The 72089-nt window shown below is 48.2% G+C and overlaps 1 protein-coding gene and 1 pseudogene across 1 annotated transcript; both read left to right on the forward strand.

The window, feature by feature from the left end:
* Window positions 1-12217: 12217 nt before the first annotated feature.
* Window positions 12218-42155, forward strand: LOC134929520 (protegrin-2-like). Its single transcript, XM_063925119.1, has 4 exons — window positions 12218-12628; window positions 27133-27234; window positions 28315-28380; window positions 41982-42155. The coding sequence occupies exons 1-4, from the start codon at window positions 12395-12397 to the stop codon at window positions 42045-42047; spliced, it is 468 nt and encodes a 155-aa protein (XP_063781189.1). The 5' UTR covers window positions 12218-12394; the 3' UTR covers window positions 42048-42155.
* Window positions 35379-35497, forward strand: LOC134930478 (5S ribosomal RNA; annotated as a pseudogene).
* Window positions 42156-72089: the final 29934 nt, after the last annotated feature.

Below are 72089 nucleotides of genomic sequence, written 5' to 3' on the forward strand. Positions count from 1 at the left end.
GCTAGAGGAGTGCTGAATTATAAATACATATCGGCGCTCGCAAATTTGTTAGATAATATCACTGAAATGTACGATGACACGTTTAGGTATACTGGAAGGGAACTTCAAGCTTACAAAACAGAACTGGTACAGCATAGGATGGTTCTTAATTACCTCACAGCAGTGACAGGCGGATATTGTGTCACACTGGCAACACAATACGGCGTGAAATGTTGCACATATATTACGAATAGCACCGAGGATCCAGTCGAGGTCATAGACCAAAAGATGGATGATATTCTCCAATTGAAGTGGGAATTTCGCAGGAGACACAATCTCACTCTTGCTGCTGTAGGTAATGAGCTGACTGGTTGGGTGTCATGGTTGAACCCGCGAAATTGGTTTTCTGGTTTAGGAGAATGGGCTCAAGGAGTCATAATGGATGTTGGGAAGTTTCTCCTGTGTATCTTAGGTGTTGTCATATCGATTGGATTGATATTTAGATGCGGTCAGGCTTTAATGAAGTGCAAACATCGTACAAGGGTAATGAGTTTGAGGAGTGAGGAAACTGTAATTCCAATGAACTTGATTTACGACCCAACGGTAGAAACAATGATGTAATGAAAATGCGATTATACGGTCCGTTTCTTTCACTTGTTTTTCCGTTTTTCTTCCAAGGTAAAAAGACCCACTTGGACGAGGAATTTGATGAGCCGATATACAGACAACAGATGGATTAAAGAAGAAGCACTGACAACCTTATACACAGATTTTTGATGAACTATGCCATGGATCCCCAGTTTCCCTAGAAATTTTAAAATTACGCTAGCCCAACACTTTTGTAAATCCGTGGACATTGACAGCTTTTGCCCGCACCTTATGGGCAAAAGCACAAAGAAGACTGCATTCAACAGACGCCGAACAAGACTTCAACCGACAAATGTACATTAACCTGACATAGAATACCACTGCATTTACCATAAGTGTTCTTTATCTTCATTTCTACAACCCTCAGGTAATGACACACATAGTCGATAGGGAATACAGGCACAGATATCAGCAACCACATATCTCCCCCATTCATGTATCATCAACTAAAATGTGCTCCCCCATTTTGTTACAACCACAGCCGAAAAGAGCTCGGTAGAGTTTGACAGCCCATCCACAGACCCTTAATACGGGATAAGAAGGAATTCAAATGTATACTTCGCGATACCTCGAAGCTTGATGTACCACACGTACGGCACGATGATACATGACCCCCCAAACATGGACTCATACACACATGCTTCTGCTATCTCACTAGGTCATACCCTTCTCACACCTTCTCCTCTCTCCTCCCTTACCCAACCATGGAAATGTATTAACCCCTGACATATATTTTTCTCTTTTTGAAATGTTTTAGAAGGTGGCAGTTATTATTGACTGCCAAAGGGTGGACTGTCAAAGTCAGAAAAATATCTCTATACACACTGCCATATTTGCACCTCATTCTGGTCCGCGCTGCGCATGCGTACGCTCTCCCGTGAGTGCGCATACTCACAGTCGCGGGCACCCGCAGGCGCACGGTATGCGTATTTACGGTAGAGTTTATGTGATCGTAGCGTGCGACTCAATCGTTACATATTTTCAGTAATAATGTATTTTGTAAATCATGGTCCCTTTGATAGATTCTGAAAGTTTAGTTAACATAGCATGTTCCTGAACAGAGAGATCCCTCTTTGTATTGTACGAAGGGTCTAACAGGGGTCATACAGTGGTGTTTGGTACCCATCGGAAGAGTATTTAAATAGCAATATTCCGGTGTTGGTTTGGAGCGGATTAATCGCTCGTGCGAATAGTTATGAACATAAGAAGTTTATGTCCATTTACTATTATTTGTTCTTATTTAATCATGCGGCGGGAAACCCAGTATCCCACCCACCTGAACAGTTGGAAGCAGTCACAGCCCACCTGTATGAATCAACCTATGACCTTTTGTTATAATGCGAAGCCGAATTCCTGTGTCCAATGAACAATGAGATTGTAGGGACCATTGAATTGTATTGTGTGTGGGACATAAATAGGCAGGCCGACCATATCCAGTTCACTCTCTTCAACGGTTCTCATTGCTGATAATCGGGAGCTGGATATCGAGGCGCATGCGATCGTTTCCCCCTTGTGCGTAAGTGTTTCTCCGCAATCATATTGATCTTCTTGTTGTTCTGAGCCAATCTCTCTCAATCTCTCTCTCTCTCTCTCCTTCTCTTTCTCTCTCATTTTCCCTTAAATAGTATTGTATTGTATTGTATTGTATTTCCTGTGTAGTTATCTGGTTAGGTAGTCTATGTTATATTGTAGTGTATGACTTGTATTGTGTTTAATTCTTTTGCAAGTATAGCATTCATAATATATATATTTATATATATTAGGCGATGGACCCTGAGCACGGTATCTGTGTGTTTCTTATAGTGTTAAGTATTCTCAGAGCGTCGGTGACGCTCAAGCAGCTTTAAAGGTAACAAGGTTATTCTGTGTTGCATTTACACTCTAACATTACACTAAGGTTTTACTGCACAAACACACTGTTTATGGTTTAGATATAAAGGTTTAATATAGTGAGCGTCAGCGCCGCTGGTGATCTCCTCGTGGTCCCGAGCGTCCGCTACGCTATAGCGAATCATTACGTTAGACAACAGCCAATAACGTGTCTGCCTGTGATCTCTTGGCCGTGAGTGAACGTGACGCTTGAGCGTCTCGATCACGGCTAAGCGATTGTTACGCAACTAGCGTACCCTTACGGTACTTCATACGTAGATAGCGTACAGTGTTCTTAGACCTCATAAAGGATATTATATACGATAAATATTTAGCTTTATCAGGAGAGAGAGAGAGGGAGGGAGGAGCAAGATATAGAGAGAGTATTATGAAGAGAAAGAGAGAGAAAGGAAAGGAAGGAAGCCAGCATTAGATAGTTACGCTACTCACTACAAGACAGCCAGAAGTCTCTCATGGGGGTGGGCTCTTCACGGCATTAAGCCCCACCCCCTTAATAACCGCGAATCGCACCACTCCCCTCCTTCATACTCAGTGTCTGCCTGTAGCTGCTGCTGGGATAGTAGTTGGACCCCCCTCCCCTTACCCCGGCTTGTGTGTATAGAAGGAGGAGGGACAGGTCAGCCTCCAGCTGCACAGCGCTGCACATTTAGTAGGTTGGCAACTTTACAGGCAGCACAAAGTGTTCTATTGTACCCAGGGGTAGATGGGAAAGGGGATAGAAAAGTCCTCTCCTCCGGCGGACCGGACAGCTACTTCACCTCCTCCCTGATTGTGACGGCTAGTACGTCGCCTGCCAGTGTACTAAATGAGTCAGGCTGACTCATTAGTACTTGGCTGTCTTTGCAGCACGATCGGAGCTGAGCTGAGAGCTCCGATCACAGCTAGCAGCCAGGGCAGAGCCGCCGTGCACCCGACAGCAACACCACAAACCCACCATCTGCCCGCATCATCAGTGAAAGAGGGAGGGAGCCGGGACTCCGGCGCTCCTCTCCTCGGACAGCACTGTAGCTACAGTAAATGGCGGCGCTGGCTGGCTGGTGGGTGGTAGTGTAGCGTGGCCCGGCGGGTGCCTGCGGAGATTTTTCCGCCCCACAGCGCATTGCGCTGTGTGCAAAGCCCCTCTCGCCCATAGGTAGTTACGGCTCTGCTGACACTCACTGCCCGGCTGCAGACCTGTGTGCCCTCTGTGATTACACCCCAGCACTCACTGCCCGGCTGCAGGCCTGTGTGTCCTCTGTGATTACACCCCAGCACTCACTGCCCGGCTGCAGACCTGTGTGTCCTCTGTGATTACACCCCAGCACTCACTACCCGTCTGCAGACCTGTGTATCCTCTGTGAGATTACACCCCAGCACTCACTGCCCGGCTGCAGACCTGTGTGTCCTCTGTGATTACACCCCAGCACTCACTGCCCGGCTGCAGACCTGTGTGTCCTCTGTGATTACACCCCAGCACTCACTACCCGGCTGCAGACCTGTGTGTCCTCTGTGATTACACCCCAGCACTCACTGCCCGGCTGCAGACCTGTGTGTCCTCTGTGATTACACCCCAGCACTCACTGCCCGGCTGCAGACCTGTGTGTCCTCTGTGATTACACCCCAGCACTCACTGCCCGGCTGTAGGCCTGTGTGTCCTCTGTGATTACACCCCAGCACTCACTGCCCGGCTGCAGGCCTGTGTGACCTCTGTGATTACACCCCAGCACTCACTGCCCGGCTGCAGACCTGTGTGCCCTCTGTGATTACACCCCAGCACTCACTGCCCGGCTGCAGACCTGTGTGTCCCCTGTGATTACACCCCAGCACTCACTGCCCGGCTGCAGACCTGTGTGTCCTCTGTGATTACACCCCAGCACTCACTGCTGTGTGTCCTCTGTGATTACACCCCAGCACTCACTGCCCGGCTGCAGACCTGTGTGTCCTCTGTGATTACACCCCAGCACTCACTGCCCGGCTGCAGACCTGTGTGTCCTCTGTGATTACACCCCAGCACTCACTGCCCGGCTGCAGACCTGTGTGCCCTCTGTGATTACCCCCCAGCCCTCACTGCCCGGCTGCAGTCCTGTGTGTCCTCTGTGATTACACCCCAGCACTCACTGCCCGGCTGCAGACCTGTGTGTCCTCTGTGATTACACCCCAGCACTCACTGCCCGGCTGCAGACCTGTGTGTCCTCTGTGAAATTATGGCCCAGCGCTCAGTGTACAAGACGCTGCGTGACAGACAGGCCATTGTTGTCTCTGCATGTGGCATGGAAGTGACAGGAGTTATTACATAGTGATCATTACAGGAACCTGGTAATGCTGTCACACCCACAGGACAGTCACTCAGCACAGGTAACACGCACTATTCCAGTAATACACATTATTTCCTCCTTACCCCGTCCTACATGAAGGTGCTGTCACAGTATCACAGGCAGTGTCTCCCTTGCAGAACTGGGCTCTCATGTGGGCTGACTTCAGAGTGAGCACATCAGTGGAAGTGTGGGACCCCGGAGTGGAAGTGTGGGCACAGACAAGCCAGAAGTAGATGGAACCTTACACTACAGACGGCAGCTCCTGTGAATCTTCCGTTCTTATGGCAATAACTCTGCCCGCTCTCCCTTTCCAGTAGAGATGAGCGGGTTCGGTTTCTCTGAATCCGAACCCGCCAGAACTTCATGGTTTTTTTCACGGGTCCGAGCGACTCGGATCTTCCCGCCTTGCTCGGTTAACCCGAGCGCGCCCGAACGTCATCATGACGCTGTCGGATTCTCGCGAGGCTCGGATTCTATCGCGAGACTCGGATTCTATATAAGGAGCCGCGCGTCGCCGCCATTTTCACACGTGCATTGAGATTGATAGGGAGAGGACGTGGCTGGCGTCCTCTCCGTTTAGAATTAGAATAGATTAGAGAGACACTTGATTTACTAATTTTGGGGAGCATTAGGAGTACTCAGTAGTGTACAGTGCAGAGTTTTGCTGATAGTGACCAGTGACCACCACTTTTATTTATAATCCGTTCTCTGCCTGAAAAAAGCGATACACAGCACACAGTGACTCAGTCACATACCATATCTGTGTGCACTGCTCAGGCTCAGGCCAGTGTGCTGCATCATCTATATATATTATATATCTGTCTGACTGCTCAGCTCACACAGCTTATAATTGTGGGGGAGACTGGGGAGCACTACTGCAGTGCCAGTTATAGGTTATAGCAGGAGCCAGGAGTACATAATATTATATTAAAATTAAACAGTGCACACTTTTGCTGCAGGAGTGCCACTGCCAGTGTGACTAGTGACCAGTGACCTGACCACCAGTATATAATATTAGTAGTATACTATCTCTTTATCAACCAGTCTATATTAGCAGCAGACACAGTACAGTGCGGTAGTTCACGGCTGTGGCTACCTCTGTGTCGGCACTCGGCAGCCCGTCCATAATTGTATATACCAGTGACCTAACCGTGGTTTTTTTTTCTTTCTTTATACATACATACTAGTTACGAGTATACTATCTCTTTATCAACCAGTCTATATATTAGCAGCAGACACAGTACAGTGCGGTAGTTCACGGCTGTGGCTACCTCTGTGTCGGCACTCGGCAGCCCGTCCATAATTGTATATACCACCTAACCGTGGTTTTTTTTTCTTTCTTTATACATACATACTAGTTACGAGTATACTATCTCTTTATCAACCAGTCTATATATTAGCAGCAGACACAGTACAGTGCGGTAGTTCACGGCTGTGGCTACCTCTGTGTCGGCACTCGGCAGCCCGTCCATAATTGTATATACCACCTAACCGTGGTTTTTTTTTCTTTCTTTATACATACATACTAGTTACGAGTATACTATCTCTTTATCAACCAGTCTATATATTAGCAGCAGACACAGTACAGTGCGGTAGTTCACGGCTGTGGCTACCTCTGTGTCGGCACTCGGCAGCCCGTCCATAATTGTATATACCACCTAACCGTGGTTTTTTTTTCTTTCTTTATACATACATACTAGTTACGAGTATACTATCTCTTTATCAACCAGTCTATATATTAGCAGCAGACACAGTACAGTGCGGTAGTTCACGGCTGTGGCTACCTCTGTGTCGGCACTCGGCAGCCCGTCCATAATTGTATATACCACCTAACCGTGGTTTTTTTTTCTTTCTTTATACATACATACTAGTTACGAGTATACTATCTCTTTATCAACCAGTCTATATATTAGCAGCAGACACAGTACAGTGCGGTAGTTCACGGCTGTGGCTACCTCTGTGTCGGCACTCGGCAGCCCGTCCATAATTGTATATACCACCTAACCGTGGTTTTTTTTTCTTTCTTTATACATACATACTAGTTACGAGTATACTATCTCTTTATCAACCAGTCTATATATTAGCAGCAGACACAGTACAGTGCGGTAGTTCACGGCTGTGGCTACCTCTGTGTCGGCACTCGGCAGCCCGTCCATAATTGTATACTAGTATCCACTATCCAATCCATCCATCTCCATTGTTTACCTGAGGTGCCTTTTAGTTGTGCCTATTAAAATATGGAGAACAAAAATGTTGAGGTTCCAAAATTAGGGAAAGATCAAGATCCACTTCCACCTCGTGCTGAAGCTGCTGCCACTAGTCATGGCCGAGACGATGAAATGCCAGCAACGTCGTCTGCCAAGGCCGATGCCCAATGTCATAGTACAGAGCATGTCAAATCCAAAACACCAAATATCAGTAAAAAGCCTCTTTTTTTCTTTGCGTCATGTGCTGTTTGGGGAGGGTTTTTTGGAAGGGACATCCTGCGTGACACTGCAGTGCCACTCCTAGATGGGCCCGGTGTTTGTGTCGGCCACTAGGGTCGCTAATCTTACTCACACAGCTACCTCATTGCGCCTCTTTTTTTCTTTGCGTCATGTGCTGTTTGGGGAGGGTTTTTTGGAAGGGCCATCCTGCGTGACACTGCAGTGCCACTCCTAGATGGGCCCGGTGTTTGTGTCGGCCACTAGGGTCGCTAATCTTACTCACACAGCTACCTCATTGCGCCTCTTTTTTTCTTTGCGTCATGTGCTGTTTGGGGAGGGTTTTTTGGAAGGGACATCCTGCGTGACACTGCAGTGCCACTCCTAGATGGGCCCGGTGTTTGTGTCGGCCACTAGGGTCGCTAATCTTACTCACACAGCTACCTCATTGCGCCTCTTTTTTTCTTTGCGTCATGTGCTGTTTGGGGAGGGTTTTTTGGAAGGGCCATCCTGCGTGACACTGCAGTGCCACTCCTAGATGGGCCCGGTGTTTGTGTCGGCCACTAGGGTCGCTAATCTTACTCACACAGCTACCTCATTGCGCCTCTTTTTTTCTTTGCGTCATGTGCTGTTTGGGGAGGGTTTTTTGGAAGGGACATCCTGCGTGACACTGCAGTGCCACTCCTAGATGGGCCCGGTGTTTGTGTCGGCCACTAGGGTCGCTTATCTTACTCACACAGCGACCTCGGTGCAAATTTTAGGACTAAAAATAATATTATGAGGTGTGAGGTATTCAGAATAGACTGAAAATGAGTGTAAATTATGGTTTTTGAGGTTAATAATACTTTGGGATCAAAATGACCCCCAAATTCTATGATTTAAGCTGTTTTTTAGTGTTTTTGGAAAAAAACACCCGAATCCAAAACACACCCGAATCCGACAAAAAAAATTCGGTGAGGTTTTGCCAAAACGCGTTCGAACCCAAAACACGGCCGCGGAACCGAACCCAAAACCAAAACACAAAACCCGAAAAATTTCAGGCGCTCATCTCTACTTTCCAGACTGTAGCAGGCAGGCTAGGACCCGCACACAGGAACAAGGGGGGTAATTCAGAGTTGATTACAGCAGCAAATTTGTTAGCAGTTGGGCAAAACCATGTGCAGTGCAGGGGGGAGGGGGGCAGATATAACATGTGCAGAGAGAGTTAGATTTGGGTGGGTTATTTTGTTACCCCCAATGACTTAACGAGACAACCTTGATAGGCAGTATAATCTGGTAAATGTATTATTAGCAAAGCAGCAACTAAGGGCCTGATCCATAGATGTAAGCTACAATAAATATATTTCATTTAAATAATCAATATAAGAAAAAAGCAAATAAACATATAACATACATCAAGTCACAACAGATACAAAATGACACGTAAATGGAATTTAACCATATAAAACATGTTAGTGATTTCATTGCGCATATTTAGTAGTGATGAGCGGGGTTCGGTTTTACTCGGTTCTTAAAACGGCATCTTATTGGCTATCCAAAACACGTGACATCCGTGAGCCAATAAGATGCCGTTTTGAGAACCGAGTAAAACCGAGTAAAACCGAACCCGCTCATCACTAATATTTAGCAAAGAGGATTGAGGCCACATGAATTCTGGATTGTGATAGCCAATGGTGAGTGTACGCAGCGACCACACACAGCGGAGTTAGTCTGGATAGTGGGGCTAATTCAGGGGGTAATTCCAAGTTGATCGCAGCAGGAATTTTGTTAGCAGTTGGGCAAAACCATGTGCACTGCAGGAGGGGCAGATGTAACATGTGCAGAGAGAGTTAGATTTGGGTGGGATGTGTTCAAACTGAAATCTAAATTGCAGTGTAAAAATAAAGCAGCCAGTATTTACCCTGCACAGAAATAAAATAACCCACCCAAATCTAACTCTCTCTGCACATGTTATATCTGCCACACCTGCAGTGCCAGTAGCGGCTCTTGCCACGGGCAAGCAGGCTTTTTGCCCGGGGCGCCGCTACCCTGAGGGCGCCGCCGTGGCAAGAGCCGCTACTGCTCCTCGTTCCCTCCCCGCTCCCTGGCTGCAGCGAGCGATGTGTGCGCCCGCTACAGCCGGCATCACTGACTGCCGCTAGAGGTCAAAATTGACCCCTAGTGTCAGTGCGGCGCTGCTATGGGAGAGACGTCATTACGTCTCTCCCATACAGCGGAGCTGGCGTCCGGAGACAGCAGCAGCGGCAACAGCGGTCTGGAAACAGGAGCGAGGCTGGTAAGTATTTTCTTTTTTCTTTTAGGTTTTGAAAGCGTCCTATCACTGGGGGCACAGCTACAAGGGGCCCTATCACTGGGGGCACAGCTACAAGGGGCCCTATCACTGGGGGCATAGCTACAAGGGGCCCTATCACTGGGGGCACAGCTACAAGGGGCCCTATCACTGGGGGCACAGCTACAAGGGGCCCTATCACTGGGGGCACAGCTACAAGGGGCCCTATCACTGGGGGCACAGCTACAAGGGGCCCTATCACTGGGGGCACAGCTACAAGGGGCCCTATCACTGGGGGCACAGCTACAAGGATCCCTATCACTGGGGGCACAGCTACAAGGAGCCCTATCACTGGGGGCACAGCTACAAGGGGCCCTATCACTGGGGGCACAGCTACAAGGGGCCCTATCACTGGGGGCACAGCTACAAGGGGCCCTATCACTGGGGGCACAGCTACAAGGAGCCCTATCACTGGGGGCACAGCTACAAGGGGCCCTATAACTGGGGGCACAGCTACAAGGGGCCCTATAACTGGGGGCACAGCTACAAGGGGCCCTATAACTGGGGGCACAGCTACAAGGGGCCCTATCACTGGGGGCACAGCTACAAGGGGCCCTATCACTGGGGGCACAGCTACAAGGGGCCCTATCACTGGGGGCACATCTACTGGGGGCACTACTACAGGGGGCACATCTACTGGGGGCACTACTTCAGGGGGCACATAGTGGGGCACTATTACAGGGGGCACAGCTACAGGGGGCACATCTACTGGGGGCACTACTTCAGGGGGCACATCTACTGGGGGCACTACTACAGGGGGCACATCTACTGGGGGCACTACTTCAGGGGGCACATGCTGGGGCACTATTACAGGGGGCACAGCTACTAGGGGCACTACTACAGGGGGCACATCTACTGGGGGCACTACTACAGGGGGCAGTAGCTACTTGGGGCAAATCTGGGGCACAGCTACTGGGGTCATAACTGTGGCCACGACCCTCCCCTAGGAAGCCACGCCCCTATTTTTTGCAAACTAACTTTTGCCGGGGGGGGGGCACCAGTGGAAACTTTCGCACTGGGCGCCGCAAGGTGTAGAACCGGCCCTGTGCAGTGCACATGGTTTTGCCCAACTGCTAAAAAAAATTCCTGCTGCGATCAACTTGGAATTACCCCCTCAGTAAGGATCGTAAAAAGTACACATTAGCAACAACTGCGACCAATCGCAAAATTGTGAAAGCATGCCCAAATGGAAAATCTGCAACACTAATTTAATGTTACAAAAACGAAGTGGACTTGCCAAATTTGCTAATTTTTTCGATTAGAATTAAAAATCTGCATTTTTTTTTTGCAAAAAAAATTACACTTAGTCGCATTTTTTGCTTAAAGGTTTCTGATGTCACAATTTAACATCTGCCACACATAACATTGAGCCAACCATGCCTACTGACAGGATGCGTCGAACAACAAGACGAGCTACTTCCGCTGGTGAATCCACAAATGCAGGAGGAAAAAGGAAAAAAATATAGGCCCTCATTCCGAGTTGATCGCTCGCAAGGCGAATTTAGCAGAGTTGCTCACGCTAAGCCGCCGCCTACTGGGAGTGAATCTTAGCTTCTTAAAATTGCGACCGATGTATTCGCAATATTGCGATTACAAACTACTTAGCAATTTCAGAGTAGCTCCAGACTTACTCGGCATCTGCGATCAGTTCAGTGCATGTCGTTCCTGGTTTGACGTCACAAACACACCCAGCGTTTGCCCAGACACTCCCCCGTTTCTCCGGCCACTCCTGCGTTTTTTCCGGAAACGGTAGCGTTTTTATCCACACGCCCCTAAAACGCCGTGTTTCCGCCCAGTAACACCCATTTCCTGTCAATCACACTACGATCGCCGGAGCGATGAAAAAGCCGTGAGTAAAAATCCTATCTTCATAGCAAAATTACTTGGCGCAGTCGCAGTGCGAACATTGCGCATGCGTACTAAGCAGAAAAACGCTGCGATGCGAAGAAATTTACCGAGCGAACAACTCGGAATGAGGGCCATAGTTTTTTATTAATGTTGAAAGTTTACATACGTGACATATAAATGTTTCTTTGTTATTATTAACATTCCTTATGTGATAGTCGGGCAGCGGCCGGATCCATCAGTGTTTGTAAAAGCATTGTCACGCCAGGCGTCTCATCACATAAGCAAGCAGTTTATTCGGGTGTAGTATGGTATGCCGGCGGTCGGGCTCCCGGCGACCAGCATACCGGCGCCAGGAGCCCGACCGCCGACATACTGACAGTGTGGCGAGCGCAAATGAGTCCCTTGCGGGCTTGCTGCGCTCGCCACGCTGAGTGCATGGTGGCGTGCTACGAACGCCACGCTATTTTATTCTCCCTCCAGGGTGCCGTGGACCCTCACGAGGGAAAATAAGTGTCGGTATGCCAGCTGTCGGGATTCCGGCGCCGGTATACTGTGCGCCGGGATCCCGACAGCCGGCATACTGAAGACCACCCGTTTATTCACAGTTCAGACAGGGTTATCACGATAATAACATTTAATTTCTTGTTCTCTCTTCAGCGTAAGATTCATATGGGTTACATAAGGTTACATTTCCTTTCATTTGCTTCACAGGCAATAACAGCATAAACAATGATGTGACAGTATTACAATACAGTACATACCAGCGCAGTCTCTGGGAATCAGTAGTGCGGCTTCCGCAAACTGAGATTCATTTCAGTGTGCTCTCCCCCATTCGCTAGGGGCTCTATCTAAACGGGATCTCTCATGGACACGTTACTGGGGGCCTTGCAATAATAAAGTGGCAGTAACGAAAGCAAATCTGTTTCAACATGAAATCCCGTCCAGAAAAACCTGATCTTACAGAGGAGGAAAGTATATAAAGGATGCGTTTAGAAAACATAGTCAGACACTGGAGGAGTCATCTGCTACAGCACACGATGAGGAGCTGGGGGCTGTCTCTGCTCTTACTCTCTGCAGTCACATTGGACAGCTGTCTCTCTCAGGCTCCAGAATTGGATATCCAGGATGAAACGCGGATATTAGAGGTAGTGAAACGCTTCAACCTACAGAACGATGTGGACTATTTATATAAACCTGAGGAAGGAATTAACCCTGAGGTACAGTATGGGTTCCTTCTCTGTTTAATCTCTTGGTGCTAACAAAATTGCAATATACAGTATTCAGTGGTTTACCAGCCGCAAAATGTTGCTGCGTCTGTAGCGCAGGTCAGTATTATCAGGGACATATATTTCTGGGAACCAGGGGTGGACAGTCTATTGCCAGGACATAGCAAAATGTGGGCACTATATTTACCTCTCCCCTGTCTGTATACCCGCGGCCTACCCAAGGTCAGGAGCGGATCAGAGCTGAGGCTTTTAGTTCTCTGATTGCAATTTTGAAGCACGTGGGGTGGTCAGGACCGGATTATGGCTAGTGGGGGCCCCAGAGCAATGAAGGTGTGGAGGTCCCCATAAATACACACACACACACACACACACACACACTGTCACTGCTATGACTTTGAGAGGAGCAAGAGAGATAGTGAGGGGAGTGAGAGAGAGACAAAGAGGGTGTCAGGGAGAGAGGGGGAGGAGAAGTGAGATCGAGAGAGAGAGAGAGAGAGAGAGAGAGAGGGTATCAGGAAGAAATAGAGGAAAGAAATCTAGTAAGAGGGTATCAGAGAGAAAGAAAGGGTGACGGGGAGAGAGAAAGAGAGAGAGGAGCGGGAAAGAGAGGGAGAGAGAGAGAGAGAGAGGGTGTCAATGAGAGTGAGAGAGGATGTTAAGGAGAGACAGGGTGTTGGAACGAGAGAGGGGAGAATGAGAGAAGGTGTCATGGAGACAGAGGAAAGCAAGAGAGAGAAACTGTGTCAGGGAGAGAAAGAGAGAGTGGGAAAGAGGGAAAAGAGACAGATAGATGAGCCGGATTAAGGCTACGGGGGCCCGGGGCACTTCAGACAGTGGGGCCCCTAATAAAGAGGCAGGTAGATGGGTTATATCAATATATCTCTCATATATATATATTTATATAACCAATCAGCACTCTGTGGACTTTTAATTTAGTGTGAATCGGACTCAGTGGTGGAAGTGGGGCGGTATACGGCGGTATGGTATACCGCCACTTCTTCCACTGACCTGGAAATGAGCACATGAAAGTGCAGCAGGAGGCGAGGGAAGTGGCATCCTGCTGCACATGGTGCTCCCCGTCCCTGCGCGGCAGCCGGCGGCTGTGTAGAGCACTGTAGTAGCTCACAGCCGTTAGCCGCCCACTGACGCCACTCACCAGCCGCCCGGCGCCCACCACCAGCCGCCTGGCGCCAGCCACTAGCCGCCCGACATCACCAGCAGCCCACCGCTCACTGCTGCCAGCAACAAATGAGGTAATGTTCCCCTCCTGTCACCTCTCTCCCTGCTGTCACTGTCATCACTCTCCCTGTCATCACTGTCGTCACTCTCCATGTCGTCACTCTCCCTGTCGTCAATGTCATCACTCTCCTTGTCGTCACTGTCTCTCTCCCTGTCTCTCTCCCTGTCGTTCCAGTGTCTCTCCCTGCCGTCCCTGTCTCTCTCCCTGTCTTCACTCTCTCTCCCTGTCATCCCTGTCGTCACTCTCCCTGTCGTCACTCTCCCTGTCGTCACTCTCTCTCTCTCCCTGTCGTCACTCTCTCTCTCTCTCCCTGTCGTCACTCTCTCTCTATCTCTCTCCCTGTCGTCACTGTCTCTCTCCCTGTCGTCACTGTCTCTCTCCCTGTCATCACTGTCTCTTTCCCTGTCGTCACTCTCTCTCCCTGTCGTCACTCTCTCTCCCTGTCGTCACTCTCTCTCCCTGTCATCCCTGTCATCACTCTCTCTCCCTGTCGTCACTCTCGCTGTCATCCCTGCTGTCACTCTCCCTGACGTCACTCGCCATCATCACTCTCCCTGTCGTCACTGTCTCTCCGCTTGTCGTCACTGTCTCTCCCTGTCGTCACTCTCTCTCCCTGTCGTCCCTGTCGTCACTCTCCCTGTCGTCACTCTCCCTGTCATCACTCTCCCTGTTGTCTCTCTCTCTCCCTGTCGTCACTCTCTCTCTCTCCCTGTCGTCACTCTCTCTCTCCCTGTCGTCACTCTCTCTCTCCCTGTCGTCACTGTCTCTCTCTCCCTGTCGTCACTGTCTCTCTCTCCCTGTCGTCATTCTCTCTCCCTGTCTCTCTCCCTGTCATCAATGTCTCTCTCCCTGTCATCCCCATCGTCATTCACTCTCCCTGTCATCAACTGTCTCTCTCACTCTCCCTGTCGTCAACTGTCTCTCTCCCTGTCTCTCTCCCTGTCGTCGCTCTCTCTCCCTGTCATCCCTATCGTCACTCTCTCTCCCTGTCGTCATGCTCCCTGTCGTCACTCTCCCTATCGCCACTCTCTCTCTCTCCCTGTCGTCACTGTCTCTCTCTCCCTGTCATCACTGTCTCTCTCCCTGTCGTCACTGTCTCTCTCCCTGTCATCCCAGACTCTCTCCCTGTCATCCCTCTCTCTCCCTGTTGTCACTGTCTCTCTCCCTGTCTCACCCTGTCGTGAAACTCTCTCCCTGTCGTCACTCTCTCTCCCTGTCATCACTCTCTCTCCCTGTCATCCCTGTCTTCACTCTCTCTCCCTGTCGTCACTTTCTCTCCCTGTCATGCCTGTCGTCACTCTCTCTCTCCCTGTCGTCACTCTCCCTATCGTCACTCTCTCTCTCTCCCTGTCATCACTGTATCTCTCTATCCCTGTCGTCACTGTCTCTCTCTCCCTGTCGTCACTGTCTTTCTCCCTGTCATCCCAGACTCTCTCCCTGTCATCCCTGTCTCTCTCCCTGTTGTCACTGTCTCTATCCATGTCTCACCCTGTCGTCACTCTCTCTCCCTGTCGTCACTCTCTCTCCCTGTCATCCCTGTCATCACTCACTCTCCCTGTCGTCTCTCTCTCCCTGTCGTCACTCTCTCTCTCCCTGTCATCACTGTCTCTCTCTCCCTGTCGTCACTGTCTCTCTCTCTCCCTGTCGTCATTCTCTCTCCCTGGGGTAAATTTACTAACATTCGTAATTTTCGGAAAAAGGATAAAGTTCAATTACGAATGACATCGAAAGTGTAAAATTGCAACTTTTTTAATTTATTCCGACTAATTTACTAAGCTGTCGTATTCTGCATTTTCATTTGTTCCAATGTCGATGTCATTCGTGTTTTTTTCCCGTTTTTTACGGCAGTGATTAGCAAAACACTGCCGACTTTATCACAATGAATCGCGGCCGGATCTGTGTAATCCGTGCTGGGGTTCATTTTTTTTTTTTTTTTTTGAATAAACACTGAAATCTAAAAAAAAAAATGTGTTGGGGTCCCCCCTCCTAAGCATAACCAGCCTCGGGCTCTTTGAGCCGATCCTGGTTGCTGAAATATGGGGAAAAAATTGACAGGGGTTCCCCCATATTTAAGCAACCAGCATCGGGCTCTTCGCCTGGTCCTGGTTCCAAAAATACGGGGGACAAAAAGAGTAGGGGTCCCCCGTATTTTTAAAACCAGCACCGGGCTCCACTAGCTGGACAGATAATGCCACAGCCGGGGGTCACTTTTATATAGTGCCCTGCGGCCGTGACATCAAAAATCCAACTAGTCACCCCTGGCCGGGGTACCCTGGGGGAGTGGGGACCCCTTCAATCAAGGGGTCCCCCCCCCAGCCACCCAAGGGCCAGGGGTGAAGCCCGAGGCTGTCCCCCCCATCCAATGGGCTGCGGATGGGGGGATGATAGCCTTTGTTGAAAAAATGAAAGATATTGTTTTTAGTAGCAGTACTACAAGTCCCAGCAAGCCTCCCCCGCATGCTGGTACTTGGAGAACCACAAGTACCAGCATGCGGCGGAAAAACGAGCCCGCTGGTACCTGTAGTACTATTACTAAAAAAATACCCAAAAAAAGACAAGACACACACACCTTGAAAGTAAAGATTTATTACATACATCCACACAAACATACATACATACTTACCTATGTCCCCACGCAGGTCGGTCCTCTTCTCCAGTAGAATCCATGGGGTACCTGTTGAATAAATTATACTCACCAGCTCCAGGGTCCCAGGCTCCTCGGAGAATCCTGTTGTTATCCACGTACTTGATTAAAATAAAAAAACGGAGACCCGAGCCACGCACTGAAAGGGGACCCATGTTTTCACATGGGTCCCCTTTCCCCGAATGCCAGAAACCCACTCTGACTTCTGTCTAAGTGGGTTTCTTCAGCCAATCAGGGAGCGCCACGTTGTAGCACCCTCCTGATCGGCTGTGTGCTCCTGTACTGACTGACAGGCGGCACACGGCAGTGTTACAATGTAGCGCCTATGCGCTCTATTGTAACCAATGGTGGGAACTTTCTGCTCAGCGGTTGACCGAAAGTGACCTCACCGCTGAGCAGAAAGTTCCCACCATTGGTTACAATGGAGCGCATAGGCGCTACATTGTAACACTGCCGTGTGCCGCCTGTCAGTCAGGACAGGAGCACACAGCCGATCAGGAGGGTGCTACAACGTGGCGCTCCCTGATTGGCTGAAGAAACCCACTTAGACAGAAGTCAGAGTGGGTTTCTGGCATTCGGGGAAAGGGGACCCATGTGAAAACATGGGTCCCCTTTTAGTGTGTGGCTCGGGTCTCCGTTTTTTTATTTTAATCAAGTACGTGGATTACAAAGTGATGCTACGAGGAGCCTGGGACCCTGGAGCTGGTGAGTATAATTTATTCAACAGGTACCCCATGGATTCTACTGGAGAAGAGGACCGACCTGCGTGGGGACATAGGTAAGTATGTATGTATGTTTGTGTGGATGTATGTAATAAATCTTTACTTTCAAGGTGTGTGTGTCTGGTCTTTTCTTGGGTCTTTTTTTCGTAATAGTACTACAGGTACCAGCAGGCCCGTTTTTCCACCGCATGCTGGTACTTGTGGTTCTCCAAGTACCAGCATGCGGGGAGGCTTGCTGGGACTTGTAGTACTGCTACTAAAAACAATATCTTTCATTTTTTCAACAAAGGCTATCAGCCCCCCATCCGCAGCCCATTGGATGGGGGGGACAGCCTCGGGCTTCACCCCTGGCCCTTGGGTGGCTGGGGGGGGGGCCCTTGATTGAAGGGGTCCCCACTCCCCCAGGGTACCCCGGCCAGGGGTGACTAGTTGGATTTTTGATGCCACTGCCGCAGGGCACTATATAAAAGGGACCCCCGGCTGTGGCATTATCTGTCCAGCTAGTGGAGCCCGGTGCTGGTTTTAAAAATACGGGGGACCCCTACTCTTTTTGTCACCCGTATTTTTGGAACCAGGACGAGGCGCAGAGCCCGATGCTGGTTGCTTAAATATAGGGGAACCCCTGTCAATTTTTTCCCCATATTTCTGCAACCAGGATCGGCTCAAAGAGCCCGAGGCTGGTTATGCTTAGGAGGGGGGACCCCACGCAATTTTTTTTTTTAAAATATGCACTTTCCCACCCCTTCCCACTGATATGCATGCCTATCCAATCACGGCTCAAAAAAGCAGGTCTGCTTTTTTTTAGCACTTTTTTATGAGTTGTAATTTTTCACGGCAGTGTTTTGTTTTTTTTGCTTTGCACTTCTTAGTAAATGACCGATATTCATACTTAAACAGCCGCGTTTTGACCGATGGTGTATTCATTCGTAATTTTTTTGTTGGACTTCCAAAAAAATACGAATGCCCTCATCACTGCCGTGATTTGAGTTTAGTAAATTACCGAGATGACACTTTGAAGAAAAAACGGCATCTCGGTCAAAATCGGGATCTTAGTAAATAAAAACCCCTGTCTCTCTCCCTGTCGTCACTGTCTCTCTCTCTCCTTGTCGTCACTGTCTCTCTCTCTCCATGTCGTCACTCTCTCTCTCTCCCTGTCATCACTCTCTCTCTCTCTCTCCTTGTCGTCACTCTCTCTCTCTCTCTCTCTCACTGTCGTTACTGTCTCTCTCTATCCCTGTCATCACTCTGGCTGTCCCTGCTGTCACAATTTCAGCTCATTCAGTGTGCTATAATGTGAATGTCGGCTCATTCAGTGTGCTACAAGGTGTGAATTTCGGATCATTCAGTGTGCTATAATGTGAATTTCAGATCATTCAATGTGCTATAATGTGAATTTCGGGTCATTCAGTGTGCTACAATGTGTGAATTTCGGATCATTCAGTGTGCTATAATGTGAATTTCGGATCATTCAGTGTGCTACAATGTGAATTTCGGATCATTCAGTGTGCTTCAATGTGAATTTCGGATCATTCAGTGTGCTATAATGTGAATTTCGGATCATTCAGTGTGCTATAATGTGAATTTCGGATCATTCAGTGTGCTACAATGTGAATTTCGGATCATTCAGTGTGCTACAATGTGAGTGAGATGCAGCAAAACACAGGGATTAGTTTTATATACAGTATGTACAAAGTTGCAGATGAAGCACAATCTAACTTGGCGTGACAGAGAGCTGCGGCAGTTGCATCATAGCACTTCGTATACAGATTCAGACACTGAAACAGTGAATCCTTGTTAAGCTGTTTTGTCACACGGAACCCGGAGCTCTAAGGGCTGTTTGGCGCAATTTTCACAGCAGTATATGAGGACATATCCATAGCTGCAGTGGGGACCTGTCAGGAACTGGTGCAGAATCCAGATTTCGGGATCAGGTACCAAGTGGTTGAATGTCAGGAACTGGTGCAGAATCAGGAATTCGGGATCAGGTACCAAGTGGTTGACGTTACCCAGAACAGAGGCGCGGAGTCTAACACGCCGGGAGGTTTTCACCAGGGAACCCCGCAAGGGGATATGGACTTCGCGGCTTCCGACGTGCAGGTCGCGGCCCCCTGTCTGGGTCACTTGATAGTTACCTGAACTGGACTAGAGTTATTGTAGAGGTGTTGTATATGACCAACCGCAGGGATACACAGGAATAAACAGGAACTGGAGAAGGTGGCAGGGTGCACATGGCCAGATGGTACGCTGGGGCCGTGCAGATGGAACAGCAGCAGGCACTCCAGGGGTGACACAGGAGGTAGCGGCACACGGACGGACTGGGGTGCAGACACCTGGAGACAGTGTAACGGCAGTCAGCAGACTAAAGTCGTCAGCAAGATGTTGAAGCTGGAATTCAATACTGGAACAAGGCAATACCCACTGGACAGATGAACTGAGACCAGAGATGAACCAGAGAACAGAACACCACATGGAGTAGCTATAACTGTCAAAGCCTCTTGGGATTGAGAGGCTTAAAAGAACAGGCTGGACCAATCAGTTGTGAGCACCAGACAGGCTCCCAGTAATTGATATAACATGCAGCTGCAGTACAGACTGAGCAGGCTGACAAGCTGAATAGTAGTTTTCAGGTAACGAGCTGTAATTACAGAATCCAGACACCTGTGAAGTCAGTTGCTGAGTGCAGGAGCTAAGGCAATGGGAGACAACTATGCAGGAGCTAGCTGTGACCTGTAGTTCCACAAACTGAAGCAAAGGTAATTTATAACAATAACAAACATGAGTGCTCAGGATTGTAACAGTACCCCCCCCCCCCCCCCTTGAAGAGGGGTTAAGAACCCCTAGAACCAGGCTTATCCGGAAATTCACAGAAGAAAGACCTCTTAAGTCTGGGTGCATGAAGAAACCGCTCTGGTACCCAGGTTCTCTCTTCCGGACCGTAACCCTTCCAATGCACGAGGAAATGAACTTGACCCCTCCTGAACTTGGAATCCAGAATCTTTTCCACAACAAACTCCTTGTGACCTTGGATTAACACAGCGGCAGGCCTTCTGGAAGGAGATCTTCTAAATCTCTGGGACACAAATGCTGGTTTCAACAAGGAACGGTGGAAAGTGTTATTGATCTTAAGTGATTTTGGTAAAAGGAGTCGAAAGGCTACTCGATTAATCTGTCTAATAATCCGGAATGGACCAATGAACCTAGGCCCAAATTTTTGAGAGGGCTGGCGTAACTTGATATTTCGAGTGGACAGGCACACCATGTCACCCACTTTAAAAGTAAAAGGTCTTCGTCGTCTGTCAGCAAATTGTTTGGAACGAACAGAGACTTGGTGAGTGCCAGACGTACTCTCCTCCAAATTTTCCTCAGACGTGCTACAGGATCAAGGGAAGAAGTCTGTTGCTGCAGGATGTCAAAAGCGTTAGACCAAGGATGGAACCCAGAGAGACAAAAGAAGGGTGACATGGATGAAGAAGAGTGACTGGAATTATTATATGCAAATTCAGCAAATGCCAGATGGTCCACCCAATCGTTATGGTACTTGGAAACATAACAACGGAGACACTGTTCAAGAGACTGGTTCACTCGCTCAGTCTGTCCATTGGATTGTGGATGATAACCAGAGGACAGACTAAGATTAATATCCAAGGCTGAACAGAAAGCTCGCCAGAATTGAGCAATAAACTGAGTTCCTCTGTCGGAGACGATGTCCTGTGGTAATCCATGTAATTTAAAGATATGTTGGATAAACAAGGTTGCCAATTCCCTGGCACTGGGGATCTTGCGAAGAGGAACAAAGTGAGCCATCTTACTGAACCGGTCTACCACAACCCAAATGGTATTGTACCCCGATGACTTAGGAAGATCAACCACAAAGTCCATAGAAATATGGGACCAAGGTCTTGAGGGAACCGTAAGAGGCATAAGATGTCCCATGGGAGCTTTACGAGGAGTTTTATGTTGAGCACAGATCTCACAAGCAAGAATGAACTCTCTAACATCTTGATACATAGAAGACCACCAAACTGAGCGAGACAATAAATCCAGGGTCTTAGAAATCCCTGGATGCCCAGAGACTCTTTTTACATGAAGTTCCGATAAAACTGCTTTCCTGTACTCTTTAGGGACAAAGAGGAGTCTTGAGGGAGTCCCCATGGGTGCAAGAGACTGTTTGGCTTGAATCTGGGAGACTAAATCTTGAGCAAGACCAGCATGGATTTTGGAAACAGGAATAATTGGTTCAGAAGAGCAGGATGAATTTTGAAATGGAAGGAAGCTTCGTGACAAGGCATCTGCTTTAAGATTCTTCGATCCTGGACGATAGGAGATCACATAGTTGAATCTAGTGAAGAATAATGCCCATCGTGCCTGTCTTGGATTCAGTCTCTTGGCTGATTCAATATAGGATAGGTTTTTATGGTCAGTGAGGATTGTAATCACGTGTCTCGCCCCTTCCAACTAATGCCTCCATTCTTCTAGAGCCCACTTGATAGCAAGCAGTTCACGATTTCCAACATCATAGTTGGCTTCGGCAGGAGAGAATTTCTGGACAGGAAAGAGCACGGGTGAAGTTTAGAATCCACTGGATCTTTCTGCGATAGGACTGCTCCCACTCACACTTCAGAAGCATCCACTTCCATAACAAAAGGCAGGTCAGGATTTGGATGCCTAAGAACAGGTGCAGATATAAAGGCTTTTTTTAACTTGAGAAAAGCTTGTAGAGCTGAAGGTGACCAATGTGACAGATCCGCACCTTTCTTGGTCAAAGCAACAATAGGTGCAACAATGTCTGAAAATGAACGTATAAATCTCCCGTAATAATTAGCGAACCCAAGATAGCGTTGTATAGCTTTAAGGTTAGTAGGTTGTGCCCAATCTTGAATTGCTTGAAGCTTACTGGGATCCATGGAGAACCCCTTGGGAGAGATGATGTAGCCTAAGAAAGCGACTTCCTTCACTTTGAATTCACATTTTTCTAACTTGGCGTATAGATGGGGCTCCCGGAGCTTTTGCAACACCATCTGGACATGGACTCGATGCTGCTCAAGTGACCGTGAATATATCAGGATGTCATCCAAGTAGACCACAACAAATTTTCCCAGGAATTCTCGGAGCACATTATTGATAAAATCTTGGAAGACGGCAGGAGCATTTGACAATCCAAATGGCATAACAAGGTATTCATAATGCCCAGAATGAGTGTTGAAGGCCGTCTTCCACTCGTCACCGGCCTTAATTCGTATCGATTATATGTCCCCCGAAGATCAATTTTGGAGAAGATTTCCGCCATCCGGAGTTGATCAAACAACACGGAAATCAAAGGCAAAGGATAAGAATTCTTAACAGTGATTTTGTTGAGTCCTATATAATCAATGCAGGGACGTAAGGAGCCGTCCTTTTTTGCCACAAAGAAGAATCCTGCTCCTACTGGTGATTTTGAGGGACGAATAAACCCTTTGCTTAGGTTCTCCTGAATATAGTCCTCCATGGCTTTAGTTTCTGGCAAAGAAACAGCATATAATCTACCCTTAGGTAATTTATCTTCGGATACCAGACTGATGGCGCAGTCGTAAGGTCGATGGGGGGGGAGAGTATCCGCCTTTCTTGGAGAAGACATCCGCAAATTAATGATATGGAGTCGGTAGCCCCTCTGGTATAACTTGAGAGCATCGCACTGGCAAGGACAGACATCTTCCTGTACATTCTGTTCCCCACTGTAAGAGTTCTCCTGTCTTCCAGCAGATAGATGGATTATGGGATTTCAACCATGGAAGCCCTAGGACTATGGAGGCCATGGGGCAATTGACAAGGAGGAAATTAATCTTCTCTGAATGCAGAAGACCAATAATTAAATGAACAGGAGGAGTTTGCTGAGACACTTGCCCACTGAGGAGGGGGTTACCGTCAAGGCCACAAATAGTCACAGAAGGCTTCATCTTTAGAATAGGATTGTTCCAGGACCGGGCGAAAGAGATATCCATAAAGTTGGCAGCTGCACCACAATCAACAAAAGCCTTGACTGCAACTTGCTGAGTGGGTAGACTAATTTGAACCGGAAGCAAAACTGAATTTTTTGGAGAGATTCCAGCCAGACCCAGGAGTAACTCCCCTTTTACCCCTGGGTCTTGTCTTTTCCCGACTTCAGGGTGCAAACATTAGCAAAATGACCCTTTGCTCCACAATATAAGCATAGGCCCATCGATCACCTACGAGATTTTTCCTGAGCAGAAAGACGAAAGGCTCCAAACTGCATGGGTTCACTGGAATCTTCGGCTTCTTCCAAGGCTACTGCTGAGGGAGATGGTGACCCTCCACTTTTCTCCATCCTCTGTTCCCTGATCCGACGATCTACTCAAATTGCTAACTGCATGAGCTTGTCCAGGGTTTCAGGAGTAGGATACTGGACAAGGTAGTCTTTAATTTGCTCAGTGAGGCCTAAGCGTAACTGACTTCGGAGGGCTGGGTCATTCCAACCACTATCACCTGCCCATCTGCGAAACTCAGTGCAGTATACCTCGGCCGTGTTTTTCCCTTGTCTCAGGGCTCGCAAGTGAGCCTCTGCAGAAGCTGCTTGGTCCGGGTCATCATAAAGAATTCCTAGGGCGCTAAAAAAGGCATCCACTGTGTGCAAGGCGGGATTCTTCATTTTTAATCCGAACGCCCAGGACTGGGGTTCCCCCTGCAGGAGGGAGATGATGATACCTACTCGCTGAGCCTCAGAACCAGACGATAATGTCCGGAGTCTGAAATATAGCTTGCAGCTATCACGGAAATTCTGGAACTGTTTCCGGTCACCTGTAAACCGATCTGGAAGATGCAGCTTTGGTTCAGGCCCAGGAGCTCTGGTTACAACCAATGACCTGCTGGTTTCTTCCTGGGTGGAAACTCGGAGCTTTAGATCTTGCAGTTGCAGCGTCAAATTTTGTATTTGACCAGCCAAGATTTGAGCCGGATTTTGCTGTGACGGGTCCATGCCCAGGAAGTGGTGGGCCAGTTATAATTTCAGGAACTGGTGCAGAATCCGGAATTCGGGATCAGGTACCAAGTGGTTGAATGTCAGGAACTGGTGCAGAATCCGGAATTCGGGATCAGGTACCAAGTGGTTGACGTTACCCAGAACAGAGGCGCAGAGTCTAACACGCCGGGAGGTTTTCACCAGGGAACCCCGCAAGGGGATATGGACTTCGCAGATTCTGACGTGCAGGTCGCGGCCCCCTGTCTGGGTCACTTGATACCTGAACTGGACTAGAGTTATGGTAGAGGTGTTGTATATGACCAACCGCAGGGATACACAGGAACAAACAGGAACTGGAGAAGGTGGCAGGGTGCACACGGCCAGATGGTACGCTGGGGCCGTGGAGATGGAACAGCAGCTGGCACTCTAGGGGTGACACAGGAGGTAGCGGCACACGGACGGACTGGGGTGCAGACACTTGGAGACAGGGTAATGGCAGTCGGCAGACTAAAGTCGTCAGCAAGATGTTGAAGCTGGAATTCAATACTGGAACAAGGCAATACCCACTGGACAGATGAACTGAGACCAGAGAGGAACCAGAGAGCAGAACACCACATGGAGTAGCTATAACTGGCAAAGCCTCTTGGCATTGAGAGGCTTAAAAGAACAGGCTGGACCAATCAGTTGTGAGCACCAGACAGGCTCCCAGTAATTGATATAACATGCAGCTGCAGTGCAGACTGAGCAGGCTGACAAGCTGAATAGTAGTTTTCAGGTAACAAGCTGTAATTACAGAATCCAGACACCTGTGAAGTCAGTTGCTGAGTGCAGGAGCTAAGGCACTGGGAGACAACTATGCAGGAGCTAGCTTTGACTTGTAGTTCCACAAACTGAAGCAAAGGTAATTTATAACAATAACAAACATGAGTGCTCAGGATTGTAACAGGATGCAACAAACCTGGCCTTGTACCCAAATCTCCTTTCTTGGTAGAGGTACATTTGTTCATATAAATGTTCCAAGACTGGGATGAAGACTTCTGTGCGCCTTCAGTTGCAACCATGGGACGTTCCTTCGAAACTTGTCCCAGCCCCATGCTAGATGCAGAATCTCTGTCAGCTAGATTGTGTGTCCGGACTGGAGTCTAGGGTTGGAGTAGGAGAGGAAGCTGTGTGCAAGAAGCTAAGCGGTGTAATGAAGTTCCTGCACATGGACTGGATCTCTGATAGTTCTGTGGGAACTCTAGGAAATGCTAGAGGAATTAATATATCTGTGGACGTTCCTTCGAAACTTGTCCCAGCCCCATGCTAGATGCAGAATCTCTGTCAGCTAGATTGTGTGTCCGGACTGGAGTCTAGGGTTGGAGTAGGAGAGGAAGCTGTGTGCAGGAAGCTAAGCGGTGTAATGAAGTTCCTGCACATGGACTGGATCTCTGATAGTTCTGTGGGAACTCTAGGAAATGCTAGAGGAATTAATATATCTGTGGACGTTCCTTCGAAACTTGTCCCAGCCCCATGCTAGATGCAGAATCTCTGTCAGCTAGATTGTGTGTCCGGACTGGAGTCTAGGGTTGGAGTAGGAGAGGAAGCTGTGTGCAGGAAGCTAAGCGGTGTAATGAAGTTCCTGCACATGGACTGGATCTCTGATAGTTCTGTGGGAACTCTAGGAAATGCTAGAGGAATTAATATATCTGTGGACGTTCCTTCGAAACTTGTCCCAGCCCCATGCTAGATGCAGAATCTCCGTCAGGATGTGGCCTCCAATGTGTGAGAAAATAGGGTCGATCCAATTAGCCGCGAAGGGTGTGATGTGTCGTTGCCGCAGCGCTTCAACGCCGGCAATGGCACCCGATCTCGCGCCCTTTGCAGGCTGAAATCAGCCCCAATTCGCACACAATTGTTCGGACATCTATGTGGGGGGAGCACTTTTGTGTGAATTCAGGCGGCCGTAAAGTGCGACAGCTACTGCGATAATTTGCACCAGCGGGATCATCGTGGCTAATTGGATTGACCCCCTAAGTACAGTATCTGAGTTTACAATGACTCCTGTGACATGCCCCCGACCTCCCATAACTCACATCTGTGCATCGGAATAACCTCTGCCTGGAAATGCCCCGTACATTTCCATGCGGCACAAGTGGTCCTGCCACTCTGGATGACATCATTATGGGGCACATGCACTGTGCGACTCTTTATGGATTTAGACACATGCGTCTTTGAAAAACACTGAGAACGTTCTAGTTTGTTCATATTTTGGGTTTTAAGCCATTTATTTAGGACTCTATTCAGGTTCAGTTGCAGATTCTGGTAAAAAGCATGCTGGGGTCCACCCAGCGCACGGCAAGGCCTACCAGCATGCTAATTGGCGGACAGTGGTCCACCGCCATTTTTCGGGTTGCAGAGGCTGAAAATGCTCCAACCCCACCCCACCCCCGTTTTTGTGACCACACCCCCGCAACGCTGCCCCACTGCTGTCAATTTGTTATTTATTTACTGTAATGCTAAGTTTGTCTCCCTGTACTGTCCTTTGTACGGCGCTGCGTAACACTTGTGGCGCCTTATAAATAAAATGTAATAATAATAATCACATCGCGGTTGTATCCTTCTGGTTTGCAACCACAATGTGAGAACTCACGTATTCGCACAGCGGTCTCTGTGCACGCGCAGTAACCTGAATGAGGCCTTTAGTTTGCTGCATTTTTTAAAGTCCCATTTTACAGTAGACGGAGGTTAATTGAATATTTCAGGTTTTATATTTATACTTTCTTCATTACTGAAAAAAATGGCAGCAATGATTATTTCCGTATCACAAACTGTCCTCCAATCTGAACCAAACGCAAGGCACTGATATCTACTCTGCATCACAAGAGGAAGCAGTATCTTCATCTCTGCGTCTATAAGAGCGGACATTGCTAACGCTTCCCATTATTTTCTCTGCAGGACGAGCGGAATCCCCGGAAACTGAAATGTACAATAAAAGAGACGGTCTGCCCCAGACATGCAAAAAGAGATTTACTAAAATGTGATCATCAAAAACAGGGGGTAAGTATTCAGGAGAAGGTAAATAACATGTATATATTATAATGAACTGAGTTGTGTATTTCTGTCAGATATATACAGTATGAAAGTGTCAAATTCCTCATGAATTCAATAATAAAACATTATAAAATAAATATAAATAATGCTGCACTAAGGGAGGGATGTACTAAGAGAAAAATACGGTAAAATACGGTTTTGGGGGGTTTTACCGCATTTTCAAATGTACTAATACCCCACCGCCGGTTTTTCGCCACCCAGGGTATCGCTGGATGGCGATACCATATAGAAACCTATGGGCTTCTTATCACCAGCCGCCACAACCCGCCGCCTCTGCCGCCCCCACCACAGATGCCTCCTCCCCATTCCCCCCGACATGCCTTCCTCCAGGCAGCCCTGGACCCGGAAGGTAAACTCCTCCCCCTAGCAACGCAGCCGGAGGTCCTACCAAGTGTGTGTGGGGGGGGGGGGAGCCAGGGACACCCTGCTGCCTTGCTCCTGGCAGCTGAGGAGAAGGAGACCCCAGGGAGGTGACGGAGACCCCCCGCACACCACCGCACAGGTATCGCGGGGGGGCTCCATCACTGCATTGCAATGTTAATCGCATATGTTAGTACATATGTGATCAACATTGCTGCGAGGGGGGAGATGTATGTTAGTACATCCCGCCCTAAGTGATGTCACTGTGTAATAAGAAGCTTATTTCCCTGACGTTCTCCTATAGCTGAGCTGTGTATCAGCAGCACTGACCTGCGCGGCAGATTCATGTGTCAGGCTCAGTATTTGTATATCGGGGCTTTCCCCGCAGGAAGCTTCGCAGTACGAGCAGGTGCCCCGCACAGCCGAAACCGGTGCTCCTGGCTATACAAAAAGCCAGGGAAAGTGGCTGGGGCAGAAGCACTAAGATGGCCGTGTCCTGAACGTGGCATGTGTAAAGTGACAGAGTTGAGTGTGATTAATGTGAGGAGAGCGGTCACATTTCCTTACAGCGTTATGATGTGTATCTATACGCTGTCACATGTCCTGTGAATGCGGCGTTGGAGCGACAGGACACTGTTACTAATTATTATGTATTGGGTTTTGCAGAAGGTTCAGAAATGCACCATCGTGTTGGCTGAGACAGACGCAGACGCAGATGAGATAACGTGCCAGGTAAGAGACTGATGGTCAGTGATACATAGAGATATAGCCCAAAAAGGTGTACGGACAAACAGCGTATTTATGCACATAGGCAGAACTGTGCGCACTTCCGTAAGGGGGATGCAGGGGACATCCGGTCACTATACCGACGCCGGGATCCAGAACAGTGAATAATAGCCTACCGGTCAGCATGCCAACCAATGCAAGCCACCGAGCCGGTTGTGTGGTGAGCCCATCTAAAAGCCAGGATCCCGGCGTCGGTATGGTTACTGGTGGTCTCCCAACGGCCGGTCACATATTACCAGCCCCCCATAAGGGTAGCATCTGTGTGCAGCATTTGTACCTGGCTTACTACCAGTCACCGCCATCAGTGTGTACTTACCTCTGGTGTGACAGGTATACGCTCTGACCTGCAGGCCTGGAAATGATGCATCTGTATTACAGAACTTTCCCTATGTGAGAACGCCCTCCCCGCGCCCGTCCTGCCTCTCTGGACTTAAAGTCTGATACAAGCAAAATGCTTGTGGGCCTGTATAGCCGCGTGTGCGCTCGCTATCGGAGCATGTGCAGGACTGATTCACACAAATAGCGCTGCACAGATAGGCGTACGTTCACCATTGCGTCAGTCCTGAAAGTGCGCGGTGTAGCTAGGCATATAATATACATCACATGCAGTTGTCGCATGTCACATATCCCCTATGCAGATGTGGACGGATTGTGCATCGGTGCAGCTTACATGCATGGTAATGCGGCAGGAGGTGTCTGTTATATCGATGGCTCCTGCATGCAGATCCAGTGCTGCACCCTACGACGCTGCATCTGATCACATCTTACACCATTGGCCGGCTCAGTGACCCATTAAGTCACGCAAGCCGTGAGCTGCAGCTCCGACCAAGAGGCCAGGAAATCTCCATCTTCCCGCGGAGATCCGGGCCTCCCCGAAAATGGAGGCAATACGCTCTTCCCTGCCCCCAATTGGCTGCAGACTGTCAATCTACTGACGTCAGCAGCCGTAGTAACATAGTATCTGAGGTTGAAATAAGACAATTGTCCATCGAGTTCAACCTATTTGTTGTGTCCTATGCTTGATGATTTGACTAAAATTTCTGACTGATGTTGATGTCAGCCGTTGCATTTTATCCCTATTTATAGTAACTATAATGCATGACTATGCACCATACCCCTGGATATCCTTATCCATTAGGAATTTATCTAACCCATTCTTAAAGGTGTTGATAGATTCCGCCATTACAACTCCCTCGGGCAGGGAATTCCAAAAACGTATTGTCCTTACCGTGAAAAAGCCTTTACGCCGTATTGTGCGGAATCTCCTCTCCTCTAACCTGAGCGAGTGTCCACGAGTCCTCTGTGTTGATCTAACCAAAAACAGGTCCCACGGAAGCTCTGTGTATTGTCCCCTTATATATTTGTAGATGTTGATCATATCCCCTCTTAGTCTCCGCTTTTCCAGTGTAAACATGCCTAGTCTTTCAAGCCTTTCCTTGTATTCCATCATCTCCATGCCCTTAATTAGTTTGGTCGCCCACCTCTGAACCTTTTCTAGCTCCAGGATATCCTTTTTGTAGTACGGTGCCCAGAATTGTACACAGTATTCAAGGTGTGGCCTCACTAGTGATTTATATAATGGGAGTATAATACAATGCAATGCAGGACCCGTGTCGCACGTGTGCAAAGTACAGAACATTGGTAGTTTGCTCTATGTGCCTCAGATCCGATGAGATCTGCCCATTGTCAGTTGTCCTCCATACTGACGGCACAGCCGGCATGCTGCAACTTCATAATGTATGACCCCACAGGCCAGCTACCATGAATCTGTATAAGTTATACATGTTGAGTATCCCTTATCCAACATTCAAAATCCCACATATGTGGGTCCCCTACTGAGATAATGACATATGTACTATATATATATATATATATATATATATATATATATATAATACAGGTTCTTTCACACTAGTGAAAAAATTATAGCACTCTCCAGACTTCAAAATCAATTAATCAAAATATGGAAAATTTTAATGTAAAGGTAATCTCACAGTTCCAAAGTGGTTTTCAAAAACGATCTCCAACGTTTCGGTCCTCAGCGGGACCTTTGTCAAGTAATGTACAGTCTAGTCAGCAGTGTCAGCATCACAACAAGCGTCAATATGGCAGGAAACTGGAGACAGAGATATTGCCTCACCGGCCCCTGCTAAATACCCTTCAAAAAAGCGCAAAAAAACACAGAACACGCCCCCATCACGGCCGGGAGCCGTGTGGAACGCACTGGTAGAACGCAGACGCGTCACTTCCGCCAGAAGTGGGCTGCGTCCCTAGGTAACAATAGGATCACGGGCACAACCTGCGAGTGGACTGCATGTGCGGAACGCATTGCGTCACTTCCGGTGTCACCGTAAGTGAGCAATCTCCATGGGGATCGAGGTAAATAACAGGTTCAATGTTTGCGGACGTCACTTCTGCTAACTCCGGTGGCACGGCACTGGGCTACTGCGGCTAGTAGCACACAGTGGAAGACATATTAAGTCAAATTAGGCGGACACATGTCAACACAAGCAGTGCGTCCCACCGGTCGGAGGAATCCCGCCCCCGTTGCCACAGCGATACCAGCAAAACACTAGCAAAAACTTAAACAAATAAAGATACATTTAGGGTGTGGCAGAGGCTGGTGAAGCTACTCAAATGGGAAACACATACACCATAAAGTAAATAAGGTAATATTATAAAACAATAGTATAGACCAGTATAAACAATACAAATAGTTAATCCAGTGTGATGACTTATAATTCTGTTACTCCTGTTGTTATAATCAGCAGTATTGTGGGCTATGCAAACGTATAGGGTAAAGACATACAGTATATGAAAATAAATAAATAAATACAGTTATTTTAAAAAATAAATACAGTAATTTCAAAAAAATCGACAGAGGGTTGTTTTCATTCATACCCCTCGGGGATATTGTATCAAGTTTATATATCCACAGGCTCTCTCTCTTCCTTAGTAAGAGGGCACGATCACCACCCCTGGGGGGTGGGGGGATCCAATCAATCAATTTGGACCTTAAGTCAGAGACCTGATGTCTTAATGCCATAAAGTGTCTGGCCACTGGTAGTGTTGCTGACCCCGTAGCAATCGCTTGATGTATCGATGTCCTGTGGTTTGCCATGCGGTCCCGAAAGCATCTCGTAGTCATGCCTACGTAGTATAGTCTGCAAGGGCAAGTCAGAATATAGATCAAATGATCCATAGCACAGTGAAGCCTGTATTTTATGGCTATAGGTCGACCAGAATGTGGGTGTGGAAAGAATGGGCCAGTCAACATGGCCCTACAAGTGGTACAACCAGTGCACTTGAAGCATCCAGGGCATCTTTCATGTAGCCATGTAGTACTCTGTGTCCCCTCATCACTGGCCATGGGTCTCAACTTTTTCCCGTAGCCCCGTTCCAGGAATCTGGAGGTCATCTCAGATATTTGAGATTCCCTGATGTCACTATCAGAATTATTGCGCATTACTCTTAAAAATTGTGAAACTAGAAGATTATCCTTGAGGGCCGGCGGATGTTGGCTGCTTGGGTGTAACAAAGTATTTCTATCCGTTGGTTTTCTGTAGAGGCTAGTGCAAATTCGTCCTCACTCTTAGGTGATTGAGATGCCAAGGAAATTAACGTTATGTGGGTCAATCTGGTATGTGAATTTCACCGGTGCATCCAAATCGTTTAGTGAGGCAATCATCTGGTCAAAGGATTCAGTCATCCCTTTCCACAATAGGAAGATATCATCTATGAATCTCTTACAGAACAATATGTGTTCACCAAACTGGGGTAGGATATGGTCTTGCTCAAATTCAGACATGAAGATATTTGCGTACGCGGCGCTAAATTCGATCCCATCGCTGTCCCCTTCTGTTGCAAATAGTACTTCCCTTGATATAAAAAATGATTGTGCTGAAGGACTAGACTGGTCAAATCCAATAGGAAAGGTATAGGTGGTCCGATTGGTGGTTGTTGATGCCAGGCATTGGCCAATGCCTGTAGACCTTGCTCATGCGGGATGATCGTATATAGGGAACAGACATCCATGGTCGCAAGTAGGATGTCATCAAATCCATCAGGAAAAGCTAGGAGCTTTTGTAAATAATCTGTTGAGTCTCGTAGGTAACTATCACCCTGTTGTACTATGGGCTGGAGGAATGTATCTACATAGATGGCTAATGGTTGTAGTAATGAGTTCCTAGCTGAAATAATGGGTCTACCGGGCGGCTTTGTAAGTGTCTTATGTACCTTACGGAGGCTGTAGATAATTGGGCATACCGGGTATTCAACCGTAAGGAAGTCATGCGTATTCTTGTCTATATAATGTTCTTTGATGACACTGTCCAGTAGGTTATCTACTGTTGCTTTGATCTCTGGAATGGGATTGTGTTTGTGAGACAGGCAGACGTAGGTGGTCTCATTAGCCAACTGCCTCATAATTTCTGCATTATAGTCCACCCAATCCTGCACTACCACTGCTCCCCCTTTATCAGCGGGTTTAATCACAATGCTTGTATCCTGTCTCAGTGATGTTAGTGCTTTGCGTTCTGCCAGAGTCAGATTATCAAAATGCTTATTGGATGTAAGCGTTAGAGCATCATGCTCGAGCATGCGGGTGAATGTTCTGATACTTGGGTTGGAGGAGGCTGGATCAAATGTGGAAGGTTTCCGAAATTGTACATTATCCATACCAATATCAGTGGAAAAGTATTCACGTAACCTGAGCTTACGTCCAAACTTATAAACATCTACTGTGGTGTCGAACTGTCGATGGGGGCAGTTGGTACAAACGAGAGACCCCTGGAAAGGAGTTTTAAGGTGGCTTCGTCAAGTGTTTTATTTGAAAGATTAAAGACTAGGTCGCAGTCTTGTGCCTGCATTTTCGCCAGGTATCTCCCCTTCCTTGGGTGCGGCCTCCATGGCTTGTTGCCGGAGGGAGGTTGGGAGTGGCGGTATGTTCTAAAAAAGGCCTTTGTGTTGAGCGACTATCCGATAAATCTGTGTCTGAGGCGGAGGCAGAGGAGTCGGTATCATTAGTATAAGGTAGTCTACGTCCTTGGCGTCGTGGTCTAAACGGTCTTTGTTGTTTATTGGACCTGGGGTCCCCCATCAACCACCTATAAACCGTGTGATTTTGGTAATCTGTGGTGACCGTAGTGAGTTTGCTGTGCTTAAATGCAGTAATCTCCTTTTTATAATTATCTACCTGCGTCTGTAGTTTTTCCACCAGGTTTTTGGTTTTATCATTTCTAATTGTTGACAAATGTGCTCCATTAAATGTGTCAATTTGTACTTTAATTCTCTTTAATTCAATGCCAACCTCCTCCACTACCAAGAGCATAAGGTCTAGGGAGCATTTGTTTAGGACCCCACACCAGCGACTACAATAGGTGGGGTTATTCCTACCCAGTGTGGGGATGTTGTTAATCCTAAAGCCTCGGGGTATCTGTTTCTTCCGATGTCCGTGTAGGGTCAGATCTATCTCCCTCCTCTTTAATCTAAGAAGTTGGTGGTACAGATCTGTTGGTGTCTCGGCCGGTAATGTGTCAAATTCTGATTGATCAAACAGGACTTTTTCTGCATCATCGTCCGTGAGGGAGACAACACCATGCTCAGCCCGTGCGAGGAGGTTGTCATCAAGGAAGCCCAACTGGCTATGTGCCATGCCAATACGTATAATACCCAGCAGATGCGGTTTAAAGTTAATACTTACTACACCTGGTATTCCCCGTGGTATCCCTAGCGAGTACTGACCAGGCCCAGCACTGATTAACTTCCAAGTTCGGATGGTCTTTGGGCTTGTCCAGTGCGGTATGATAGTAAATAAATAAACACAGATATAGGACCGTATACCGAATAAAAAAACAACCCTATGTACAGCCACACAATGTGTATATATCCCAAATGAGTGATGAATCTCACGTCAAAGTACCTGCTATAAAAGTAGTATAAAGGAAGGTGGGTGCAGAGAAAGAGACAATGCAGAAACCTACACTGCCCCCAAACATATACATAAATAATTCCTGCACTCTCACAAAAACTACTAGTTTTTGTGAGAGTGCAGGAATTATTTATGTATATATATGTATATATGTGATGTGCACCGGACATTTTTCGGGTTTTGTGTTTTGGTTTTGGATTCGGTTCCGCGGCCGTGATTTGGATTCGGACACGTTTTGGCAAAACCTCCCTGAAAATTTTTTGTCGGATTCGGGTGTGTTTTAAATTCGGGTGTATTTTTACAAAAACTCCTCAAAAACAGCTTAAATCATAGAATTTGGGGGTCATTTTGATCCCATAGTATTATTAACCTCAATTACCATAATTTCCACTAATTTCCAGTCTATTCTGAACACCTCACACCTCACAATATTATTTTTAGTCCTAAAATTTGCACAGAGGTCGCTGGATGACTAAGCTAAGCGACACAAGTGGCCGACACAAACACCTGGTCTATCTAGGAGTGGCACTGCAGTGTCAGACAGGATGGTATATTAAAAAAAATTGTCCCCAAACTGCACATGATGCAAAGAAAAAAAGGCACAAAGAGGTGGCTGTGTGACAAAGCTAATCGACCCAAGTGGCCGACACAAACACCTGGCCCATCTAGGAGTGGCACTGCAGTGTCAGACAGGATGGCACTTCAAAAAATAGTCCCCAAACAGCACACAAATACTTAAATGAACCACAGGTATGGATGGATAGTATGAAACAGGTATGGTCCTGTTTGCTACAATTATGTTATGAATGTATTTTCAGCACCAATTCAATACCACTGCATGTGTAGATTTGATACATCCATCTATGAGGGAAATACGCAACCTTCAGTAAATGCAATGATAAATGATATCTGGCAGTCTGACTTTTGACTACCCAAAACCCTATATATTTTTTCCTGTGATTTATATCCTGGGTCCCAATACAATCGGAAAACGGTGCGCCTAGGAGATAAATTTACCTACGGTCAGATCGCACTGAGTATGCCCAAACTCGTCTGATTTTGGAAGCCAAGCGCTGCAGGGCCTGGTCAGTACCTGGATAGGAAACTACCAGGGAATACTAGGTACCGTAGGTATTTTATTCTCCAACATTTAATACAATTCAGGGACCCACGGCAGGAACTTGATTGCAGGTTCCTGGCATTTATTGACTATACTAGACCTGAGGGAGTGACCTCATTCTACTAAAACTTCTATTATAGAGGATATAAGTGTAGTATATCATTTCATTGAATGAGGGATCACTTATTTTCGCTCATTTCGCCTACATTACAGTACACCAGTACTTGTGACCATTGATGTTCCTTGAATGTGGACGCTTGCTCTCACTTCTTCTTTTTTAAGTATATATTAATAAAAGTTATGTTTTAATAAATTCATCATTTCAATTTTTTCAAGTGTGCCCTGGAAAAGGCATATAGTTGCTTTTTGTCCTTTCTCTTCTTTAAAGGACCATCTCTGTTTCATAGTTGTCATAACTATTTTCTGGGAGCACCACCAACCACTTGCTGAATTAATTATTATAGTAGGCTTTTACGTTGGTCTGACAATATCTGTTATTTACTGAATCACAATTGTCATATCCTGTGCAGATTTATATCTTTTGGTTATAGATGGACAGTATACTTGACAACACAGAGGTAGGTAGAGCAGTGGCCTACTGTACCGTACTGCTATATAGCATATACTGGTGGTCAGCAAAATTATGCACTGTCCTCGTACTATATATATATACTGCGCAAAACTTAAATGCACCACAGGTATGGATGGATAGTATACTTGACGACACAGAGGTAGGTAGAGCAGTGGCCTACAGTACCGTACTGCTATATATTATATACTGGTAGTCAGCAAAATTATGCACTGTCCTCGTACTATATATATACTGCGCAAAACTTAAATGCTCCACAGGTATGGATGGGATAGTATACTTGACGACACAGAGGTAGGTAGAGCAGTGGCCTACTGTACCGTACTGCTATATATTATATACTGGTGATCAGCAAAATTATGCACTGTCCTACTACTATATATATACTGTGCACAAACACTTAAATGCACCACAGGTATGGATGGATAGTATACTTGACGACACAGAGGTCGGTAGAGCAGTGGCCTACTGTACCGTACTGCTATATATTATATACTGATGGTCAGCAAAATTATGCACTGTCCTACTACTATATATATACTGTGCACAAACACTTAAATGCACCACAGGTATGGATGGATAGTATACTTGACGACACAGAGGTAGGTAGAGCAGTGGCCTACTGTACCGCACTGCTATATATTATATACTGGTGGTCAGCAAAATTATGCACTGTTCTCCTACTATATATACTGCACAAAACTTACATGCACCACAGGTATGGATGGGATAGTATACTTGATGACACAGAGGTAGGTAGAGCAGAGGACTACTGTACTGTACTGCTATATATTATATACTGGTGGTCAGCAAAATTATGCACTGTCCTCCTACTATATATATACTGCGCAAAACTTAAATGCACCACAGGTATGGATGGATAGTATACTTGACGACACACAAGTAGGCAGAGCAGTGGACTACTGTACCGTACTGATATAATACTGGTGGTCACTGGTCAGCAAAACTCTGCACTATCCTCCTACTATATAATATTGGTGCTCCCCTGTCCCCACAATAAAGCACACTGAGCACACATATTTGCAGCACACTAAGCACAGATATGGAGCGTTTTTCAGGCAGAGAATGTAGATATTTGCAGCACACTGAGCACAGATATTTGCAGCACACTGGGCAGATATTTGTAGCACACTGAACACAGAAACTGAGAGAACGCCAGCCACGTCCTCTCACTATCATCTCCAATGCACGAGTGAAAAATGGTGGCGACGCGCGGCTCCTTATATAGAATCCGAATCTTGCGAGAATCCGACAGCAGGATGATGACGTTCGGGCGCGCTCGGGTTAACCGAACAAGGCGGGAAGATTCGAATCTGCCTTGGAACTGTGTAAAATGGGTGAACCGAACCCGTTCATCACTAATATATATATATATATAAACAATAGGCAAGAACCCACAGCACTCATACATCCGCGGTGCCAGCGGTATTGTGACCACACTATTTAAATAAAAAAATCATACAAATTCAGCACTCACCTAATATTAACACTTCAAACTGTAATTCATCTGAATTCAGGGAATGTTAGTTCCAAAATATTGCAATAGTTTGTTAAGCTGACCATTCCCTGAATTCAGATGAATTACAGTTTGAAGTGTTAATATTAGGTGAGTGCTGAATTTGTATGATTTTTATATATATATATATATATATATATATATTTATGAATAATATATATAATATATATAATATTTATGTCATTATCTCAGTAGGGGACACAAATATGTGGGATTTTGAATTTTGGATAAGGGATACTCAACCTGTATAACAAATATGTCATCATATACTGTAGCCAATAAGCTTCCATTCAGCGTCACAGTCCCATACTAGGTTGCAGAAGTTCCATCAGCCTCTCCTACAGACACACCCTATTCTTCTCCGGGCTCCCAGTACCCCACCCCACAGCCTGGCACCCTGGGCAGCGGCATCAGGCACATCACCCTGCATGTCACCACACAGCCAATGTACTGTATCCTAGTATAGAATAAATTCCAATGAGCAACCCAGCTTCAGATACGCCATTTCTTCTCCGTAATTGCACTAAGCCGATATAGATAAGATATGGGGCAAATTAGTGTAGTAAGTAACATCAACAAAATATATATGTCTATGGGGGTAATTCTGAGATGATCGCAGCAGGATTTTTGTTAGCAGTTGGGCAAAACCATGTGCACTCATTCCGCGTTGTTCGCTCGCTAGCTGCTTTTAGCAGCATTGCACACGCTAAGCCGCCGCCTACTGGGAGTGAATATTATCTTTGCAGAATAGCGAACGAAAGATTCGCAGAATTGCGAATAGAATAGCGATCAGAAATTTCTTTGCAGTTTCCGAGTAGCTCGATACTTACTCTGCCACTGCGATCAGTTCAGTCCTTTTTGTTCCTGGTTTGACGTCACTAACACACCCAGTGTTCGCCCAGACACTCCCCCGTTTCTCCAGCCACTCCCGCGTTTTTTCCGAAAACGCCAGCGTTTTTTCACACACACCCATAAAACGGCCAGTTTCCACCCAGAAACACCCACTTCCTGCCAATCACACTCCGATCAGCAGAACGAAGAAAAATCTTCGCTAAGTCGTGAGTAAAATACCTAACTACTTTGAAAATTTACTTGGCGCAGCTGCGGTGCGAACATTGCGCATGCGCAGTTTGCGGAAAATCGCTGCGATGCGAAGAAAATTAACGAGCGAACAACTCGGAATGAGGGCCCATGTGCAGTGCAGGGGGGGCAGATATAACATGTGCAGAGAGAGTTAGATTTGGGTGTGGTGTGTTCAATCTGCAATCTAAATTGCAGTGTAAAAATAAAGCAGCCAGTATTTACCCTGCACAGAAACAATATAACCCACCCAAATCTAACTCTCTCTGCACATGTTATATCTGCCTCCCCTGCAGTGCACATGGTTTTGCTCAACTGCTAACAAAAATCCTGCTGCGATCAACTCGGAATTTACGAGAGACCAACGGTGATATGCTGATCAGCATATCACCGTTGGTCTCTCGCAAATCGCCCAGTTTACAAGCTCACAGATCAAGAAACCCAGCAGTTTGATTAATCATAGGAGATTTTGAAGTACACTGAATTTGGAAAAGAACAAAAACCCAGAAGAAGAAACACTACCAGTGTGAGAAAAAAAAGTTTGATTGGGACATTTTGATCAGGGCTATCACGTGACTTTCATATATAAGGGGGTAGCGCCTAAGGTGTATTCAAAACCACTTGTTTTCTACTAGTCTTTCCGGTGATTGGGAATACATCTGGGCTGCTCTTATTCCACCAAGCGCTATTTTCTGTTCCGTATACACACTTTCTGAACTCGGAATTACCCCCTATGTCTGGTGTCTCCAGCCTGTCCTCTGCTTATTCAGTGCAATGCTGTAGGGGAAAAGAAGTTTCTTAATGGTTTGCAGCGTTGCCCTAGGTGGTCAGTAGGAGTTCTCACCGTTCCTCTTGTGCACCAAGATGTGGGGAGAGGCGGCGATAGTGCATTTATAATGGATGCAGGGTGTGTCTCTCTCATTGTGGGTGATACCCATGATTGCAATGGCATTGAAACACAAATAATGGGACAGAGAAATCTCAAATTTCGGTTTATAACCCCATAGGGGTGTATATTATTATAATTAGCAATTTAGGAATCAATTTGCAGTGCAATGCACCCAGGACTTGCCCCGTCCACCCTGCATCCACCGTATACCTACCTGGTTCCGCCTTCTCTGCCGCAGCATTTTCCCAATGGCTTCCCATGGGAAGCGCTCTCTCTAAGAAAACACCTTCCCTGGGGCTGGCTGTGATTAGAAGGTGCGATTCCTATGGGAAGTCACTGCCACTGCTAGGCAGTCCCTACGGGCGGCAGATTTTCGGTAGGCGTTTGATAGACAGTTAAAAGGTAGACAGTCATTAGGTGGACACCAGGGATCAGTATGAGATCCCAATATTGGCATCCCATGCGGTGGAATGCCGGCAGGGGGGGGGGGGCGAGCGCAAAGAAGCCCCTTACGGGCTCACTGCGCTTACCACGCTACGGCCTCTATTCTCCCTCCATCGGTGTCATGGACACCCATAGAGGGAGAATCACCTACCTCACCGGTAAACCGGCGGCAGTATGGTGGCTCTGTCGGGATCCCGACGTTGGTATTGTGACAGCCGGGATTCCGACTATCGGTATGCTGACCGCATACCGGACACCATATGGTCGACAAGGTCAAAAGTTCAGCAGGCTCAAAAATTTGACAGTCAAAAGGTGGATAGGGTCAAAATGTCAAAAAAAATTTATAGGGACTTTTTTTTCATTTACTATCCATCTCCCAAACTATTAACTTTGAGGTGAGCGCAGCGTAGCATGGTGTGGCGAGCGCAGCACAGCGTGGCGTGGTGAGCAAAGCGAGCCAAAGAAGGGATACATTTAAACTAATTTTGAAAATAAATGTTTAAAAACACAAATTAACCCAAAACCCCCAATTTTTTTGTGTCGACATTTTGACCCTGTCAACATTTTGATTGTCAGGCTTTTAACCCTGTCGGCTTTTGACCATCTCTGACTTTTCACTGTCGAACATATGGTGCCCAGTGGCAAACGAAGGATTTCTAGAGGGGGGTTCCTCACAATCTCCCACCCTGCGGAACATGGAACACAGTATTAATATTTAACACTATAGATGGTTTATAGTATAGGCTGTATGAAACATATTTACTATAAATAAGATAATGTAAGTGGTCAGGAAAAGGTTAAACATACCATAATAAATAATTACACAAACATAATAGAACCAGTACTGCACTTTCTAAGCACACATTCTCCCACCTCATGGCAAGGCTCCTGTCTCTTCTTCCTGGTAGCTACTCTTTGATCCAGTGCACTGATTGAGGCCTCAGAAGCAGAAGAAGCTTCTACCCCTGGGCATGTGCAGCAGCTCAAACTTCATGGTGTGGTGGCAGCTCTAGTAATTGTATTATATACCATTGCAATTGTCATAATTTGACCCACTTGCCAAGAGGAGGGGGGTTTCCAGGCAACCGCAACCCCTCCCTGCATTTGTCTATGGTGTCTGCCTAATGACTGTCTATCTTTTAAATGTCTAACTTGTATACTACACCCTAGATTTTCTGGGGGGCCGCAGTCTTGCAGCCCCTAGGTAAACTCTGTCACTGGTCACGACTCCAGGATTGGCCATGCTTGGTCATCCTGACCGCTCAGAAGCGTCTGTAAATGTGGCTAAAGAGCACACGATTGTATCATTCATATTTTTAGACTAAAAGTATTGACAAACTTCCCGGCATGTACAAACCACAGGAAATGTCTGAATTTAAGAAAAATCTTTTCCTCTTACACAAATTTGTCTTGAAAAAATGTTTGTTTCTTCTTCCATAATACCCCTTTCACATCGCACTAAAAACTCGGGTCCATGTGCGATGTGAAAGGTCCTTTGGTGAGTTAGCGGGTCGCCTGACCCGGTAATTCAACCCGGTAAAAAAGAAGGGTTATTACCGGGTTGATTACCGGGTCAGGCGCAGTGTGAATGGGAGCCGTTCCAATGTGAATCGGCTCCCATTCACAGCATAGGCAGAGGCGGCGCAGGAGATGAGCTCATCTCCCGGCGCCGCCTCCAGCCCCGCCCCTGCTGCTGCTGCACCCTCCGCTGCTATGGCAACCGACCCGGTATATTGCCGGGTCGGAAAACCTGCAACGGAGCGCAAATGCCGGATCCCACCCGGTAAGTACACGTTTCTCTTACCGGGTAGGATCCGGCATTTGCGATCTGAATGCAGCATAACTCTTACTGGGAATATAACCTTCACTCAATACCGCTATGAAAGCTCTTATCTGCGGCAGACCAGGGCGATAGTGCGGATGTAACACCCCGTATAACCTCTTTATTCTCTCTTTCAGCCTATGACCTTCGCTGGAGGCCACAGCGTGATATCCGGTTTTCGGCCACATAAAGATGAATATTGATGAGCGCCCCCTGTGTTGTATAACAATATCTATTTATATGATGTGTTTTATAAGCCAAACATGAGTCATCCATAAATAAACCAATAAAATGAAAGTTCTTCTCTGTTTGCTATGGGGTTTGCCGTCTGAATACTGATGAGTGTGATCCTTTATTGCCCGGCCCCGTCAGGGGAATTTCTTCCATTGCAAAGGTAAACATATTGGGGTCACTTCCAGGGGAGAGGGCCCGTGTGGAGGCTCCATGTAGTCCCCATCCTCCCTGGTAACGCAGTCGTTTCTGGCAGTCGGCTGCACATGCACAAATCACCAGGAAAAATGGGCTCAGCAATATTTTCCCGGTGATTTCTGTTGCTCTGCAGCGCCGGGCCACCGGCTGACACGCGTCTCCAGAGATGTCGCAGAGGTATAATGATATGGGTGCAGGGTTTGGGCCCTCCTGAACACAGGGGCCCATGTGCACTGCATACCTTGCACCTATTGCAGATACTATACATGAGGGATAGGTCTTGGACTTCACAGGTAGGGGTCATTAGGTCGACCACTATTGGTCGACATGCATATGCATTACGTTGACAGAGTCACTAGGTCGACGTGGCCATTAGGTCGACATGGACAAGGCCGACATGGAAAATGTCAACATGGTTTTTTGGGGGTTTTTTGGTGTTGTTTTCTTCGTAAAGTGACCAGGAATCATGTCCCCTCGCATGGTGAGCGAAAGGTTCACAATTGTAGTCCATGTGGATCGTAAAGTCTGAAAAAGGTTAAAAAAAAATTGAAAAATGCATGTCGACCTTTTTCAACGTCGACCTAATGACCATGTCGACCTAGTGACCCTGTCGACCTAATGCATGTCGACCAACAGTGGATGACCTAATGACTGTCGACCTAAGTCTTGTCAACCAAACAACCATAAGCCGGACTTCACACCCTAATTGTAAACACATTGAGAGGCGCTACCATACTGAAGCTTTTAGTTCCACAAAGAAAAAAAGAGAAAATGCAGGTGCACACTCTATAGTACTAAACACTGCTAATCAGAATAATTATAATAAAATCTGCAATATAACATAGAGTTAATTTAAGGTGCTTAGCATAATTATTGGCAAAAATATGGGCCCACCAACCTGGACCAGGTGAACTCATCTGGTGGGTCCCTAACACTAAGGTTCAAGTCCAGGGCAAGGGATCCCCAAGGCCAGTACAATCCAACTGCTCCAAGACATCACACAAGTGAGTGGTTTAAGTGTTAAAAGGTGTTACATTAGTAAGAAGCAACAGCTATGTGTTGATGCTATTAAAAGGGTGAGAGGTAATAATTCGGGTATTAAAAGTGTTACATTGGTTAAAAAAATGTAGGTGATAAAAAAGTGGCAGATTAAGTGTTACAATACGATGCCCAAAAGCAGCCAGAGAACCCAATCCAGTGGGTCCCACGCCCCAAACTCATCACTAAAACTGACAGATTGTATACATTTATTTAGGACTTACCAATCCTAGTGCTTTTCCCAACATGCAGTTTGTAAATGCCAGAGACCAATGCTAATTAAAAGCACCATTGAGCAGGAGGGAGGGGTGCTAATCCAAACTGCTTCTTACAAATGTAACACCTTTTAACACAAAACTCTCACTAGTGTGATGCCTTGGGGCGGTTGGCTTGTGTAGGCCTGGGGGTCCCGTGCCATAGACTTGAACCTAAGTGTAAGGGACCACAAGATGAGGTCACCTGGTTGCAGTTGGTGAGCCCATATTTTTGGCCAAAATTATGCTAAGAACTCAATTTTACACTGTTATATTGTAGAGTTTATTATAATTGTACTGATTAGCAGTGTTTAGTACATATAATGTGCACCTGCATTTTCTCTTTTATTTCTGTGTGGACCTATTGTAGATATGCCAGCGGTCAATTCACTTAGGGGTGTATTGTGGATGATGTGCCAGAGCCTATGCTATCTGTGTGCATGCTCCATCTTTCCATCCACCACTTCAAGGTGAACCCCTACAGATGGGTCCCTAACATCCCTAATACTGACACATTATATATATTTATATGTGAAATGATGTGTGCAGGTGTTGATATTGCAAAGTTATATGGGCACAGGTAAATCCGTACTCACTGCTGCATTTACACAGCTGTACTCACTGTTGCATGTACACTGGTAATAGTGCTCATTCTAATATGTAGACACCAATGCAGGAAACTGTGCCGATTAAAGTCACCTAAGGGCAGATTGGAGGGGTGCTGGTACCAGACAGGAGAAGCCTCAACCTTCAAGTGTACATTATATACACAACTACAGAGGAAAAGGAGGGCTTGGACTGCACACCCTAATTTTATACATGAGGTGCTGCCATGCTGAGACTTGTAGACAGAATACTCAATGTTAATTGTGGAGTTTACCAAAATAATTTTCACTATCAGTATTCTTAGTGCCCTGTAGAGTCCAACGTTCCGGCATCACCTGAAAGTGGCGTTTTGTCACAACCGGGGTGAGTGGGAAATTCCAAATCAAAATCTCAATGTAGATTAGTAAAACTAGAAATAGTTGGATTCAATATAAACTCCTCAGTGGAGTAACGTGTTCATGTAGATACTCAATCACAATGTAGAATGGAGTTTACAAAAATGGAAAACCTGGAGAATACGGTCATTGAATTGGGAACCTGTTTCTGTCTTGTGTTGCAGTGGTTCTCAACCTGGGGTAATAGTAGCCCCGGGGGTACTTGCTGTGACATTTAGGGTGCTTGTTGCATTTCCTGTAAGCCGTACAGGACATCCAGGTGATATTTAAGGCCCATACACACTGGGCGATGTTGAGCTGAGAGCAGGTCGCTTTTGGTGTGTTGAGCTGCTTTCAGCTCAAAGCCGCCCAGTGTGTATGCACAAGCGATGAGCGTCGAGCGCTGATTCGCGCTCCCGCTTCATCGCTGGCGGACGCCGTTAATCTACTGGTATTACCAGTAGATGAATGGCAGGGTGAGCGGCTTTCCCTAGCGTCCTGCTATAGAAAGCCGCTCACCCCCGCTGACATCGCTGGGCAGGGGGCAAAAACACCCAGTGTGGATGTACCTTTAGACACACGGGGAAAGCAGAGTGCTAGGGGTATCCTACTTCACAGCAGGACCCTGATAACAAGTTCCAGCAGTCTCTCCCTGCACAAGAGTTGGGTATCTGCACTCTCTACTTATAGTCGTCAATGTTCACATATAATGCATTGGTTCTAAGAAACCCCTATTGGATGATAAATAAGAAAATTAATTTTATATACAGGGGGTGCTGTCAACTACAGAATACTTGATAATCAGACTGATTGAGAAAGAAAAGAGGAACCTGTACTTGTTGACGCACAATTGGAGAGTATTTATTAATTTAAAAATTAACCTTTATTAGTTAACGATTAAAATAATGTGAAAATAGCTCAAAGATTATCCTAGGCTACAGTGAAACATAGAGGTTAAAAAATATAGTGACAATTTTAGACATTTATGTGAGTGAAGAAAAATAAGGTTGTGAAATAAAGATTTAAAATGGTGTTGCTTGTTTTTTGATATATTGTCCCTTGATAATCTCCTATTCAAATCACTGGTTATAATTCGTCAATGTAATGCATATATTGTCACGATCCGGGTATCTGGACGCCATTACTTACCCTTCAGATGCCTCCTAAGGCTGGCTCAGCGTTCCAGGACCGGATTCCATCTGTTATACTGATGTCCACATTCCTGCCTCCTCTCCTGTCACTCTGAGACGCTGTCACTGCGACGCCATGTTACATCCGAAATGGCGTCTCCCGAGGCCTCCGCCGCCGTCCCTGAGTTTCTGCATGCAGGATGTCAGAGTGGCGATTACGTCAGCCGCGGCCTCCGCTGTGCCCGCGTGGTTCAAATGTGCACTCATCAGTCTGGCGTCTCCTGTTTACTGTGGCCGGCGCCGCCATTACTGTTAAAGTTCCCACATGGATTACAAACCAATCTTCCCTCCAAGTGTCTGCATGGGCGCAGCTATCTTGGATTCTGTCATCTGTTCATTTCCACCAATCTGCTGTCTGCATTGTTAATCTGCATAATTGCCTAGCCAATCCCTTCCTTGCTGCAGGTATAAATAATCTGTGCCTGAGCAAGGAAGGCGTCAGTGCTTTGGTTGTCAAACCTAGGGGTAAATTTACTAACATTCGTATTTTTCTGAAAGTGTTCAAAGTTTAAAATCGAATGACATCGACAGTGTAAAATTGCAACTTTTTGAATTGATTACGACTAATTTACTAAGCTGTCGTATTCGTATTTTTAGTGTTGACCGATGTCGATGTCATTCGTGGTTTTCTGGTGTATAATGCGGCCGATTTTGTAGCTTTGCGGCCGTGTTTCTGGGTTTTTTTTTACGACTGCGTCACATGTCTGTTACGGCAGTGTTTTTTTCTTTACTGCCGCGTTTTTTTCCTAAGTTTCGTTTTTGTCACTCGTCCGTGATTGGTTGTATTCGTGGTGGAGGAGTGTCTGTGCACATGACTATAAATACGCCCCAAACCGACCGCACCTCGTGGGTTTAGCTAGTGGTGAGGAGAGAGTAAGGTGTTGTTGGTGTTGGAGAGTTCTGTGGAGTTTGTAGAGGTTTGGAGTAGAGATGAGCGGGTTCGGTTTCTTTGAATCCGAACCCGCACGAACTTCACTTTTTTTTTCACGGGTCCGAGCGACTCGGATCTTCCCGCCTTGCTCGGTTAACCCGAGCGCGCCCGAACGTCATCATGACGCTGTCGGATTCTCGCGAGACTCGGATTCTATATAAGGAGCCGCGCGTCGCCGCCATTTTCACACGTGCATTGAGATTGATAGGGAGAGGACGTGGCTGGCGTCCTCTCCATTTAGATTAGATTTAGAAGAGAGAGAGAGAGAGAGATTGCTGTGATACTGTAGATTAGAAGAGAGTGCAGAGTGCAGACAGAGTTTAGTGACTGACGACCACAGTGACCAGTGACCACCAGAGACAGTGCAGTTGTTTGTTTTATTTAATATATCCGTTCTCTGCCTGAAAAAAACGATACACAGTCACACAGTGACTCAGTCTGTGTGCACTGCTCAGCCCAGTGTGCTGCACATCAATGTATTGTATATAAAGCTTATAATTGTGGGGGAGACTGGGGAGCACTGCAGGTTGTTATAGCAGGAGCCAGGAGTACATGATAAATAATATTATATTAAAATTAAACAGTGCACACTTTTGCTGCAGGAGTGCCACTGCCAGTGTGACTAGTGGTGACCAGTGCCTGACCACCAGTATATTAGTAGTATTGTATACTATCTCTTTATCAACCAGTCTATATTAGCAGCAGACACAGTACAGTGCGGTAGTTCACGGCTGTGGCTACCTCTGTGTCGGCACTCGGCAGGCAGTCCGTCCATCCATAATTGTATTATATACCACCTAACCGTGGTTTTTTTTTTCTTTCTTTATACCGTCGTCATAGTCATACTAGTTGTTACGAGTATACTACTATCTCTTTATCAACCAGTGTACAGTGCGGTAGTTCACGGCTGTGGCTACCTCTGTGTCGGAACTCGGCAGGCAGTCCGTCCATCCATAATTGTATTATAATATATACCACCTAACCGTGGTTTTTTTTTCGTTCTTTATACCGTCGTCATACTAGTTGTTACGAGTATACTACTATCTCTTTATCAACCAGTGTACAGTGCGGTAGTTCACGGCTGTGGCTACCTCTGTGTCGGAACTCGGCAGGCAGTCCGTCCATCCATAATTGTATTATAATATATACCACCTAACCGTGGTTTTTTTTTCGTTCTTTATACCGTCGTCATACTAGTTGTTACGAGTATACTACTATCTCTTTATCAACCAGTGTACAGTGCGGTAGTTCACGGCTGTGGCTACCTCTGTGTCGGCACTCGGCAGGCAGTCCGTCCAACCATAATTGTATTATATACCACCTAACCGTGGTTTTTTTTTCATTCTTTATACCGTCGTCATACTAGTTGTTACGAGTATACTACTATCTCTTTATCAACCAGTGTACAGTGCGGTAGTTCACGGCTGTGGCTACCTCTGTGTCGGCACTCGGCAGGCAGTCCGTCCAACCATAATTGTATTATATACCACCTAACCGTGGTTTTTTTTTCATTCTTTATACCGTCGTCATACTAGTTGTTACGAGTATACTACTATCTCTTTATCAACCAGTGTACAGTGCGGTAGTTCACGGCTGTGGCTACCTCTGTGTCGGCACTCGGCAGCCCGTCCATAATTGTATATACCAGTGACCTAACCGTGGTTTTTTTTTCTTTCTTTATACATACATACTAGTTACGAGTATACTATCTCTTTATCAACCAGTCTATATATTAGCAGCAGACACAGTACAGTGCGGTAGTTCACGGCTGTGGCTACCTCTGTGTCGGCACTCGGCAGCCCGTCCATAATTGTATATACCACCTAACCGTGGTTTTTTTTTCTTTCTTTATACATACATACTAGTTACGAGTATACTATCTCTTTATCAACCAGTCTATATATTAGCAGCAGACACAGTACAGTGCGGTAGTTCACGGCTGTGGCTACCTCTGTGTCGGCACTCCGCAGCCCGTCCATAATTGTATATACCAGTGACCTAACCGTGGTTTTTTTTTCTTTCTTTATACATACATACTAGTTACGAGTATACTATCTCTTTATCAACCAGTCTATATATTAGCAGCAGACACAGTACAGTGCGGTAGTTCACGGCTGTGGCTACCTCTGTGTCGGCACTCGGCAGCCCGTCCATAATTGTATATACCAGTGACCTAACCGTGGTTTTTTTTTCTTTCTTTATACATACATACTAGTTACGAGTATACTATCTCTTTATCAACCAGTCTATATATTAGCAGCAGACACAGTACAGTGCGGTAGTTCACGGCTGTGGCTACCTCTGTGTCGGCACTCGGCAGCCCGTCCATAATTGTATATACCAGTGACCTAACCGTGGTTTTTTTTTCTTTCTTTATACATACATACTAGTTACGAGTATACTATCTCTTTATCAACCAGTCTATATATTAGCAGCAGACACAGTACAGTGCGGTAGTTCACGGCTGTGGCTACCTCTGTGTCGGCACTCGGCAGCCCGTCCATAATTGTATACTAGTATCCAATCCATCCATCTGCATTGTTTACCTGAGGTGCCTTTTAGTTGTGCCTATTAAAATATGGAGAACAAAAATGTTGAGGTTCCAAAATTAGGGAAAGATCAAGATCCACTTCCACCTCGTGCTGAAGCTGCTGCCACTAGTCATGGCCGAGACGATGAAATACCAGCAACGTCGTCTGCCAAGGCCGATGCCCAATGGCATAGTACAGAGCATGTCAAAACCAAAACACCAAATATCAGTAAAAAAAGGACTCCAAAACCTAAAATAAAATTGTCGGAGGAGAAGCGTAAACTTGCCAATATGCCATTTACCACACGGAGTGGCAAGGAACGGCTGAGGCCCTGGCCTATGTTCATGGCTAGTGGTTCAGCTTCACATGAGGATGGAAGCACTCAGCCTCTCGCTAGAAAACTGAAAAGACTCAAGCTGGCAAAAGCACCGCAAAGAACTGTGCGTTCTTTGAAATCCCAAATCCACAAGGAGAGTCCAATTGTGTCGGTTGCGATGCCTGACCTTCCCAACACTGGACGTGAAGAGCATGCGCCTTCCACCATTTGCACGCCCCCTGCAAGTGCTGGAAGGAGCACCCGCAGTCCAGTTCCTGATAGTCAGATTGAAGATGTCAGTGTTGAAGTACACCAGGATGAGGAGGATATGGGTGTTGCTGGCGCTGGGGAGGAAATTGACCAGGAGGATTCTGATGGCGAGGTGGTTTGTTTAAGTCAGGCACCCGGGGAGACACCTGTTGTCCGTGGGAGGAATATGGCCGTTGACATGCCAGGTGAAAATACCAAAAAAATCAGCTCTTCGGTGTGGAGGTATTTCACCAGAAATGCGGACAACAGGTGTCAAGCCGTGTGTTCCCTTTGTCAAGCTGTAATAAGTAGGGGTAAGGACGTTAACCACCTCGGAACATCCTCCCTTATACGTCACCTGCAGCGCATTCATAATAAGTCAGTGACAAGTTCAAAAACTTTGGGTGACAGCGGAAGCAGTCCACTGACCAGTAAATCCCTTCCTCTTGTAACCAAGCTCACGCAAACCACCCCACCAACTCCCTCAGTGTCAATTTCCTCCTTCCCCAGGAATGCCAATAGTCCTGCAGGCCATGTCACTGGCAAGTCTGACGAGTCCTCTCCTGCCTGGGATTCCTCCGATGCATCCTTGCGTGTAACGCCTACTGCTGCTGGCGCTGCTGTTGTTGCCGCTGGGAGTCGATGGTCATCCCAGAGGGGAAGTCGTAAGCCCACTTGTACTACTTCCAGTAAGCAATTGACTGTTCAACAGTCCTTTGCGAGGAAGATGAAATATCACAGCAGTCATCCTACTGCAAAGCGGATAACTGAGTCCTTGACAACTATGTTGGTGTTAGACGTGCGTCCGGTATCCGCCGTTAGTTCACAGGGAACTAGACAATTTATTGAGGCAGTGTGCCCCCGTTACCAAATACCATCTAGGTTCCACTTCTCTAGGCAGGCGATACCGAGAATGTACACGGACGTCAGAAAAAGACTCACCAGTCTCCTAAAAAATGCAGTTGTACCCAATGTCCACTTAACCACGGACATGTGGACAAGTGGAGCAGGGCAGGGTCAGGACTATATGACTGTGACAGCCCACTGGGTAGATGTATGGACTCCCGCCGCAAGAACAGCAGCAGGGGCACCAGTAGCAGCATCTCGCAAACGCCAACTCTTTCCTAGGCAGGCTACGCTTTGTATCACCGCTTTCCAGAATACGCACACAGCTGAAAACCTCTTACGGCAACTGAGGAAGATCATCGCGGAATGGCTTACCCCAATTGGACTCTCCTGTGGATTTGTGGCATCGGACAACGCCAGCAATATTGTGTGTGCATTAAATATGGGCAAATTCCAGCACGTCCCATGTTTTGCACATACCTTGAATTTGGTGGTGCAGAATTTTTTAAAAAACGACAGGGGCGTGCAAGAGATGCTGTCGGTGGCCAGAAAAATTGCGGGACACTTTCGGCGTACAGGCACCACGTACAGAAGACTGGAGCACCACCAAAAACTACTGAACCTGCCCTGCCATCATCTGAAGCAAGAAGTGGTAACGAGGTGGAATTCAACCCTCTATATGCTTCAGAGGTTGGAGGAGCAGCAAAAGGCCATTCAAGCCTATACAATTGAGCACGATATAGGAGATGGAATGCACCTGTCTCAAGTGCAGTGGAGAATGATTTCAACGTTGTGCAAGGTTCTGATGCCCTTTGAACTTGCCACACGTGAAGTCAGTTCAGACACTGCCAGCCTGAGTCAGGTCATTCCCCTCATCAGGCTTTTGCAGAAGAAGCTGGAGGCATTGAAGAAGGAGCTAAAAGGGAGCGATTCCGCTAGGCATGTGGGACTTGTGGATGCAGCCCTTAATTCGCTTAACAAGGATTCACGGGTGGTCAATCTGTTGAAATCAGAGCACTACATTTTGGCCACCGTGCTCGATCCTAGATTTAAAGCCTACCTTGGATCTCTCTTTCCGGCAGACACAGGTCTGCTGGGGTTGAAAGACCTGCTGGTGACAAAATTGTCAAGTCAAGCGGAACGCGACCTGTCAACATCTCCTCCTTCACATTCTCCCGCAACTGGGGGTGCGAGGAAAAGGCTCAGAATTCCGAGCCCACCCGCTGGCGGTGATGCAGGGCAGTCTGGAGCGACTGCTGATGCTGACATCTGGTCCGGACTGAAGGACCTGACAACGATTACGGACATGTCGTCTACTGTCACTGCATATGATTCTCTCAACATTGATAGAATGGTGGAGGATTATATGAGTGACCGCATCCAAGTAGGCACGTCACACAGTCCGTACTTATACTGGCAGGAAAAAGAGGCAATTTGGAGGCCCTTGCACAAACTGGCTTTATTCTACCTAAGTTGCCCTCCCACAAGTGTGTACTCCGAAAGAGTGTTTAGTGCCGCCGCTCACCTTGTCAGCAATCGGCGTACGAGGTTACATCCAGAAAATGTGGAGAAGATGATGTTCATTAAAATGAATTATAATCAATTCCTCCGCGGAGACATTGACCAGCAGCAATTGCCTCCACAAAGTACACAGGGAGCTGAGATGGTGGATTCCAGTGGGGACGAATTGATAATCTGTGAGGAGGGGGATGTACACGGTGATATATCGGAGGGTGAAGATGAGGTGGACATCTTGCCTCTGTAGAGCCAGTTTGTGCAAGGAGAGATTAATTGCTTCTTTTTTGGGGGGGGTCCAAACCAACCCGTCATATCAGTCACAGTCGTGTGGCAGACCCTGTCACTGAAATGATGGGTTGGTTAAAGTGTGCATGTCCTGTTTTGTTTATACAACATAAGGGTGGGTGGGAGGGCCCAAGGATAATTCCATCTTGCACCTCTTTTTTCTTTTCTTTTTCTTTGCATCATGTGCTGATTGGGGAGGGTTTTTTGGAAGGGACATCCTGCGTGACACTGCAGTGCCACTCCTAAATGGGCCCGGTGTTTGTGTCGGCCACTAGGGTCGCTAATCTTACTCACACAGTCAGCTACCTCATTGCGCCTCTTTTTTTCTTTGCGTCATGTGCTGTTTGGGGAGGGTTTTTTGGAAGGGACATCCTGCGTGACACTGCAGTGCCACTCCTAGATGGGCCCGGTGTTTGTGTCGGCCACTAGGGTCGCTAATCTTACTCACACAGCTACCTCATTGCGCCTCTTTTTTTCTTTGCGTCATGTGCTGTTTGGGGAGGGTTTTTTGGAAGGGACATCCTGCGTGACACTGCAGTGCCACTCCTAGATGGGCCCGGTGTTTGTGTCGGCCACTAGGGTCGCTTATCTTACTCACACAGCGACCTCGGTGCAAATTTTAGGACTAAAAATAATATTGTGAGGTGTGAGGTATTCAGAATAGACTGAAAATGAGTGTAAATTATGGTTTTTGAGGTTAATAATACTTTGGGATCAAAATGACCCCCAAATTCTATGATTTAAGCTGTTTTTTAGTGTTTTTGGAAAAAAACACCCGAATCCAAAACACACCCGAATCCGACAAAAATAATTCGGTGAGGTTTTGCCAAAACGCGTTCGAACCCAAAACACGGCCGCGGAACCGAACCCAAAACCAAAACACAAAACCCGAAAAATTTCAGGCGCTCATCTCTAGTTTGGAGGCGGAGTTTTGTGATTGGTGAGTGCTGTACTGTGTGTGTAAGTAGTCTTGTCATACTTGTTGTTCAGTTATTTAAAAGTCTGTCTATTTTTTTGTATTTTGTCTTTTAGTTACGTCTATAGTCCTTGTTTGTGAGTGAGTGAGTGAGTGAGTGAGTGAGTGAGTGAGTGTTTGTGTGTGTGTGGTGTGTAGTGGTTGTGGAGGAGTGTGTTATTTGTTTTTTTTTCTCTGTGTTTTTTGTGTTGTCTTAAGATTATGTCACAGTCAGAGGTGAGTGTGGTGGAGGAGGTGAGTGAGAGGGAGGAGGTGAGTGAGAGGGAGGAGGTGAGTGAGGTGGAGGAGGTGAGTGAGAGGGAGGAGGTTAGTGAGGAGGAGGGTGAGGTTGCGGCTGCATTTTCTACTGATACTGATAGTGATGGTGTTGTGGCTCCGCAGCCACGCACCACTACAAGGACGGGCCGCAATGTGAAGTTTAGTTACGCAGAAAACATGGCTCTGGTGCGGGAGCTGATGAAGCATCAGCGGCAGTTGTTTGGTTCTGATGCAGCAAAGGTGTCGACCCGCAGGAAGAGTGTCCTGTGGGGGAAGGTTATTGCTGCTGTGAACAGTGAGGGTGTGGTGAGGCGGACCGAGGACACCTGTAGGAAACGCTTCTATGACATCAAGCGCCGTGTGAAGGCCAAGATGGCTAAGGAGGCAAAATCTGCACGTCAAACCGGGGGAGGACACCCCTTCCGAGCGTCATATAAAGATTGGGAGGAGCCAATTTGTTCGCTGATTCCGCCCGAGGTGGTTTCTGCACTTCATGTCCGTGATTCGGACCGGCCAAGTGCGGATGGTGAGTTTATATTTTTTTTTAAATTCTTACATCTGTGCTTTGTACTTTTTGTAATAAATGTTGCCTGTGTGTTGGTCCACAAATGGGTTGGTGATGTAGTGCAGGCTAGGCCACCCTGTGTTTTTCCAGCTGTTGTACAACTACATGTCCCATCATGCCTGACCAAATTTTTTGACTTAGTGAATGTCAAATGTGTTGGTGGACATGCTGGGAAGTGTAGTTGCACTACATCTGGAGAGACACAGGTTGTGGTGGCTTGGTGTATTGTGTGTGTTAGTTATGTTTTTTTAGGCCTTAGGTACAATTTATTAATAATGTACTGTTAGTAATTTTCAGTTGTGTGCTTTACCAGGTTAATGTATTTTGGTTGTTAGGCATGAAGTGGTTGTTTTTTTGTAGACATTATTAATGTTAATTTATTTTTTATTTGTTTTTTTATTTTTTGGGCTTGTTATGTTATGTTTTGGCATGCATTAGTATGTTTAAATATTAATTTGTTTAAACCAGCTATTTGTGTTTTTTTTTTGTTTAAATTAAAAATATTCAGTTTTAAATAACGTGCAATATTGTGTCTTGGTAAAGCTACGACATATGTGTTTTAAGTAGTATAATTATGTTCATATCGCCATTCTTCTTCTTTGTACAGTACGCCAGAGAAGCAGCACATCCAGGCCACAGCCAACCCTGCCTAGAGCTGATGATGGTGGGAATGCTGGTAAGTTATTTCTGTAACCACATCTTATCCATTAACATAAAACACATGAAATGTAATGACAATACTATCACACAGGTTCTTCGTCTGCTCCGCGCACACAAAGGCGCCAATCACAGGCCAGCCTTACTGTGGCTACAAGGCCACCCAAGAGGCCCCGTGTACAGGCTCCTCCTGCTCCTGCACCAGCATCACCCCCCCAAAGGCGCATCTCTGCAGTGGCTTCTGTGCCACCACTGGCACTTTTGGCAAGCCCCCTAAGTGTAGATCCACAATCCCCACAGGTGTCTGGTGAGTAATGTTTTTAATGATTTAATGTATTTTGCTAAAAACCAGGTGAAGGCATAAGGAAGTGACAAAACACTGTTATGTAGAAGATGATAAAGGCAGCAGTACAAAAATAAATTTAAATTTGAGAATCAACATTTGGGACATGCTTGCCTTGTGCCATTATCACCTTGCACATATCACTGCTTTCTCACTGACTTATGCCTGTTCCAGGTTTTGACATCTGCCCCACTGTTAGTCTTGAAAAAACAGTAAAAATAAAAGAACACTCAAACTTGATTTAATAATCTCATGCAAGCAGATGCTGTTAGCGTAATGTTAAGATGTTATTTGGTCAATTACAGTGTCCAGAAACACATTTTTATAAAAATAAAGGCTCTACAACACCAAAAAAAACCCTAAAAAGTAAACACTATAACAAATATCAATCTTGCACAAAAATGCCAAAACAATACATAGGGCACAATACAACATTAAATAACCTGGTTAAGTTGTACATTTTAGGCCACAATCTTAGTGTACTTCTTTACTAAATCCAATGACTGACATGCCCAATGTGTGATTTTATTGTGTAAAACATTGATAGAATTTTGTGTGTTGGGCCAAAGGAACCTTCAGAATGGCCAAAAAAATAACATTTTTAAAATTTGTAAGAGTACATGGAGTGTATACAATAATTAATAATCTGAAACCTACAATTGTCACAAGAAACTCACAAATGAGTATTATCAGTTTTTAGCCACATCAATTCACTAAGAGGTAACCAACATAGTTACGTTTATTAAATAAACCATTTAAGTATTAAATTTATATTTTGAAGTAATGCATGTTGCCGAAAAAATTGTGTAAGACCAATGCTACATATGTCTAAAATTTTGCCTGTGTTCCACCCCATACAGACCCAGCCATCATGAGCGACGATGGCCAGCAGTCCCATGGCCAGGAGACGTATACACTACACCTGCAGCCCATCGACCCAACACAGGCAAACATGGATCAGGACATTCCAGTACAACCGCAAGCTTCTCAGACTCAACAAATGACCTCAACACCAGGGACAAGGCAAATTGAGCCAGAGTTTTGGTCAGGTTGGGCAGCACAACAGGCACACCACTCTGCATGTCTCAACACCCAAACACAACACCTGTCTAGTCTGCCCCATCATTTGCCCAAAGTTAGTCGCAACTCTGGCAGACTCATCGTGCAGGTGGGGCGGATAGCAAACACAATGGAGCAGATGAGGGCAGACAATTCACAAATGCAGGCAACCCATCAGCGCATCATGGATGAGCAACAGCGCCAACGCCAAACACTGATCCAGATTATACAGCATAATCAAGTAATAAATGACAATCTGTCAAGAACCATTGCCAACAATACTGCCGCTTATACACAGCTAACGGCCAGTTTAAATATTTTAAGCCAAAATTTTAGTGCAATGGCACAACAACATGTGCCCTCAAGCTCAGGCACAACAACCCCTAGCCAAACACCAGTACAATCACCAGTTCGACGATCAAGTCGAAGCCGCACCCACGAGCACCCACAAGCCTCTGCACCCAGCACCCAAAAAAGAAAAAAATAATATGTAGTGCACATCATATGGCGGCCAGTTCTAATTAAAACATATGTGTTATGTATACTTTGTTATGTAGTTTACAATAAATTTTCTTTGCCAAATATGTGTATTGCTTAATTAGCACCAACCAAACCAAACAAACATTAGTGTATAGGGCAAGATGAATATTGAGACAGGGCGAGAGCGTGCTGTGTCAGGGTCTAGGGTCAGTTTTTTGCAAATCATACCGTTGAAAATCACTTTGAACATTTAGTGTGATCATCTGTATAACATGGTCATCATCAAGTTTTAAACAGTTTCAACGGACAATAAAAACTAAAAAGCATGGCCAGCCTACTCGGAACATATACAACCTGCAGACCCTGTTGTTTTTCCTGCCTTGGTTTTATTGTAGCATCAGGAAGCAGTGACAAGTATCCCACAGCAAACAATACAGCAGTACGACACACAGTAGCAGCCATTTCAGTTTGAGAGTGTGGAGAAATGTGTTGTAGCCCCTTTTAAATGTACAAAACGTCAGGTGTGAGTAATGAAAAATTGACAACACATGTAAACACGCTTTTCAAAAGCAGGTGTGTTTTTTTTAGCACTTTTTTACGATTGGTAATTTTTCACGACCGCAAATGCATTTTCACGGCAGACATTACAATTACGAATGGTTAGTAAATGACCGAGATTCATATTTAAACAGGCGTATTTTGACCGATGGTGTATTCATTCGTATTTTTTTACAACTACTTGCCAAAAAATACGAATGCCCTCATCTCTGCCGTGATTTGAGTTTAGTAAATTACCGAGATGACACTTTGACGAAAAAACGGCATCTCGGTCAAAATCGGGACCTTAGTAAATTTACCCCCTAGTTCCAGTTTGTCTCTCTCCTGTGGTTGTTTTCCAGGTTCCAGCTCCTATCTCCACACTTCCACTAAAGAGACCCGCACCAGCATTCCACCTGCGGTGTAGCCTGACTCTCCTATCCATTTGGATTCATCTGCTTCCAGTTACAGATCCACCTGCTTTCAGCATCCAGCTTCCAGCAGAGGTCAGCTCTTCTTAAAGTGCCGGTACCCTTTTCTGCAGATTACCACTCACCACCGGTATTATTATTTCACAGCTCTCAAGCTCCACACATCATTTCATATTTCATCGCTCTCAAGCTACATTTATTATTTAACTGGTTCCAGCCAGTATCCACTCTGTGCCAACATCAGTCTGGTTTCAGCCAGTACCCACAGCAGCCGTTTTACCCACAGCAGCCCAGCTTTTCCTGGAACACCAGCTGGTACGATCCTGGGCTATCTCCATTGCTACAGTCGGCCTTGTAAGGACTTTTCAACTAGAAGATTATAAGAACTATCTCATACTACCAGAGCCCTGTGGCCCTTGCCACCCTGTAGTACCCAGGAACTGTATTATTTCCCTGCTGAGTTTATGTTTACTTTTATTTGCTGCTGTGTTACGGAGTATGTCATAATAAACATCACTGACTTTTAAGGCCCATACACACTTGACGATGCACACATCGTTAACGACCGTCGTTAACGACTTCCCTTGAACTTCCCTTGAACAGCTGAGCAAACGACATGAGCATACACACTACCAACGACCAAAGACAAAAGACGAAAGACCAAAGATGAAAGACGAACGACCAAAGATGAACGACCAAAGACGAAAGACCAAAGACCAAAGACCAAAGACCATAGACCATAGACCATTCATCGTTGAAGCATCCAAGCTGAACAGTTTATTAATATAATGAGCTGGGAACAGGGCTGGTAAACAGTGGCTTGGTCGTTGGTCTTTCACATACACATTCAACGACGTCTCTGGTCGGTAACGACCATAGTGGAAATTGAGCATACATGCTCCACAGATAAGCGAGGGTCGTTAACGTCCCGCGGGGCCGCGCATCGGTGGTCGTCGGATGCATACACACTTGATGATATAATGAGCGACGTCGTTGATGAGGGCTGAAATGAACAATGTCGTTCATTTTATCGTCAAGTGTGTATGGGCCTTAACTCTGGTTGCCATGGTCACGCCTTCGGGCAATTCTTCTACATGTAACTTACATGTCTAGGGGTCTGATACAACCTCCCAGGTCCCGCTTCATCTCAGCCACTACAACTGAGGCTGCCTCCCGTCAGCTCAGGCCCTCAGTTGTGACATATATTTTACAACACATTAAGTGACTGAAGCCTTCCACTTGCTAAATATTCCCTTAAGAGCTTGTTCATTAATAATAGGTTGCAAGTGAAGGTAACAGTGACTCTGGCGCAAGGAGATCGTGAATCACTCTATTGTGTACTTGGGCTTATTTGTGGATATACCAAATCAAGCACCTGTTATGGCTTGTTCTACTGCATAAGGTGTTTACTGTTGGTATTACTTCTTAAATTGCACACTCAGCAGTCCTCTTCTTGTTCTCTAATCATGGGACATAGGCCCTCATTCCGAGTTGTTCGCTCGTTATTTTTTTCGCTACGGAGCAATTAGTCGCAAACTGCGCATGCGCAATGTTCGCAGTGCGCCTGCACCAAGTAAATTTGCGTAAAAGTTTGGTATTTTACTCACGGCCTAACGAGGTTTTTTCATCGTTCTGCTGATCGTAGTGTGATTGACAGGAAGTGGGTGTTTCTGGGCGGAAACTGCTTGTTTTTTACGGGAGTGTGCTAAAAAACGCAGGCGTGTCAGGGAAAAATGCGGGAGTGTCCGGAGAAACGGGGGAGTGGCTGGGCGAACGCTGGGTGTGTTTGTGACGTCAAACCAGGAACGAAACTGACTGAACTGATCGCAGTGTAGGAGTAAGTCTGGAGCTACTCAGAAACTGCTAAGAAAGTTCTATTCGCAATTCTGCTAATCTTTCGTTCTCAATTCTGCTAAGCGAAGATTCACTCCCAGAGGGCGGCGGCTTAGCGTGTGCAATGCTGCTAAAAGCAGCTAGCGAGCGAACAACTCAGAATGAGGGCCATAGAGTATCACAGTTCGTTTGCAGACTGTCAGTACAGATATATTTTATCAATCTTGTCTAGGCATATAATCACTTTATTTATTAGCACTTTTTAAATTATTATAAACACTAGATCCATAGAAGTATTCAAAGGTTGTCATATTGCCTAGTTTAGGCTGCAGTTTCTGTGGATAAGTGTATGCAATTTATCCCTAATCATTCAATTTTACCATTATTTATATCCACAGCCACTTCACAGACATACACAGATAAATGATGATATTATGTATCAGTTTGATTCATTTGTGTCTATTGCAGCTGCTTATCAAGCACTCGAAGTATGGCCCTCATTCCGAGTTGTTCGCTCGCAAGCTGCTTTTAGCAGCTTTACACACGCTAAGCCACCGCTTACTGGGAGTGAATCTTAGCTTCTTAAAATTGCGAACGAAAGATTCGCAATATTGCGAAAAGACATCTCTGTGCAGTTTCTGAGTAGCTCGAGACTTACTCTGCCAGTGCGATCAGTTCAGTGCTTGTCGTTCCTGGTTTGACGTCACAAACACACCCAGTGTTCGCCCAGACACTCCCCCGTTTCTCCAGCCACTCCCGCGTTTTTCCCAGAAACGGCAGCGTTTTTTCCCACACGCCCATAAATGGCCAGTTTCCGCCCAGAAACACCCACTTCCTGTCAATCACATTACGATCACCAGAACGAAGAAAATACCTCGTAATGCCGTGAGTAAAATTCCAAACTGCATAGCAAATTTACTTGGCGCAGTCGCAGTGCGAACATTACGCATGCGCACTAAGCGGAAAATCGCTGCGATGCGAAGAAATTTACCGAGCGAACAACTCGGAATGACCACCCATATTCAAGTCAGTAGCAGCTGTTAAGGAGAAGCAGTGCTGCAACTTAGATGATGATTGGCAGTCTGAATAAATGCTGTAAGCTTCACTGTGACTCTGGAAACTTTCCCGGGTCTCAGTCACTGCATAATTCTATCCTCTCTTTATCAATTAATATCAACACTGATTCTTATAACATATAATTTGCAGCTCACATCTAGCAATTATTGACACACTGATAAACTTCAGTGGGTTCTGCATAAATACAAGAAATCCACGGAAATGTATCATGGATTATTGTGTTCACCACAATAGCAGTGATATATTATATTTATAATATATTCATGTTATATTTCATTTATATATCTGAGAGTTGTTGGTAATTGCTGCATGCATGATGTGGCTGCTTATACAATGTTCAGCGAATTGAGCTTAAATAATATTTGCATATGTGTGTCTTGTTGCATTTCCTGTAAGACGTACAGGACAGCAGGACCCTGATAACAACTTCCAGTAGTCTCTCCCTGCACCCTGTAACAAAGCATATAGGGACTATTGTTTTATTGTTCATTTTATATTACTGTTCCTGTCTTTGATTCATCATATAATGACTGACACTCACTGCCCGGCTGCAGGCCTGTGTGTCCTCTGTGATTACACCCCAGCACTCACTGCCCGGCTGCAGTCCTGTGTGTCCTCTGTGATTACACCCCAGCACTCACTGCCCGGCTGCAGGCCTGTGTGTCCTCTGTGATTACACCCCAGCACTCACCGCCCGGCTGCAGCACTGTGTGTCCTCTGTGATTACACCCCAGCACTCACTGCCCGGCTGCAGACCTGTGTGTCCTCTGTGATTACACCCCAGCACTCACCGCCCGGCTGCAGCACTGTGTGTCCTCTGTGATTACACCCCAGCACTCACTGCCCGGCTGCAGACCTGTGTGTCCTCTGTGAAATATGGGTTTCCTCCTCCCCTGCAGATTACACCCCAGCACTTACTGCCCGGCTGCAGTCCTGTGTGTCCTCTGTGATTACACCCCAGCACTCACTGCCCGGCTGCAGCACTGTGTGTCCTCTGTGATTACACCCCAGCACTCACTGCCCGGCTGCAGCGCTGTGTGTCCTCTGTGATTACACCCCAGCACTCACTGCCCGGCTGCAGCGCTGTGTCCTCTGTGATTACACCCCAGCACTCACTGCCCGGCTGCAGACCTGTGTGTCCTCTGTGATTACACCCCAGCACTCACTGCCCAGCTGCAGGTCTGTGTGTCCTATGTGATTACACCCCAGCACTCACTGCCTGGCTGCAGGCCTGTGTGTCCTCTGTGATTACACCCCAGCACTCACTGCCCAGCTGCAGGTCTGTGTGTCCTATGTGATTACACCCCAGCACTCACTGCCGGGCTGCAGGCCTGTGTGTCCTCTGTGATTACACCCCAGCACTCACTGCCCAGCTGCAGGTCTGTGTGTCCTATGTGATTACACCCCAGCACTCACTGCCCGGCTGCCGGCCTGTGTGTCCTCTGTGAAATACGGGTTTCCTCAGCCCCTGCAGATTACACCCCAGCACTCACTGCCCGGCTGCAGGCCTGTGTGTCCTCTGTGAAATACGGGTTTCCTCCGCCCCAGCAGATTACACCCCAACACTCACTGCCTGGCTGCAGACCTGTGTGTCCTCTATGAAATACGGGTTTCTTCCTTCCCTGCAGATTACACTCCAGCACTCACTGCCCGGCTGCAGGCCTGTGTATCCTCTGTGATTACACCCCAGCACTCACTGCCCGGCTACAGGCCTGTGTGTCATCTGTGATTACACCCCAGCACTCACTGCCCGGCTGCAGGCCTGTGTGTCCTATGTGATTACACCCCAGCACTCACTGCCCGGCTGCAGGCCTGTGTGTCCTCTGTGATTACACCCCAGCACTCACTGCCCGGCAGCAGGCCTGTGTGTCCTCTGTGATTACACCCCAGCACTCACTGCCAGGCTGCAGACCTGTGTGTCCTCTGTGAAATACGGGTTTCCTCAGCCCCTGCAGATTACACCCCAGCACTCACTGCTCGGCTGCAGGCCTGTGTGTCCTCTGTGAAATACGGGTATCCTCCGCCCCTGTAGATTACACCCCAGCACTCACTGCCCGGCTGCAGGCCTGTGTGCCCTCTGTGAAATACAGGTATCCTCAGCCCCTGCAGATTACACCCCAGCACTCACTACCCAGCTGCAGGCCTGTGTGTCCTCTGTGAAATACGGGTTTCCTCCGCCCCTGCAGATTACACCCCAGCACTCACTGCCGGCTGCAGGCCTGTGTGTCCTCTGTGAGATTACACCCCAGCACTCACTGCCCGGCTGCAGGCCTGTGTGTCCTGTGTGAGATTACACCCCAGCACTCACTGCCCGGCTGCAGGCCTGTGTGTCCTCTGTGATTACACTCCAGCACTCACTGCCCGGCTGCAGTCCTGTGTGTCCTCTGTGAAATACGGGTTTCCTCAGCCCCTGCAGATTACACCCCAGCACTCACTGCCCGGCTGCAGGCCTGGGTGCCCTCTGTGAAATACGGGTTTCCTCAGCCCCTGCAGATTACACCCCAGCACTCACTGCCCGGCTGCAGACCTGTGTGTCCTCTATGAAATACGGGTTTCTTCCTTCCCTGCAGATTACACCCCAGCACTCACTGCCCGACTGCAGGTCTGTGTGTCCTATGTGATTACACCCCAGCACTCACTGCCCGGCTGCAGGCCTGTGTGTCCTCTGTGATTACACCCCAGCACTCACTGCCCGGCTGCAGGCCTGTGTGTTCTCTGTGAAATACGGGTTTCCTCAGCCCCTGCAGATTACATCCCAGCACTCACTGCCTGGCTGCAGGCCTGTGTGTCCTCTGTGATTACACCCCAGCATTCACTGCCCGGCTGCAGACCTGTGTGTCCTCTGTGATTACACCACAGCACTCACTGCCCGGCTGCAGGCCTGTGTGTCCTCTGTGATTACACCCCAGCACTCACTGCCCGGCTGCAGCAATGTGTGTCCTCTGTGATTACACCCCAGCACTAACTGCCCGGCTGCAGGCCTGTGTGTACTCTGTGAAATACGGGTTTCCTCAGCCCCTGCAGATTACACCCCAGCACTCACTGCCCGGCTGCAGACCTGTGTGCCCTCTGTGAAATACGGGTTTCCTCAGCCCCTGCAGATTACACCCCAGCACTCACTGCCCGGCTGAAGGCCTGTGTGTCCTCTGTGAAATACGGGTTTCCTCCGCCCCTGCAGATTACACCCCAACACTCACTGCCCGGTTGCAGACCTGTGTGTGCTCTATGAAATACGGGTTTCTTCCTTCCCTGCAGATTACACCCCAGCACTCACTGCCCGGCTGCAGGCCTGTGTGTCCTATGTGATTACACCCCAGCACTCACTGCCCGGCTGCAGGCCTATGTATCCTCTGTGATTACACCCCAGCACTCACTGCCCGGCTGCAGGCCTGTGTGTCCTCTGTGATTACACCCCAGCACTCACTGCCCGGCTGCAGGCCTGAGTGTCCTCTGTGATTACACCCCAGCACTCACTGCCCGGCTGCAGGCCTGTGTGTCCTATGTGATTACACCCCAGCACTCACTGCCCGGCTGCAGGCCTGTGTGTCCTCTGTGATTACACCCCAGCACTCACTGCCCGGCAGCAGGCCTGAGTGTCCTCTGTGATTACACCCCAGCACTCACTGCCCGGCTGCAGACCTGTGTGTCCTCTGTGAAATACGGGTTTCCTCAGCCCCTGCAGATTACACCCCAGCACTCACTGCTCGGCTGCAGGCCTGTGTGTCCTCTGTGAAATACGGGTATCCTCCGCCCCTGTAGATTACACCCCAGCACTCACTGCCCGGCTGCAGGCCTGTGTGCCCTCTGTGAAATACAGGTATCCTCAGCCCCTGCAGATTACACCCCAGCACTCACTACCCGGCTGCAGGCCTGTGTGTCCTCTGTGAAATACGGGTTTCCTCCGCCCCTGCAGATTACACCCCAGCACTCACTGCCCGGCTGCAGGCCTGTGTGTCCTCTGTGAGATTACACCCCAGCACTCACTGCCCGGCTGCAGGCCTGTGTGTCCTGTGTGAGATTACACCCCAGCACTCACTGCCCGGCTGCAGGCCTGTGTGTCCTCTGTGATTACACTCCAGCACTCACTGCCCGGCTGCAGTCCTGTGTGTCCTCTGTGAAATACGGGTTTCATCAGCCCCTGCAGATTACACCCCAGCACTCACTACCCGGCTGCAGGCCTGGGTGCCCTCTGTGAAATACGGGTTTCCTCAGCCCCTGCAGATTACACCCCAGCACTCACTGCCCGGCTGCAGACCTGTGTGTCCTCTATGAAATACGGGTTTCTTCCTTCCCTGCAGATTACACCCCAGCACTCACTGCCCGACTGCAGGTCTGTGTGTCCTATGTGATTACACCCCAGCACTCACTGCCCGGCTGCAGGCCTGTGTGTCCTCTGTGATTACACCCCAGCACTCACTGCCCGGCTGCAGGCCTGTGTGTTCTCTGTGAAATACGGGTTTCCTCAGCCCCTGCAGATTACATCCCAGCACTCACTGCCTGGCTGCAGGCCTGTGTGTCCTCTGTGATTACACCCCAGCATTCACTGCCCGGCTGCAGACCTGTGTGTCCTCTGTGATTACACCACAGCACTCACTGCCCGGCTGCAGGCCTGTGTGTCCTCTGTGATTACACCCCAGCACTCACTGCCCGGCTGCAGCAATGTGTGTCCTCTGTGATTACACCCCAGCACTCACTGCCCGGCTGCAGGCCTGTGTGTACTCTGTGAAATACGGGTTTCCTCAGCCCCTGCAGATTACACCCCAGCACTCACTGCCCGGCTGCAGACCTGTGTGCCCTCTGTGAAATACGGGTTTCCTCAGCCCCTGCAGATTACACCCCAGCACTCACTGCCCGGCTGAAGGCCTGTGTGTCCTCTGTGAAATACGGGTTTCCTCCGCCCCTGCAGATTACACCCCAACACTCACTGCCCGGCTGCAGACCTGTGTGTGCTCTATGAAATACGGGTTTCTTCCTTCCCTGCAGATTACACCCCAGCACTCACTGCCCGGCTGCAGGCCTGTGTGTCCTATGTGATTACACCCCAGCACTCACTGCCCGGCTACAGGCCTATGTATCCTCTGTGATTACACCCCAGCACTCACTGCCCGGCTGCAGGCCTGTGTGTCCTCTGTGATTACACCCCAGCACTCACTGACCGGCTGCAGGCCTGAGTGTCCTCTGTGATTACACCCCAGCACTCAGTGACTGGCTGCAGACCTGTGTGTCCTCGGTGAAATACGGGTTTCCTCAGCCCCTGCAGATTACACCCCAGCACTCACTGCCCGGCTGCAGGCCTGTGTGCCCTCTGTGAAATACAGGTATCCTCAGCCCCTGCAGATTACACCCCAGCACTCACTGCCCGGCTGAAAGCCTGTGTGTCCTCTGTGAAATACGGGTTTCCTCCGCCCCTGCAGATTACACCCCAACACTCACTGCCCGGCTGCAGACCTGTGTGTCCTCTATGAAATACGGGTTTCTTCCTTCCCTGCAGATTACACCCCAGCACTCACTGCCCGGCTGCAGGCCTGTGTGTCCTATGTGATTACACCCCAGCACTCACTGCCCGACTGCAGGCCTATGTGTCCTCTGTGATTGCACCCCAGCACTCACTGCCCGGCTGCAGGCCTGTGTGTCCTCTGTGATTACACCCCAGCACTCACTGACCGGCTGCAGGCCTGTGTGTCCTATGTGATTACAACCCAGCACTCACTGCCCGGCTGCAGACCTGTGTGTCCTCGGTGAAATACGGGTTTCCTCAGCCCCTGCAGATTACACCCCAGCACTCACTGCCCGGCTGCAGGCCTGTGTGCCCTCTGTGAAATACTGGTATCCTCAGCCCCTGCTGATTACACCCCAGCACTCACTGCCCGGCTGCAGGCCTGTATGTCCTCTGTGAAATACGGGTTTCCTCCGCCCCTGCAGATTACACCCCAGCACTCACTGCCCGGCTGCAGGCCTGTGTGTCCTCTGTGAGATTACACCCCAGCACTCACTGCCCGGCTGCAGGCCTGTGTGTCCACTGTGAGATTACACCCCAGCACTCACTGCCCGGCTGCAGGCCTGTGTGTCCTCTGTGATTACACCCCAGCACTCACTGCCCGGCTGCAGGCCTGTGTGTCCTCTGTGAAATACGGGTTTCCTCAGCCCCTGCAGATTACACCCCAGCACTCACTACCCGGCTGCAGGCCTGTGTGCCCTCTGGGAAATATGGGTTTCCTCAGCCCCTGCAGATTACACCCCAGCACTCACTGCCCGGCTGCAGGCCTGGGTGCCCTCTGTGAAATACAGGTATCCTCAGCCCATGCAGATTACACCCCAGCACTCACTACCCGGCTGCAGGCCTGTGTGTCCTCTGTGAAATACGAGTTTTCTCCGCCCCTGCAGATTACACCCCAGCACTCACTGCCCGGCTGCAGGCCTGTGTGTCCTCTGTGAGATTACACCCCAGCACTCACTGCCCGGCTGCAGGCCTGTGTGTCCTGTGTGAGATTACACCCCAGCACTCACTGCCCGGCTGCAGGCCTGTGTGTCCTCTGTGATTACACCCCAGCACTCACTGCCCGGCTGCAGACCTGTGTGTCCTCTATGAAATACGGGTTTCTTCCTTCCCTGCAGATTACAGCCCAGCACTCACTGCCCGGCTGCAGGTCTGTGTGTCCTATGTGATTACACCCCAGCACTCACTGCCGGGCTGCAGGCCTGTGTGTCCCCTGTGATTACACCCCAGCACTCACTGCCCGGCTGCAGGCCTGTGTGTCCTCTGTGAAATACGGGTTTCCTCAGCCCCTGCAGATTACACCCCAGCACTCACTGCCCGGCTGCAGGCCTGTGTGTCCTCTGTGAAATGCAGGTTTCCTCAGCCCCTGCAGAGTAAACCCCAGCACTCACTGCCCGGCTGCAGGCCTGTGTATCCTCTGTGATTACACCCCAGCACTCACTGCCCGGCTGCAGGCCTGTGTGTCCTCTGTGATTACACCCCAGCACTCACTGCCCGGCTGCAGGCCTGTGTGTCCTCTGTGATTACACCCCAGCACTCACTGCCCGGCTGCAGGCCTGTGTGTCCTCTGTGATTACACCCCAGCACTCACTGCCCGGCTGCAGACCTGTGTGTCCTCGGTGAAATACGCGTTTCCACAGCCCATGCAGATTACACCCCAGCACTCACTGCCCGGCTGCAGGCCTGTGTGTCCTCTGTGAAATACGGGTATACTCCGCCCCTGTAGATTACACCCCAGCACTCACTGCCCGGCTGCAGGCCTGTGTGCCCTCTGTGAAATACAGGTATCCTCAGCCCCTGCAGATTACACCCCAGCACTCACTACCCGGCTGCAGGCCTGTGTGTCCTCTGTGAAATACGGGTTTCCTCCGCCCCTGCAGATTACACCCCAGCACTCACTGCCCGGCTGCAGGCCTGTGTGTCCTCTGTGAGATTACACCCCAGCACTCACTGCCCGGCTGCAGGCCTGTGTGTCCTCTGTGAGATTACACCCCAGCACTCACTGCCCGGCTGCAGGCCTGTGTGTCCTCTGTGATTACACCCCAGCACTCACTGCCCGGCTGCAGGCCTGTGTGTCCTCTGTGAAATACGGGTTTCCTCAGCCCCTGCAGATTACACCCCAGCACTCACTACCCGGCTGCAGGCCTGTGTGCCCTCTGTGAAATACGGGTTTCCTCAGCCCCTGCAGATTACACCCCAGCACTCACTGCCCGGCTGCAGACCTGTGTGTCCTCTATGAAATACGGGTTTCTTCCTTCCCTGCAGATTACACCCCAGCACTCACTGCCCGGCTGCAGGTCTGTGTGTCCTATGTGATTACACCCCAGCACTCACTGCCCGGCTGCAGGCCTGTGTGTCCTCTGTGATTACACCCCAGCACTCACTGCCCGGCTGCAGGCCTGTGTGTTCTCTGTGAAATACGGGTTTCCTCAGCCCCTGCAGATTACATCCCAGCACTCACTGCCTGGCTGCAGGCCTGTGTGTCCTCTGTGATTACACCCCAGCACTCACTGCCCGGCTGCAGACCTGTGTGTCCTCTGTGATTACACCCCAGCACTCACTGCCCGGCTGCAGGCCTGTGTGTCCTCTGTGATTACACCCCAGCACTCACTGCCCGGCTGCTGCACTGTGTGTCCTCTGTGATTACACCCCAGCACTCCCTGCCCGGCTGCAGGCCTGTGTGTCCTCTGTGAAATACGGGTTTCCTCAGCCCCATGCAGATTACACCCCAGCACTCACTGCCCGGCTGCAGGCCTGTGTTGCCTCTGTGAAATACGGATTTCCTCAGCCCCTGCAGATTACACCCCAGCACTCACTGCCCGGCTGAAGGCCTGTGTGTCCTCTATGAAATACGGGTTTCTTCCTTCCCTGCAGATTACACCCCAGCACTCACTGCCCGGCTGCAGGCCTGTGTGTCCTATGTGATTACACCCCAGCACTCACTGCCCGGCTGCAGGCCTATGTGTCCTCTGTGATTACACCCCAGCACTCACTGCCCGGCTGCAGGCCTGTGTGTCCTCTGTGATTACACCCCAGCACTCACTGCCCGGCTGCAGGCCTGTGTGTCCTATGTGATTACACCCCAGCACTCACTGCCCGGCTGCAGGCCTGTGTGTCCTCTGTGATTACACCCCAGCACTCACTGCCCGGCTGCAGGCCTATGTGTCCTCTGTGATTACACCCCTGCACTCACTGCCCGGCTGCAGACCTGTGTGTCCTCGGTGAAATACGGGTTTCCTCAGCCCCTGCAGATTACACCCCAGCACTCACTGCCCGGCTGCAGGCCTGTGTGTCCTCTGTGAAATACGGGTATACTCCGCCCCTGTAGATTACACCCCAGCACTCACTGCCCGGCTGCAGGCCTGGGTGCCCTCTGTGAAATACAGGTATCCTCAGCCCATGCAGATTACACCCCAGCACTCACTACCCGGCTGCAGGCCTGTGTGTCCTCTGTGAAATACGAGTTTCCTCCGCCCCTGCAGATTACACCCCAGCACTCACTGCCCGGCTGCAGGCCTGTGTGTCCTCTGTGAGATTACACCCCAGCACTCACTGCCCGGCTGCAGGCCTGTGTGTCCTGTGTGAGATTACACCCCAGCACTCACTGCCCGGCTGCAGGCCTGTGTGTCCTCTGTGATTACACCCCAGCACTCACTGCCCGGCTGCAGGCCTGTGTGTCCTCTGTGAAATACGGGTTTCCTCAGCCCCTGCAGATTACACCCCAGCACTCACTGCCCGGCTGCAGACCTGTGTGTCCTCTATGAAATACGGGTTTCTTCCTTCCCTGCAGATTACACCCCAGCACTCACTGCCCGACTGCAGGTCTGTGTGTCCTATGTGATTACACCCCAGCACTCACTGCCCGGCTGCAGGCCTGTGTGTCCTCTGTGAAATACGAGTTTCCTCCGCCCCTGCAGATTACACCCCAGCACTCACTGCCCGGCTGCAGGCCTGTGTGTCCTCTGTGAGATTACACCCCAGCACTCACTGCCCGGCTGCAGGCCTGTGTGTCCTGTGTGAGATTACACCCCAGCACTCACTGCCCGGCTGCAGGCCTGTGTGTCCTCTGTGATTACACCCCAGCACTCACTGCCCGGCTGCAGGCCTGGGTGCCCTCTGTGAAATACGGGTTTCCTCAGCCCCTGCAGATTACACCCCAGCACTCACTGCCCGGCTGCAGACCTGTGTGTCCTCTATGAAATACGGGTTTCTTCCTTCCCTGCAGATTACACCCCAGCACTCACTGCCCGACTGCAGGTCTGTGTGTCCTATGTGATTACACCCCAGCACTCACTGCCCGGCTGCAGGCCTGTGTGTCCTCTGTGATTACACCCCAGCACTCACTGCCCGGCTGCAGGCCTGTGTGTTCTCTGTGAAATACGGGTTTCCTCAGCCCCTGCAGATTACATCCCAGCACTCACTGCCTGGCTGCAGGCCTGTGTGTCCTCTGTGATTACACCCCAGCATTCACTGCCCGGCTGCAGACCTGTGTGTCCTCTGTGATTACACCACAGCACTCACTGCCCGGCTGCAGGCCTGTGTGTCCTCTGTGATTACACCCCAGCACTCACTGCCCGGCTGCAGCAATGTGTGTCCTCTGTGATTACACCCCAGCACTAACTGCCCGGCTGCAGGCCTGTGTGTACTCTGTGAAATACGGGTTTCCTCAGCCCCTGCAGATTACACCCCAGCACTCACTGCCCGGCTGCAGACCTGTGTGCCCTCTGTGAAATACGGGTTTCCTCAGCCCCTGCAGATTACACCCCAGCACTCACTGCCCGGCTGAAGGCCTGTGTGTCCTCTGTGAAATACGGGTTTCCTCCGCCCCTGCAGATTACACCCCAACACTCACTGCCCGGCTGCAGACCTGTGTGTGCTCTATGAAATACGGGTTTCTTCCTTCCCTGCAGATTACACCCCAGCACTCACTGCCCGGCTGCAGGCCTGTGTGTCCTATGTGATTACACCCCAGCACTCACTGCCCGGCTGCAGGCCTATGTATCCTCTGTGATTACACCCCAGCACTCACTGCCCGGCTGCAGGCCTGTGTGTCCTCTGTGATTACACCCCAGCACTCACTGACCGGCTGCAGGCCTGAGTGTCCTCTGTGATTACACCCCAGCACTCACTGCCCGGCTGCAGGCCTGTGTGTCCTATGTGATTACACCCCAGCACTCACTGCCCGGCTGCAGGCCTGTGTGTCCTCTGTGATTACACCCCAGCACTCACTGCCCGGCAGCAGGCCTGAGTGTCCTCTGTGATTACACCCCAGCACTCACTGCCCGGCTGCAGACCTGTGTGTCCTCTGTGAAATACGGGTTTCCTCAGCCCCTGCAGATTACACCCCAGCACTCACTGCTCGGCTGCAGGCCTGTGTGTCCTCTGTGAAATACGGGTATCCTCCGCCCCTGTAGATTACACCCCAGCACTCACTGCCCGGCTGCAGGCCTGTGTGCCCTCTGTGAAATACAGGTATCCTCAGCCCCTGCAGATTACACCCCAGCACTCACTACCCGGCTGCAGGCCTGTGTGTCCTCTGTGAAATACGGGTTTCCTCCGCCCCTGCAGATTACACCCCAGCACTCACTGCCCGGCTGCAGGCCTGTGTGTCCTCTGTGAGATTACACCCCAGCACTCACTGCCCGGCTGCAGGCCTGTGTGTCCTGTGTGAGATTACACCCCAGCACTCACTGCCCGGCTGCAGGCCTGTGTGTCCTCTGTGATTACACTCCAGCACTCACTGCCCGGCTGCAGTCCTGTGTGTCCTCTGTGAAATACGGGTTTCCTCAGCCCCTGCAGATTACACCCCAGCACTCACTACCCGGCTGCAGGCCTGGGTGCCCTCTGTGAAATACGGGTTTCCTCAGCCCCTGCAGATTACACCCCAGCACTCACTGCCCGGCTGCAGACCTGTGTGTCCTCTATGAAATACGGGTTTCTTCCTTCCCTGCAGATTACACCCCAG

Source organism: Pseudophryne corroboree, chromosome 5, assembly GCF_028390025.1.
Source record: "Pseudophryne corroboree isolate aPseCor3 chromosome 5, aPseCor3.hap2, whole genome shotgun sequence".
Classification (NCBI taxonomy): Eukaryota; Metazoa; Chordata; class Amphibia; order Anura; family Myobatrachidae; genus Pseudophryne; species Pseudophryne corroboree.

Excerpts from the sequence above, each read along its gene's own strand:
- LOC134929520 (XM_063925119.1), top strand. The coding sequence starts at position 12,395 with ATGCGTTTAGAAAACATAGTCAGACACTGGAGGAGTCATCTGCTACAG. Across the intron at positions 27,235-28,314 it reads GTGATCATCAAAAACAGGGG|AAGGTTCAGAAATGCACCAT; the intron begins GTAAGTATTCAG and ends TGGGTTTTGCAG. Across the intron at positions 28,381-41,981 it reads CAGATGAGATAACGTGCCAG|CCTATGACCTTCGCTGGAGG; the intron begins GTAAGAGACTGA and ends TCTCTCTTTCAG.